This window comes from Phodopus roborovskii, unplaced genomic scaffold, assembly GCF_943737965.1.
Source record: "Phodopus roborovskii unplaced genomic scaffold, PHOROB, whole genome shotgun sequence".
In the NCBI taxonomy this organism is placed as follows: domain Eukaryota; kingdom Metazoa; phylum Chordata; class Mammalia; order Rodentia; family Cricetidae; genus Phodopus; species Phodopus roborovskii.
The window spans coordinates 401736-473824 of NW_026125711.1; the positions used below are offsets into that span (position 1 = coordinate 401736).

At 41.4% G+C, this 72089-nt stretch overlaps 1 protein-coding gene and 1 pseudogene across 1 annotated transcript; one reads left to right on the plus strand and one right to left on the minus strand.

The window, feature by feature from the left end:
* Window positions 1–20958: 20958 nt before the first annotated feature.
* Window positions 20959–22462, minus strand: LOC127217532 (germ cell-less protein-like 2; annotated as a pseudogene).
* A 21474-nt stretch (window positions 22463–43936) lies between these two features.
* Window positions 43937–45496, plus strand: LOC127217533 (germ cell-less protein-like 2). The gene has a single exon (XM_051178535.1). The coding sequence runs from the start codon at window positions 43937–43939 to the stop codon at window positions 45437–45439; it is 1503 nt and encodes a 500-aa protein (XP_051034492.1). The 3' UTR covers window positions 45440–45496.
* Window positions 45497–72089: the final 26593 nt, after the last annotated feature.

Below are 72089 nucleotides of genomic sequence, written 5' to 3' on the forward strand. Positions count from 1 at the left end.
CAGAACAGCAAGACAGCCTTAAGGGGTCAATAGAGGCCCTGACATGTTGATGAGAACAACACTTGTGCAATGGGTCCTAAGGCCAGCACAACAGAAGGAAAATCAGGCTTGATACTAGAAATCTACCAAACTCCCTGAGGCTGGTGAGGTCATGGATCTTACAAGACAATCTACTGTCACATTGCTAGACCAACATGATTCTGTAACTACATTCTAAATCTTATCCTTATACCCACAGATAAGTATAGCTATTATGTCTGATATTTTCAACACAAACATTCCTGCAATAAATGACATTTCTTATTACATATTTTGATAACAACATTTTGATTTAAATCACTTTCCTTTTGGAAAGGGCCCAAATTTCCTTGTCTTTCGCAGACAGTAAAGCTATGATTTACAAGAAAGTACTCATGCTTACTCCTGCTTGATTCCCTGGGCATTGTGCCATGGTGTGGGAAGCCACAGCCCCAAGAAGGCGCCTGGCTAGATGCCAGGTAGTCTGACCTTAGCTGTAAACAAGCCTTATTTGGAAGTGCTTGATGGATCTGGTGCACTTCCTCCTTCTGTGGCCTATCCGGGATCGCCAGGTGGCATGAGCAGATAGGGCAGTGAGAGCACATTTAAGGGCTTGCTGGGAATGGGAGAGGCAGATGCTGATGTATAAGGTTCCTTAATAAACTGCTTGAAGAAGAGTCCTTGTTTCCTTGCTGGCCAAGGTAGATGCGACTCCATGGGATCCAAACAAGGCCCCAAGGATGAGTGATTATCAGGGATTGTGGATGGTGTTAGAAGAAGGGAATCTCCATAAATATTTACTAGAGAGCATATTGGTGATTTGCTCACCAGAGGGCTACCTAGTCAGCTATTTTGGTGGCTTTGACATCATATCACTGCTGTTTTCAATCCTGAGTTTGTGACATAGCAGCTGTTACTCTCTGGGTCTTTCCTAATAAGATGGCTATCATTTCTTTCCCCTTGACACATGGAAATTGAATGCTGAGATCCAAAGTTTTGAGCATTGCATATGAGAGGGCATATGCAATATTTAGTAGTAAAAGGTACTTATTTTGATCTTTCTAAGCATACCAATCACTAAAATTAAATGAACAAATAAATATATTCTGTTTCAGTAAAATTTATGTAGGAATTAAATGTTTGTTAATATTGTCATTTTTACTTTGTAATTATCTTTATTGCCATAATTTTCCATTTTAATAGGCATGTGACTTTAAATGTTAAAATCATTCAGCTTTAAAGAAAAATATATATTAAGAGATGAAAACTTTGTTTTCTGTTTGTCTAGGAGACAGAGTCCTCACACTGCAGCTGAGACTGGCATAGAGTCCACACACTGTAGCCAAGGCTGGCTCTAATCTCTCTCTGTCCCTCAGTAGAGACTCATACTTTCAGTAATCCTCCTGTGTCAGTCTTTTGAGTGCTGTGATTACAGGCATGACAAAAACAAACAAACAAACAAAAAAAAACTTGACTGATTCCTGAGAAATATGTACCTTTATGCTTTCTACAGTGAGAGATGGCAATGAACATGAGGTCATATTCCCAATACCTTCTTGCCCAGTAAGAAATGTGTCATAGAATAGACAGTAGGCTACTCATGATGCCTTTCTTTTAAGTAGCACAGTGACAGATTAATTATTTCAACACATAAATACATAATACTACCTTAAGCCATGAGAAAGAAGTCTGTCTACCATAAAGGAAGATGACCAATAAGACAAATAGAATTTATTCAGATGACAGATTTAAAGGAAGGGGAAAGGAGGGAGGGGAAAATCAGTACAGTCATTTTATGAGGGTTGGGGCACTGCCCAGTATGCCCAAGGCCTGATGGTAAAATAAAAAACATGTGGCTCCTTGTAGGCATGAAGACATACATTGCTCTTCAAAGATTCATCTATCATGCACAAGTCTGTCAAAAAAATAGCTATCTCTGAATTTAAACCTTAACATAAAAATATAATTGGAAGGCTTGTGATGATTTAAGTATTTCAATAGTGAAAGAATTTGTTATTATTGATTTATCATGCACCACATTATGAATGTTGGGAACATTAAGGAAATGGCCCAATAGGTACCTCTGTGAGGATAAAGCAATATATAAGATGGTAACAGATTCATCACAAAGTAAATCAACTCAAGACAGGAATTTCTGGAGCCCTCTAATCACAGATTATAAGTTGAACACCCAGTTCATCCTCCATGTGAACAACAGTTGAATCCATGGTTGAGTAAGCATTATCTTTCCCTGAAGGCTCCACCGTGAGGTGAGGGTTTCCTAAGTTCAAGTCTGCTACTTGGACATGGAGGAGAACCAAGCAAAAGCTCCAGAGGACTTCTTGTCATCTGGAAGACACCAAATGTGCCTCTGCCAGAGATAAGTATACAGGTATTAGAAATAGAGGGGTCAGGAAACATATGTCCCAGGTCAGCATTAGAAAAGCAATTTTTTGATTTTTACAGAGCACTTTTTAGGAAGAATACCCCACTGTAAACTGGTAATTTTAGATAAAAACTGAATGGACAGCACATCTTAGCAAGTAGACTGTGAGTGTATTGTTCTGGCAAGGCGATAAATGCCTGTCCTTGATGAGGGACAGATCTCTACATGAGTACCAGTTTCATCCCTCCACACTCAAGAGATCAAATCGTTTTCAGCCAAATACATCCTCTCCAGAATGTAGAGGGGAAGGCCTTGGTAGATCAGCTCTTTGGGTAGTTTCTGAGAAGACTATATACTCATACTTAGTGTGATTACCAATGCTTGTTCACTTCATGATCGATTGTGAACTCCAGTGGATGTATGCTCTGGTTAGGTCATCGTTCATGGGCAGAAACCTAAACGACCATGTCCAGCCAGAGCCAATTCTCTGGTTTCTGACTCAAAGCCCTGGAATGTGTTGGGGTGATATTTCAGTTTATCCTAGAAATGCACAGACCTATTCCTGTGTTATTCCTGTGTCAACATTGATGAGGACACCACCAGACAAAAGTAAGTCTTTATCCCTTGTGACTTTTGTCAACAGGAATTTCTCCTGAATCTTTGTGCTACATGTAGATATATTGTGCCAGAAATAATATGTTCCCACTTATCATAATATGCAAAATTATACACAATTGGTTGAAGACATCAGCTTCAGGCCTTTTGGAGATAGATGGCTCCCTTGCTGGAACGATTGTAGGAGGTAAAGAGCTACATATGACATGCCAGGTGGGGAATGTCATTCTGCATGCTGTGAATATATATTTCTCTTACTAGTTGATTTGCCCAAGCAGGAAATCCAAACAGGGACAAAAAAGGCAGTAGGCAGAATCAAGGAAATTATTAGGAATGAGTTAATAATTAAATGAGAGACAGCCAATAAGAAGCCTCTGTGTGTTTAATTGTTACTAAATGGCTGTGGGACTGAGCAGGACAGAGACAACTATCTGCAAAACGCAGCCCTGACCACTTAGTACTTCAGGCACAAATCACTTGCCCTTCCAACCCATGAAAGTGTGAGCTCCAAAGGCAAGGCTGTAAACATATTATGATCAATTACTCTTTGTATTTCCGGCATTCTTGATGGCTCCCAACAAGTTGGGAGCAGATGATAAATGCTTCTTGAAAGAAAGAAAGAATGTTAGTATGAATGAATGTAATAATCTCTGAAGTTTATACAACTATCTTAAAGAGGCACAGGCTAAGTGTGGTGCTAAGAGAATCCCAGTGTTATAACTTCAAGTGAGGAGGGCTGGACGGATTCCATCTTGGGCATGAATGAATCATGGACCGAGAAAGGCAGCAGATGGTACTCACAGACAATGTATTAGAACCTGAATGGAGCAGTGGATGAGGGAAAATTAACATTAATGGCCAAGTGAAAGAGGGATCTTCATAAAGCTGAAGGTAAAGTGCACCTTCTGTCTTGAAGAGAGTGGCTGTGTAAGGACTCTAGAGAGCTCCCAGCTCCTAGTGAGAGACAGTTCCAAAAGTGCACAGTGGGAGCCACAGCTTGAGGCAAAAAGCCACAGAAGACTCTCACTCTACTTTCAGTAATGGGTATGCTTTTGTGTTCCTTTGGAGAAAGGGTTTCTCTGTCCTGGAACTCTCTGTGTAGACCAGGCTGTGCTCAGACTCACAGAGGTCAACCTACCTCTGCCTCTCTAGTGCTGGGATTAAAGGTGTGTGCCACTTCCACCCTACCTGTAATGGGTATATAAGAGACCATAAAATAGGGGTGATCCAAGTGAGGAGTCTGCAGTGGCGCTGGCAGAGAGAGGAGATGTGCCAGAAATACACTCTGTGCTTGGTACTTGACATTCTACAGGAGCATCCATTTAAAATGCTCTCTCCAAAAGATTCCTGCTACAGATGGGGAAAAGGTTCAAGGCTAGAAGAGACTTTGGGTTTCTGCCACTTCAGTCAATCACATATCCTAAGTGTAGGGACTGTGCTTGAAGCAGTTCTGTCCTGGATGCTGCTTCCTCCATGGCCTCTTGCTGCTGCTTCACAAACATAGTGGACCTGGACTGACAGGCCCAATTAATCTTCATTCACCTCACTGCTCCTTCTACTGCAACCATGTGGGTTCTGTAGAGACTCACGGCCTAGGGACCTAGAGCAGATATCAAAGATCTCATCCCCACTACAGTCCTCTGAAGATATCCCGTAGCTGCAGCTACATCCTGTGGAATAGTCTAGAGAGCTAAACCTGGTCCCTGTGTATTCAGCAGAGATTATGAAAGATGCAGGCAAAAGTCTACAGCCCATGGATACACAATGCATAACATTGTGCTGCCGCCTGGTGGTCATGCTTCTAAAATGCCAGATAGAATGGAAGTGACCCATTTTTAAGATTTTCTTTTCCTGTTTTTGGTAGTAGTGGTAGAGAGACCAGACCCTGGGCCTTGTTCCTGCTATGCAAGCTCTGAAATCCCCGCTATAGGGAAAAGTCATCTTTAATATGGGATCCTCCTTTCCCCTGAGAAATAAGGAAAACATTTTAGCAATTTAAGTTTTGGTTCAGGGAATCTTAAACACTACACCCTAACTTATGGGTTAGTCTTTTGGCTGTAAGTCAGATGTAGTCTCTCTCGAAGTTTTTCCAACAGCAGTCAGCTCTTTCTATACCCGGTGTTCCTGGAATTTCAAGTGTGCCTGCAGCATACACTGAATGTCCCTTAAGTCGTGTGGGGAGTGAAGGAAGCCATGAGTGAATGGGTTGTTGACATGAGCTTGGTCATATCAAGTATCCTAAGGCCTCAGACAAACAGGGATTGGCAAAAACCTTCCTTGGGAAAGGCCAGAGGGATGGCAAAACCTCCTTCAAATATCTGACTTCTGCAGGTGATAATGAGCCAGGCTTAGCAATCTGTTTCCTCCACTAAGATGACTGTAGCCTAAGATCCCTTACAGAGATGTCCTACATAGATTGGCTAAACCTGCCTCCTTGTTAGTATGCATAATACAAACTCATCTCCTGCATGCAGATGAATGAAATAAATGTGCTGTGTTTCATGCTTATTAAGTCTTCCTTTCCTTCTTTATTCTTCCTCTGCTTCCTTTCTTTCTTATTTCATTTTTCTTGCTTATTCATTTATTTATCCAGGATTTCACTATGGAGCCTCACTGCCTGTAACTCACTCTGTATACCAGGCTTCCCACCTTGAATGAATAAATCCATTTCTCTTTGCCTTGGAAGTGAGGAGTCTAGACAGGGCAGTGTTTAATGCCACCTCATCAACTTTGCATTTTGAGAACACACGACTACTCTATATTACTCCATTACATGAAACTCTGTATTATTCCTTTACAAGTGTCTCAGCTGTCAGCACTCTGAATTCTGGGGAATGCATTTCTTCTGTATGTATCCTCTGGCAATCCCATGTTTGAAGTTGCTTTCAGCTCTCAGGAGCCTGGTATTGAGATTTCAGTTCACCCTCCATGCCTCTCCTCTGAGGATGGGGATATGGGGAGGGTGTCTTGGGGAGTAATGAGAGACAGGCACCTGAGGAAGGGCCAAAATACCAAGGAGCAGTGGAAGCAGAGAAGCTGCTGAGGCAGACAGCCAGAGGGAGCAGCATGTGACAAGCCTCCTCTGTGACTGAAAATAAGTGCTGAGGGATGGGGAGCATTTTCACATACTGTGGTGCAGATCACATACACCCCAAGCTCATTGTGGCATCAGTGCCTCCCACATTCTTACTGGGGTAGGCTTCCTGCTGATCCCTGACACAGGAGAGGGTGTCCAGGAAATCACAAGTCCTATTGTTCACAGAGTCGTCAGGATTCTGATGCTGGCCACTGCAGAGATATCACCATGGCTTCCCTGAGATGATTTCATGCAGGAGAAGACTGACTCATACCTGACTAGTAAATTCTGTAGATGTCAGCAGGGACATCGTGTTTCATACAGGAACTCTGGCGGATTTGCCTTTGGGATCTGCATATTGATTTCTCATTATCGAGTTGTCAATGAGAGATGAGCACAGACCAGTCAAATATACAGCAGACTACAAGCAGTGCTGTGTGCACATGAATGGAGGTCACCAGGAGGGTGTTTCTGAGATACTGGGCATTACCTATGGCTTTGGCACAGTTGCAACCCAGAGTTGGAGATGTGTCAGAGTCCCTCCTATAGTGAAAGATGCTTTAACAGGACTTGAGCTGTCAGCAAAGGTTTTCAGCATATGAAAGTATACTTTATGTCCTGCAGATGCTTTTCCAGTAGGACTTAAAGGATGGAATGGATATTTACAGAAGTGAGGACAGTGGTGAGTCTCACTGTATCAATACCGAGCACAGATAGGAAAGGACCACATATCAATAGATGGAGCAAGGTGAGCTTTGGCTCTTTGACTCAGATGGTGGTAAATAGCCATGAGTGGACAAATGAGTGGAGAGCTGGTGTGTAACACGAAATATAAAAAACCGACAGGCACATATTTGTGTTCAAGCTTCAAGCTGAAAACAAGACTCTCATTCTTCCTCAGACTGAAATGTGTTCCTGGCTCCACCAAACCTCAGACTGAAGCCTACCCTCAGCATGGGTGCAGAATCCTGCAATTTCAATGTCCTCCTGTCCTCAGTTTGGCTGGAGAATGAATGCCTGATACTGACTACTGAAGACCCTGCTCCTATCTTTATAACCTTCTAGTGCTGTGATTTAAGGCCTGTGATCCCAGGTACTGAGATCATCTTTGTGTGAACTATTTCTCCTCAGGCCTGGATAAATCTTCTGTAGCTCTGGCCAGCCTTGGAATCACAGTGATTCATCTACCTCTTAATCTTGAGTGCTAGGAGTAAAGGTGTGTACCACTATCCCTAGCTTCTGTCTGTTGAGATTAAAAGTGTGTGTCACCTTTGCTTGGCCACTATGTAACTTGAGGCTGAATTTGTTTCCAAATCCTCAGGCAAGCTTTAAGAAATCATAAATCATATATCACCAAAGGTTTGTGCAAAAAATGTTCCTGGGAGACCAAATATCCTGAAGACAACTCAAGTCCAAGTGGAACAAAGCCTCAGCATCAAACCAGATATTCTGAACATGGCAGAAGAGAAAGTGGGGAATAGCCCTGAATGCACTGACACAGGGGAAAACTTCCTAAACATAGCTCCAATAACCCAGGCGCTAGGATCAACAAATAATAAATGGGACCTCATGAAACTGCAAATCACTTATAAGGCAAAGGATGTAATCAGTAGGACAAATGACCACCTACAGACTGAAAAAGTGTTGTCGTCATCTCCACATCCGACAAAGTGTAACATCAAAAATGTATAAAGAAGTAAAGAAGCTAGACATCAAAAAGCCAAATGATCCAATTTGAAAAACGGGGTAGAGATCTAAACAGAGAATTTCCAACAGAAGAATCTTAAATGGCTGAGAACACATCTATGATAGCATCCTTAGCCATCAGGGAAATGCAAATCAAAATGACTTTGGGATTCCATCTTATACTTCTCAGTAAGGCAAAGGTCAATAACAGACGTGACAGCTCATGCTGTTGAGTATATGGAGCAAGGGGCACACTCCTCCATTGCTGTTGAGAGTGCAAAGCTTACACAGCTGCTACTGTAATCCGTATGGCAGCTTCTCGGAAACTTGGGAGCCGATCTACATCAAGACCCAGCCATACCACTATTGGGCATAAACCCAAAGGGCACAACACATTGCCACTAGACACTTGCTCAACTATGTTCATAGGAACTTTATTCACAGTAGTCAGAACCTGAAAACAGCCTCAATGTCCCCCAAGTGAAGGATAGTCATGGAAATTCTGGTACATTTACACAATGGACTGTTACTCGGCAGCTTTATAGCAAATAAAGTAAAGGATAACTGTCCTACAATCCACAGACTCAGATAGGCTAGGTAACAAGGAGGGTAAAGAGGGAAGCGTGGATCTCCATGGGAAGAGGAAATAAAACAGCATTTGCAGGTGAATTGGGGACAGGAGGGGATGAAAACAGGACATATCAGATGGGGGAGAGAGGGACAGAAGGAAAGAGTTTAGGGAGAGACAATGGGAAATGGGGAGCATTTGGTGGACAGTGTGGAAACCTGTGCAGTAAAACTACCTAAAACCTATGAGGGTGACCCTTAAGACGTCTCCTACTAATGTGGGGTACAGAGGCCTGATCTGACCACCTTCCTTAAGGAGGCAAGTCTTCTATTGGTGGGAGTTGGACATCAATCCAGCCACAAACCTTCAACCTAGTCCATCTTGCCTGTCAGATGTGTTGGGGTAAAGGTGGCACAGAACGTGTGAGAGTGGCCAACCAAAGACTGGTCCAAATTGAGGCCCACACAATGAGAGAGAGCCCAATTCCAATTCCTAGGAAACTAGGTACATATGGCTGGTACCCACTGGCTGGATCTTGCAGAGAACCAGGACAGAACCAAACAGGACTGACAAAATTGAATAGATAAATAAAATGAAATAAAATAAAACTCAGTTGATTTCTAAGGATGTTCTGCTATACCCATATATCAGTGCCTAGCCCAATTGTCATCAGGGAGGCTTCGCCCAGCAAGTTATGCGAGCAGATGCAGATACCTATAGCCAGGTATTATGCAGAGCCAAAGGCATAGACCAGGTCGTCAACAAGCACATATAAGAAAACTTTCTCAACAGAAGAAACGACACACCCACCCAAACACAATGAGAGCAGACCACACTAAATAAAAGAAAATCCCCATGGTACATCAGAGTTAAAACACTAAGTATACACAGCAAGGAAGCTATATTGAAAGTTGTAAGGGAAAAACTGCCCTTCACATATAAAGGAAACACTATCAGAATGATAGCTGATTTCTCATGGGAAACAATAGAAGGGCTTGGAGAAATGCACTTTAGACATAAAAGATTATGACTTAAAATAACTTACCCAGCAAAACCATATGCACTGATTGAAAATGAAGAACAGAATTCCAAGATATTAACAGCCTGAACATTTTTATGTCTTATTTTTCGAGTTATAGAGTATTATTCCATAGTGTATATGTATCACCTTGTCAGTGTCCATTAGTCAGTTCGAGAGTATTTAGGTGCTTTCCATTTCCTATCTTTGTGAGGAGAGTTGCAATGATCTTGACTGAGCAAGTGTCTTTGGAGCAGGATGTCAAGTCCTTTGCACAAATGTCAGAGTGTTGTAGCTGGATCATGGGCTAGATTAATTTATTTTTGGTATTCTCCACCTGATTTTCAAAGAAGATGCAGTACTTTGCTATCATATTTATAGTGAAGGATTTTTCCCCCTCCTTCCTCTCCAGCACTTGTGTTCAGCTGTTTTGTTGGTCTCAGAACTTATACATTTTATATGTGTGTGTTTGTTTGTGTGTGTGTGTGTGTGTGTGTGTATGTGTGTACATACTTACATACATACATACACACATATGTATATATATAGTCTTAAACACTTGAGCTGACAACGATGCATCCAAGAGTCACAGACTAACAAAAACTCCAACATTAGGCATGAAAACTCCCTTTGAAGATGTAGGTTGAGAGTGTTGCAGAAGCTCTTAAAACAACATGGGTCATTGCTGTTGCCATTAGTTGCCTCCTAAGGATTTAAGGTAAATTACTGTTCCTGAAACCACAGGGCACTTGAGACCCAGAACTCAAGGCTTGAGCTGCATTTAACCTGAAGACATATACCTGACCTGGAAAAACTCAGAATTAAAAAAGAAAGAAAGAAAGAAAGAAAGAAAGAAAGAAAGAAAGAAAGAAACAAAAATAGTAAAATCAAGCCCAGGTGATAGAAAGGCAGAGCAGGTGAGAGCATTTGCAGTGAAGCCTGGTGAATTCCATCCTGCCATCCACACAGTGGGAGATCCAACTGAACTAAGTTGTCCTTTGACCACACAGCCTGCCCTGAACACTAACTTTCATAATATCAGAGGTGCTATGCAACCTGACAAGGGAGGGAAGCAACCAGTAGTCCTATCCATCTGTGACACTTATGAACCACAAAAGTGATCAGCATGACAGTATTCACTAAAAGTGCAATAGTAAGGTCATATCTTCACAATAAGGAACAGCAATCCAATCAAACTTTGGACCTGTTCAACAGAAAGGGAATCACACCCAGTACCAGAGGCCCATTCAAATTCCCAGGGCTAGTGAAGTCATGTAGCACAAAGAAGAACAATGTGTGGCTTCTCAGCTAACCCAGGATAATTCCTAACTGTATTTTAAATAGTCATCTGTATTCTCATGTGTCAGTGTGTCTCTCAACCTTCAAAGAAGGAGTTTCTCTTTGCAGCACGTAGGGAACATTACAAAGTACCACAACTACTCAAAATTCAAAGAACGACTGATACTGAGGTCGCCAAAACAAATGGATACATCTACAACACAAGGCTTGTACCTGGATGTCAGGAAACATCATGGAAGAGCAGTAGAAAGATTGGAAAAGCCAAAGTATCTGGAAGTCTACAGTGACAATGTGTCTCTTAAAGAGGACAGAGACACTTCACTTCACACGTGGCACCTTAACAATATCAGTACCTAGGCCCAAACTGAGCAAGTACACTACCTATAGACATGCTAACATGAAAAGAAGAAATGTTGAGAGGGAAATCAGATTCAGGGACACAATACAGTTTGATGGATGCTTATGCGGGAAGAAATCACTTACACCAGAAACAGATGACCACCATGTTCCCGCTAGGGATGGCCACGGATGCTCTCTGTCTCTGACCAGGAAGTAAGAGAGAGGACTGGGGTCTGGGACCCCCAGACCTGGCCCCCACCAGTTACATCCGCACCTGTCCCCATACCTCAATAGTCGTGGTCAGTGCAACAGGTGTTTGCAGGGTGGGTATCTCACTACAAAGAAATCCAAGGGATCTTCACCCCTAGGCAAAGAACTACCAATAGCTATGGGAGGCTGAGAGTGGGAGAAATAGTCTTCCCTAGTAATAAAACCCCTAAGTGGTTATTAAAAACCAAGGGTTTATCTCTGAAATTATACACATACAAGGAACCCTCGAGAAGATGCTGCAGGTAGTTTTATGTCTTTATTTGTTAATATATGTGATAAGTACAGTTAAAGATAAGAGGAGGTCATGAATTAGAGAGGAGATGAGGCACAGTACATGGAAGGGATGGGAAGGAGAAAAGTAAAGGGAGAAATTACTTTGTAATTGAGTTATAGATTAAAGATAATACTATGTAAAAATGTAATAATAAAAAAACGAACTGAAACTGTTTTGGGAAAACATATAAACATAAGATCAGACAAGGAATTTCTGAATAGGACTCTATGAGCTCAGGACAGAACACTAAAACTTGTCAAATATCACTTAATGAAATTTGAAAGATATTTTACAACAATAAGCAGATTCTAGAACTGAACTACAGCATGCCTGTACAATGGGAGAATATCTTTGTTAGGTGATTATTTCTGTACAATTTGTATTATATATACGAAACATGTATAATATATATATGTGTGTGTGTGTGTGTGTGTGTATATGAATATTTAAAAATGAAGCATTCAAAAGCCTACTCAAAATTGACTACTGAAATGAACAAACAGTTCACCAAAGATGGCGTATAAATGACCAGTTAGTTAGTTCCAACATCATTAGGCATACAGGAAATGGCTCTTGGAATTACATCGTGACTGTATCTCACTCAAGGGAGATAGACTGAAATGTAAGCAACAATAAATGCTGGAAGAGATCGAGAGAAAGGGGGTGCCAGATATAAAATTGATGGGAGTGTAAACTATTAGTGCATTCCCTTTGAACGTTTGTATAGACTTGTTCCCAAAATTAAAAAGAGAGCTCCCATCTGGTTCAGATATAGGACTCCTCACTATATATACCAAGGACACTATGTTAGCCTACCAAAGAGACACTGGCACGTCCATTTTTATTGAATCCCTGCTCACAACATCCAAGGTAAGGAATCAGCTCTGGCATCTAACACCAGTTGAATGGATCAAGAATTCGTGGCATCTATATAAAGGAGAGCTTTATTAATCCATAAAAATGAAAGGAATCAATTCTTGCCTACCACCAGTTTTGCCCTTTCCTCCTAGTCCATCACCATTCTTTGTAACTCCACTGAACTAAAGAACTGCTCTCTACCGGGAACCCACAGCCACCACACTAGGTTAGGACTCACATAGGTGACTTTTATTGTTCATTCTGGACTCTCTATACTTACTCTTTGTTCTGCTGTAGCATACCTGCAGAAGCTCCTCTGAGAGGCCCACTCCAATCCACAGAGACTTACTTGACTTCTTGGTGCAGACTCTTCCCAAACATTCCCATCAGCCTACTACCTTATCTCCATTACTTGTGACCTTGCACTTACTGGAAGAACAGTTCACTATGAAGGACCCTAGAGCTACCACATTATGTGGGCACAGACCTGACCCCACAGGCACTGCTTTTGGCTGGGATTCAGGGAACATACAGCCAGAACAAATGTCTAGGACCCATAATGGACCAAAGCAAGCAAATAACAGAAAAACACCCAACAAACACAACATTAGATATCCACACCAAGAAATACTTCAAACAAGATGACTGCAGATACCTAGATATATGAAAACAGCCAAGACAAATGCCTCTTCCAAAAGTCAACAACCTTATTGCAATAGCCCTGAGGAAAACAATTTAGCTTAAACACAAGACACGAATTTCAAAATAACCTATTTATGATATGTTGAAAGACATTAAAGAGGATGTGAGTAAATGCCTTAATGAAGGCCATGAGATCACAAACTAACAGTTGAATGAAGGTATAAAACCTATTCAAGGAATGAAAATAGACTTTACCAAAGAAACAGGATAGCTGAAGCAAACCCAGGATGAAATATAAAATGTGTGAAATGAAAATGAAAATTTTAGCATTTCATGCAGCCTTGGAGGAATGTCTCACCAACAGATTAAAGGACATGAAAGTCTTGAAGACAAAGTAGAAGAAATACATGAATCAGTCAAAGAAAATTTTAAAACAAACAGTTAAAAACTAGAATCACAAAACATCAAGGAATTCTGGGACACTGTGAAAAGACCAATCCTATGAAAAAAAAATTATGGAGAAAGAAGAAAAAGCGCTGGTGGCCAGGCATTGGTGGCACATGCATTTAATCCCAGTAATTGGGAGGCAGATAGCCAAGCGGATCTCTGTGAGTTTAAGGACAGCCTGGTGTACAGAGTGAGTTTCCAGACAGCCAGCATTGTTACACAGAGAAACGCTGTCTCGAAAAACCAAAAAACAAACAAACAAAAGAAAAACAAAACCAAAACTAAACAAAAAACCCAAAACCAAAACCCAGAGGTCAAAGACACAGAAAATATTTTTAATAAAGCCAAAGATGAAAATTTCCCCTTTCTGAAGAAAGAGTTTTCTATCAAGGAAAAAGTGGCATAGACAACACCAAAGAGAACCACAAGAAACTTTCCACGATTCATAATAATCAAAACATTAAATGTATAGAGGTAAGAAATACATTAAAAGCTACAAGGGGAAAAGATCAAGTCACATATAAAAGCATATTCATCAAACTAACAGCTACCTGTCTTCTCAATGGAGACTCTTAAAGACAGAAGGGCCTGAATGGATGTTTTCCAAATCACACCAAACTATTTTATCCAACAGCATAATCAATCAAAAGTGACGAGGAAAGAAGAATTAAAAAAGCTTTAGGCAAATTCTGTCCACAAGTCCAGCTATATAGAAGATACTAGAAGACAAAAGCAACCCATGGCCAACACTATCCTAAACACAGAGAAAAACCACAGCTATTGCACTAAAAAGAGGAACAAGACCATAGTTTGTCCACTCTCTCTATACCAATTCATTATATACTTGAAATCTTAACTAGAATAGTAAGGCAACTGAGGGAGAGCACAGAGATTCAAACAGGAAGTGAAAAATCCAAGAGACGTTATTTGCAGATGTTATGATCTTATACATAAGAGAACATAAGACTACATCAGGAAATTTCTACAGAAAAAAAAAACCCTGAAGCAGAGCCACAGCATGTGAAATTAGCAGGTATCACACACACACACACACACACACACACACACACACACACACACACACATGCACAGAGAGAGAGAGAGACAGAGAGAGAGTGAGAGAGAGAGACCAAAAAGAGGGATCCAAGATAGGTTTTAAGAGAAAAACAACTCTAGAGAAATGTCCAGAGACCTACAAAACTGACCCCAGCTAACATTCTGAGCAACAGTGGAAAGGCTACCATAAATACCCTTCCCTGATAATGAGATTGACATCTAACTTGTCCACCATCATAGAGCTCTCATCTAGTAGCTGTTGGAAACAGAAGAAGACACCCACAACTAAACACTGAGCCGAACTGGAATCCAGATGCAGATAGGGAGGACAAGACCAGGCTACAGAAACACAGAGAGACAGCTGATCAGAACAAGGAGGAGCTGGGAATCCAGCATGGGAATGACTCAGACCCCCTTAACATGGGGTCAGTTAGAAGGCCTGTGCAGTCTAAGGGACATCAGATAGTGGAACCAGGATGTATCCCTGGTGCAGAAAAGGACTTTGGGAGCACATTCCCCATGGATGGATACTCCCTTAACCTAGAGACAGGAGGGAAGGCCTAATCCCTACTCCAAATGACTTGACAGATTTAGATGACCCCTCCTAGAAGGCATCAACCTTCATGTGGAGTGGGGAGGATGGGAGAGGATGGTGGTCAGGGGGCATGGGAGGGTAGGAGAAAGGGAAAGAAGGAGGGAGGGAGGAGGGAGGGGGAGAGAAGGACTGAGGGACAGAGGGACTGAGGAAGAGGGAACTGGGATCAATATGTAAAAAATGAAAGAAAGGAAGAAGGAAAGAAAAAAAGAAGAAAGAAAACAAGAAAAGCAAACCTGAGCCAGGCTATGGTAGTACACACTTTTAATCCCCACACTGGGGAGGCAGATAGAGGTGGATCTCTATGAGTTCAAGGCCAGTCTGATCCACAGAGCTAGTTCCAGGACACGCTCCAAAGCAACACAGAGATATCCTGTCTCAAAAAACAAGAACAAGAACAAAACAACAACAACAACAAAAAGAGATAAACAAAATTGCCTGGTGGTGGTGGTGGTGCATACCTTTAATACTAGCAGTGTGAGTTTGAGACCAGCTTGATCTTTAAGAGCTAGTTTCAGGACAGACTCCAAAGCTACAGAGAAAACCTGTCTCAAAAAACCAAAAATAAGAAAAGCAACATTGTGGAATTTTCAGGTACATGGATGAAGCTAGATACAATCATCCCAATACAAACCAGACAAGAAAGACAGATATTGCATATTTCCTCTTCCTCATGGATGTTAGTTAGCTTGAATTTTACATGTGTGCTTTTCAATCCCAGTAACTGTTGAGGTCAGGTACCTAATAAAGGACCAGAGGGGAGGAGGGGATCTTCCAAAGAAGGGAAAACAGTGTTATGAAGAGATGCATGAACACTAGAAGGACTAAATAGGAGCTGGTGTGGGAAGGTAAGGTAAAGGAGGGAATGTGGGGAGGGGACAACAACCGCAAATGCCATTTTGAAAAGCCTTAGGAACTGCACTACTGTGGAAACTTTCAAAAGTATATACTTTGTCTTATCTTGGTTTCAGGATTCTCTTTGTTTGTTTGTTTGTTTGTTGGGGTTTTGGTGTGTGTGTGTGTGTGTGTGTGTGTGTGTGTGTGCTTGAGGGAGAAAGAGACAGAGAGGGAATGAATTTGTATGGGAAGAGAAGTAAGGAGGATCTGTGAGGAGTCAGGGGAGTTGAAAGCATGTAATTGCAATATATTTTTGAAAGTTTTTAATGAAAATGACATTTTAAAAATGAATGGAATTATGTTGTTTTTAGGAAAATGTGTGCAACCGAGGATCACCCTACTAAGCAAGTTGAGACACAGAAAAATGAATATAGACTTTTCTTTCATTTATGAAACATCTCTTTTGTATAGAAGCATAGAGCATTTTCATAGGACATACATATGGCATGGAAGCAGAAAACACAAGGAAAAGTGTAGCAACAGAAAGAACAGAGAAACTGGAAAAAGGTTGGGAAAGTGAATATGGTAATAATATACTTAAAAGAAACTGCCCTTATGGAACCAAACGATCTGCACAAGAAACGGTCAGCGATTGAAATTAAAGGTTTAAGAGGCAAAAGATAATCATGGGGAGCCCTGGGTCCTCTCGGTCCAGCCTGTCTGAAACACCCACATGCCTGCCCACTTGTGGGGTCGCAGTCTGACTGTCAGTATGACGAGCAAGTATATCCTTGTGAAATCAGAGAGATAGAGGAGCACAATGGTTCATGTGCTGTGGTAAGACACAGGTCTGAAAAGTCAAGGATTCTGAGGAATGGGCTGATTTTGGTATCCTTCTTGCCACCCTCTACCAGTGTGACGCTTGGGGCCTTGGCTGCTGTTCACAGCTATATCTGTGTCTGAGGCAGCCAGGGTTTATGTTGAGTGGCATGGCCCATGTTGCCCAAAGGCCACCACCTCTGGCTCTGGTGGTGTCCATGAGGCACGCTGCCACCAGAGCCATGTGCATCTGAGTGGCGTGGACTGCCACCCGGGGGGGATGTGATGACATTGGGCCTGCGTTGCCGCCCAGAACTTTGTCTGAGTCCATGCTCCTGCGACAGCCAGGGCCTGTGTTGATGTCCAGGGCTTCAGGAACCATGAAAGCTTTGTGGACAATTGGGTTATGGTCAAACACCTGGGCCATGCCCATTTGGGTGGGCAGTGCTGCCACCTGGGGCCAGGATGACATCCTAGCCTGGTCTGCTGCATGGGACAGCATCTGGGTCCAAGGATCTACCACAGCTAGGGTCTGGGATGTCCATATTCCTTGGTGCCACAGACGGCCACACGGTCACCTGGGGTCTAGTGAGCTGCCTAGGGCAATGTCTGGGTACTTATCCCTACTGCAGCCAGGGTCTGTGTTGATGTCTTGGTCTCCTGGTAACATCGAAGGCAATGCCAATGCCAGAGGTCTGAGCTGCCACCTGTGGCCATGTTGGTGTCCCAGGGCCTCCCTGCCACGGGAGTCAGGCCTCCCTACATGGGGCTGGGTTCAGATTGTTTCTGTGAGCCAAGTCTGGGTCTGTGGCACAACAGCAGCCATGGTGTGGGCTGAAGTCCCTGGCTCATGTTGCCACAGGGGGTCATAGGAAATGTGTGTTGAAATCCTAGGACCATGCTGAACCAGCCCTATCCTTCATTAGCTCCGAGATAGCTGGCCCTGCCTCTAATTAGACACTATAGCAGGACAGCTGGTGATGCCCCCTACACAGGAAAGCAGACCCCACCACTCGGGAGAGATGCCCCCACACCGCAAGAAAAGCATGGTAGAGCTGGCCCCCTTGGCATGGGCCTAGGACAGCTGGTTCTGCCCCTCACCTGAGGGGGTGGTCCCAACAGCTGGGATTGACCAGCTCAACTACCACCCAGACTCATCTCCTGGGCGGTTGGTTCAGCCTAAGCTAATAGCTAACCCCATCTTTGGCCTGCTGGATTGCACAAAGGTACTGGTAGTGCAGATTGATAACCTCAGAATCTCCAAGACTTGAGGCAACAACAGAATGTCTGAGAGAAGGTTTAAGGAGGGCCCAGTGATGATGGTGTGCCAGAAACCAGACCAATGACTCATTGTAATGACCATTTTCCCAGTGTGGATAATTGGACCTAAGGGGTGAACTTCAAGACACCTGGCAGCTCCAGATGCCACTAGGATAATGGAAAAGGAGAGGAAAGATGGGGGAGCCAGGTGGGATTCTTTTTCCTTTTCTTGTATTGTGTGTGTGTGTGTGTGTGTGTGTGTGTGTGTGTGTGTGTGTGTCTGTGTGTCTGTGTGTCTGTGGTGTGTTTGTGTGAGCATCCTGCTGGGGTGAGGGTCAGATAGGAAGGGACTGGAAGGCGAGCAGGTTTGGGGTGCATGATCTGAAATTTCCAAAGAATAAATAAAAAATTCTGTTTAAATTTGAAAAATAGTGTTTTTAAAAATTGAAGATTTAAATCAATAAATTGAAATGGCAAGAATAGCACAAATAGAGTGTGAGTGTTAATATTGTCAACTTGACTATAATAACCTAGAAAAGGGGCTTCCTCTGGGCAGGCCTGTGCTAGTAAGTTAATTATGCTCATTGAAATAGGGGGCCCGCCCACTATAGGTGGTGTGGTGTTCTGTCTGGGGAATCCTAGACTGTAGAAAGTAGAGGAATCAAGTGGAGAGTTTACATAGCATTTATCATGTGCTGATTGTGACTGCAATCTGACTTGCTACTTACCTTGGAAGTCTGTGAAACCCAGATAGGAGTTGTGGGACGTGGTGGACTCTATCCTTGAATTGAGAACCAAACCCTTCCTCTCTTATGTTGCCTTTGGAGAGGCATTCTAGAACCATACGCATAAATAACATAAGTTTTAAAAGTCGGGTAGTATTCAGGCTAGAGCTGAGAAAGCAATTGTGACTCTTAAAATGATCAGCAGCACAGGGAAAGCTGTGCTACACTGAGAACATGGGAAATGGGTTCTGGGGGCAAATCACAAGTCCTTGGAGACTCCATCCTGTGGTGATCTCAATTCATTTAAAGAGAGAAAGTCCAGGGAGAAACCTTCCTTTTTGTTCTAAGGCAACTGCCTAAGAAAGTGTCTTCCCTAGCCCTGTAGAACTTCTGTTTTTATTTTGTGTATCCACAGTTAAGAAACCTCAGAGTTTTCCATGTTTGAAACTGTTTGGGATGGCCACTCCACGACATTGCAACTCCTCCTCCCAAATTTAGGGGACAACTGCAGAAGAGGGTGGCAGAAACACTGTAAGACCCAGAAGTCAGAGAGGACTGTCACAAAACCATGTCGTTTAGACATGACAGGCAACGGCAGTCAATTACCAACAGCTATAATTGCAAACACAACACACAAGTCTGGCATATGATCTATCTAGTCACAATTCCAGCATAGCTGGAGGAGCAGTTCCCAAGGCTCCAATCCTGCTTGATTAGCTACAGGCAGTACAGTGGAGTGCCATACACTCATGTGCATATGGACAACAAGTTAGACTCAATGGATTACATATGAAAACAAGTGTGGTTGGTAGGGGATGTTAGAAGATAGACCGAGTGGTTGGGAGCAGGCAGTGAGTTTAAACACAACAGATATCCATGAATGAAAGAAAAGTAATTCAGATAATTCAAAGGAATGGATGAAAGTGTTGGAACTGTTCATGGGGGCATTTCAAGATGGAATAAATGAATCCCATACCATAAGATGGTCATGAGCCTGTGAGGACAAAGGGATGAAAGGTTATGGGTGAAGATGATGTGTTTGGGTGTCATGTTAGTAGGGGGTAGGGTTGTGATCGCTAGCTAGCCTTGTCGCCTTGACCATGGAGAAAGCTGAGTACTTCGCAGCAGGCATCTCTTTCTATTGGAGATGTTATTGTGGCCAGCTGCTTCAAACTCCTGCCATGGTGGACGAACACTTGAAGTATGAGAGGAGATAAACTTTCCCCCTGAAGTTGCTTTCATGAGGGTATTTTATCACAGCGGAAGGAAAATAAAATAAAGGTGAGAAAGGGAACAGGGTACTATGAAATAACTCGTTCCTTGATAGCCAGATAACTGAAATCATGAAGATATATTTTTCATTTCCTGGCTTGTTTATCCATTTCAAAAATTGCATTCTTCCATATTTAGGATTACATAAAACATAAGTATGTGTATGTAAAGATGCACGCTTCTCTATAAATACATTGCATATATAAGTCATTTGTCTATACAGCGTACCACATGATATTTAATTATAAGAAAATATATATTAATGTGCTTATATACTTTAAGATAATCAGCAGTAATAGTTATCCAAGTCATGCAAAAATTGGTCTGAAAAACCATTCTAAAGTAACAATAAACTATAGGGGTACACGATATGGAAAACCCTGACACTATTTGGTTATTTGAAATCATACATCAACAGTGACTAATCTCAATTGTTCTTTGACCAACCATTTACATCTTGCAAGCTTATGCATAAGCTATGGTTCACAACAGCATCGGCAATGGAGAGACTTATTTACTTATTTTCTTTTTTTTTTTATATTTAATTTTTTGCATCAACCTTAGGGTCAAACCTATTTGACAAGTTCATTTAAATGTTAATCCTTGCAATAGAGTCTCTTATTTCCATTCAAAGCTTGACTGTTGATGTTAAAGGAAAAGCAATAGGCCAGCTACCTTTGAATCGCTTTGACAAACATGCTGTTGGAACTTAATTTTTCTTCAGAAATGCCTGGAAATAAAGGGGAGGTGGAGAGCAGTCATGTGTGGTGGTACCAGACTCATAAGATTTCTTTTCATCTTGTTGTCGGTCATCTTGATGGTATTCAAACGCAGCCTTCAAATTAAATGAGTCATTCAAGGTTTTCAAACTGCTCCTGGGGTCTAATAATCGAAAAGATCACAGGTTTTCTGTGTTTGTTAATGATATGAACAGGAAGTTGCAGAATATGTATAAAGGGAAGTTTAAAATGTTGCTATCTAATTCCATTACACTCTTTCCCTCGTTATCTTCGAAGGTAACCATTTTATGACCAGTTGTCCTATTGAAAGTTAGTTTGCCATTGGGATCAAAACACACCAAAGTTATTCTGAACACTACATTTCGTATCTGTTTTAAGCAGCCTGAGCCATCGCACTGCTGACGATATTGCTTGAAAATGATAGCACGGTTGGTAAAGATGATGTGTAGAGGAAAGCTAACCTTGCAACGTGACCACTTCCAGGAGTATGTGCCAACTCTGTCGATCCTTACACCACATCTCATGCTGCACCCTTCAAGTTCTTTTTCATTGATGGTTCCTGGCCCAATTTTTCTGTGCTGCTGTGCCTGTAGCAAAGTCAGCCACTGTTGTTTATAAACAGGGTACAGCCATTCTAAAGGTATGAGGCGATCTTGTTCAAGAATAGTCGTGGAGGTCAGGTCACAGATGATATGCTGAAACCTCAGTTGTCTAAACACTGGTTGAAATACCAGCCCTTCTTCACTTTCAAGAAAAGTGATGCTATCAATGAATTCCATGTGCCTGGAAAGCCAGCTGTTGGCACTAGTGAAGAGGCGTGCCCAAGGAACCTTTCCAGCGAGGATTAAAATAAAGGAATATCCACTTTTTCAGTGTGTTATATAGATCAATTTCCCTTTGCAACACTAGTAGGTCGGATGACGAAACAAGTAGATACATGACCTTTATATCAATGTCTTTGTAAAGTCTAACACTTGGGTGTATCATCAAGTTGCAAAGAAGCCAGTCAAAGCACTGTGTCTTTACAGACTTCAATCTATATGTTTCTGCTGCTACATAGTATGAACACACAGTTTTCACATTAATGGTTTTCTTCATGGTCTCATTACACTGCTGAATCACGCGCTCTACCTGAAGCAGGCATGCTGCCGCCAAAACATGAGGAACTTGAAGGGGCTTCATTGGCAAGTCATCGTCCCTGTACAGTGAACCAAACACAAAGTCCAAAGACCTGATGTTTATGTCCTCGTTCTTGATCTCCAGTTCTACAATGTCACTGTGCCTTTCTTTCCAAGTATCTTTGAGCATATTAGCAAAGTACCCCGATTGGCATAAGAATGTTTTGTGCAAGGACCATATTTTCCCCAGCGCACGGATTTTAATATCGCTGGCTTCGCCACCCAAAAATAAAGTTTGGTAATTATGCATAGATGAGAGCTTCCTTCTTTTTCTCTGGATGAAATCGAAAACATACTGTAGAGTTACTACTACCTGGTTCTGAGGTCCATGAACGATCCAGCTCGGCCCCAAACAGTCCCAACTGCGCCATTTGCGCTTGCGACTGCCAGAAGACAAAATGGGACCCGCACTGCCTCCTGGTTGCTGTGGCTCTGTCAAACTGGAGTCCTCACATCTCCAGACTCTGCTGCTGCAAAGCCCCATTGATGAAATCTCCTAGAACTTCTGGAGGAGACTCTTGCAGAGGCCTCCCTCTCATGCCATTGCTGGAGAGTGCCAGACCGCCTGGGCTCACTGGCTTTCTCTAGCACAGTGTAAAACGTCACAGAGAAGGGAGGTCATTACTCACTGACTGCATCTGCAGTGTAGATAATGGCCCCACAGCTCCAGTGGCCCCGCCCCTGCCATCAGGTCTTTTTAAAACTATGAACAGTGACCTTCCTCCCTCCCTTTCTCCCTTTTCTTCCTCCTTCCTCCCCCTCCCTTCCCTTCTGACTGATTTCCTTGCTTCTCTCTTTCCTTGTTTCTGCATTTCCTTTCCCCATTCTCCTTCTCCTTTCCTCTGCCCCGGCCCCCCTTTCCTTCCATGGTTTCCAAAGGGTCACAATATGTCACTTAAGCTGACCTCACTCAAAGTCAAGAACCTGTAGCCTCACTCTTGTAAGCTGATTCTTTTTTTTTTTTTTCTGTAAAGATAACGACCGAGTCAAATCCATCTCGATGGGTGTTAAAGATTGTACATATTTCAACTCTTCACCCCTGGAGTAAGATAAAACACTCACCTGTCACAAGGGGCATAGGTGACTCAGACCTTTCATCCCAGCACTGGGGAGGCAGAGGCAGGCACAGGCGAGTCTCCGAGTTCGAGGCCAGCCTGGTCTACAGAGCAAGTTCCAGGACAACCCCCAAAGCAATACAGAGAGACCCTGTCTTGAAAAACAAAATAAAAAAACGCACCAATCAAAAGTCAATAGAATTGAAGGTAATAATTTACCAACAACATTTTAGCGAATTAAATGGTAAAAAACTTTTATTGCTTATTTTATTAGGCATTTTTGATTACGAGTATTAAATTCACATATGTGGTTGTATGCATATGCCCCTAATTTTTGTGTGCGCTTTGCCTATTCTTATATAGATTCAAAAATATTTGTTTGACTTAAGGTTCCTTATAATTCCAGTTATTTTGCTAATGTGCATATATTTGCATGGTTTATGATGTTTTTGTTTTATTCATTTGCATTTACCTATTAAGTTCCTATGGGACAATTTACACAAAATAAATTGCAAATCTTTAAAAGTGTCAATTTTTAATTATTTGCTTTTGATTCTATGAGTAAAACCCACTCACATCTGCAAAAAAGGTAAATGCCTTCGACATTTCCTTGCTGAACTTTAATAGCAAAATTGAACTATTTTTCTAAATCTAAATATTAACATTATATGCCTATGTAGAGTCTCATATTTTAAAATGACAGGTCACTTTGCAAAAGAGTATACTCATTGAAAGCCAGTTATGTTTTTGTTTTTGTTTTGAAACAGAAAATGTTGGTCTACATTCATACGCACATGGAGTAAATGAGGAATGTAATACCATGAAATTTACCATAGATTGTCTTTGAATGTTGGCATCGTGAGCTGTGTCAGATCCAAACCCTGACAGGACAGACTACATATTATTTTTTTTTTCCTTTTACATGCAGACTCTGTGAGTTAGGCTTTATTATCCAGTGTAAGTTCTGTCATGTCTTCACAAAGCAAAGCAATCTCATGGCGATTTGCATGGACAATGACGTTTAAATAGCCAAGGTTATTTTTACAGAAAAGCTTTTGTCTGTTCATTCCATGTCATGAAACCAGCAACTGATGCAGTGCTTGTCAGACGTTCATTATTTGTGAAATCAATTACTGGTACTTCAGCCCCATTTTCAAATATTAGTTTTGTTACGTTTTATGATCTTTCCCTTGTTTTAGTGTTATTTACAACTGACATCTCAAAATCATTCTAACCTGAATCCTGGCACTAGGTGTGTACCACTACCTCATAACTTCTGGCTGCTGGGATTAAAGGTGTGTGCCTGGCTTCTGTGGCTTGTGGCCCACTTTCCTTTCTGGATCTTCATGCAAGCTATAATAAATCATAAGTAATATTTGATTAGAAATTGTACTGCATATACGGATAGAAATGTGAATTTTGATACATGTGCAATGATTATATGAACTCAGTTAACATATCTATCATCTTCACATATTTTTTTTTGTGATGACATACTGAAAACATACTGTCAGTTATCTTGAAAAACTACAGTATATTCAATGACGTTTCCTGGCAGATTTGCAAGCATGGTTTTACACTCTGCTTCCCAGAAGCAGGTAAGAATAAAGTCCTGATAGGGTTAAAAGCATGAGAAACTTAACTTTCTTTTAGTGTGCATCCATTTTCAAAACTGCTTTGAACATTTTCTTTCCTCTAGGACGCATTGCCCTATAACTTGCCTGTCTAAACGTGTTAATTCTCCATCTGTATGATAGTTTGCAGAGGTAATAAGAATGTCTCATTTACTGTCTTCTTTGCTCTTCATCATCTCAGTTCTTATAAATCTGGTTTTGGTTGTACCTATGTAGGTTTTCTTAGATTTGGGACTGGCATATTATTTTCGCTGTTGGTTTACAGGAATAAACGGTGAGAAGGGTGGGGATCCCACTACACTAAATGCTCTTTGTAACTTTGATGCCAACAGTGTCAGTATCAGTTTTGGATTATACTGGCACCTTGGGCATTTTACCCCATTCAAGTGTCATCTGTTGTTTTTTAATTTTTTTTCTGCAGGAAGTGTTCATCATATTGTTGATTTTGTTGTTATTGTTTGTGCCCTTGGTGCTACATCGTGTCTTCACAAATATGGATTTGCATTTCCTTCCACTTTTTCTTTTTTCTTTTTTTTTTTTTTTTTTTTTTTTTTTTTTTTTTTTGCTATACTCACTCCACTTTTAATTCTTAAATAATGATTTCTCCACTTTCTTTGTTTGGTTTGTTGTACTTAACTAGTTTAGACTTTTAGCAACTCTGGAGGCAAGTCTTCTTTCTCCTTTGATCATGTCGCATAATATTGTTGTGTATATTATTGTCTGTTGGCTGCCATAGTGTTTTGGGTCTTCCTCCAACTCCTCCACTATTTACATTGAGAAATAGCTGTCAATGTGATAGGTGTTCCTTCATATGTGGTATGCATGGTTTCTCTTACAACTTTCAATATACATTCTTTGTATATTACTTAATGTTTTATCTATGCCACACTCTGGGCATTTTCTTTCTGGTTGTCTCTATTTGGGGTACTGTGTTTTCATTGAGTTTGGATGGGTGCACCTATTCTTAGTTTGAGGAAGTTATCTATGAAGTTTTTGAAGATCTGGTCTATGTTGTTGGCTTGCCATTGTTCCCCCTCATATATGTTTATGTTCACACATTCCTACTGCTCCATTCTTAAAGATTTGCCATGTTCCCAGCTCATTTCGTCTAGGTTCCGTCATTTATCTTTAAGCTCATTGTCCTTGATTTCTTTGGGCTCTGTCTTTGTGTCTTCTCAATGCCTTGAAGTCTTTGAGAAGGTTTATGATTCTTCTTTCAACTTTTGTGTCCTGGAGTTCACCTATGTGATTCCCATCGGTAAGCATTTTTAAGACCGTTAGGTTGTAGAGAGAGGATACTGGCTTGCTCTTTTATTTTGTTCATAATAAAGATGATATCTGGGCAAGTGCACTTACTTTGTTAGTTCTGAGTATGCAAAGATTGGAGCAGAGTGGCGGCAAAGGGAAGATGAGTTGATGTGGTAGGTCTAGCAGTTGGAAATGACTTTGGGGGATGGATTCAGATGGACAGAGGGTACTGGGATGGTACACAGGATGGTTTCCTGTCCCAAGATGAGAGTATAGGAGTAGATAGGTCTGAGTGGAAATGGTGGATATATGAGAGAGCCCTATGTTTTGGTGAGTAGGTAAAAAGGCTAGTGCTCGAGCAAGAGCTCTTGTGCCGTGAAGGCAGGAAGGCCAGACTAGGCTGTACTGGTGTGCTGGGTGTGGGACCAGAATGAGTATGGTAGGTTGCAGAAAATGTCTGGGTGAAGTTGCCCTATTTTAGCTTTATGGCAATGCTGGGGTTTGAACCCAGAGCCTTATGTGTACCAGGCAGGCACTTTACCACTGAGCTATGTCTCCAACGGAGTAAATGTACATTGGTAATTATACATACATTATATTTCTTCTACTGTAATCAAATGAGCAATGACAATATGAATAATGGCAAATTTATTTCTTCCTCTATGACCAATTATTCCTCTCACTGAGGGAATAAACATGAACAAAATAATTGCCTAAAGGAACTTTTGCTCCCTTTCACAGGGAAAGCTCTTACTATGTCATTGTGGTGTACGATAGTGCGGTTTTCTCTTTGTTGGTTTGTTGCGATGTTGGTGTTGGTGTTGGTGTTGGAAACCAGTGCCTAGAGCATGCAGGCAAAGCTCTCCCACTGAGCTGCATCTCAGGCCTGTTATGATTTTTAACTTATTTATGGAGAAAATAAAGTTCCTTTCCCTTCTTAGAGATAATGAAAAGCTTCACATATGAAGGTAGCTTGAGACTTATCACTTTTATTATTTACTCTTGGCTGAGATAATGTCCATATTATATTTAGCTAACTCAGTGGGTGGGATATGTTTTGGTTAATGATAAGCCTTTGGCCATAACATATCCCATGATTTACAAATTACTGAGTTTTCTCTTCACTGGTTTTCATCTATTTCTCTGAGTACGTTTGGTCTGGTTTCCTATTCTTCTTTATGTGTACAGAATAATGCACATTTGTCACTTTTCTACATGGAACAAATTTAAGAAGACTGTGGTTTCCTGTGTTCCTTTGGTTTTCTTTAAGATTTGGTGAGCTTGAGATTTAGTGTTCATTTTACTATTGAATTCTTTGGGGAAATTGTTCTAAATGTTCATTTACTGTGTGATTGCTGTTGGTCACTTCAAAGTTCTGTATTTCCCTGAGTCATTTAAGCTATATGTCTAAACCATTGGTCATTTCATTTAAATTTCCTAACAATTGGATACATGCTGCACCCGTTCTCATTTTTACTTCAGTGAAAGGCTGAGTATACAAAAATGCTAACGAATATAAGCTTGCACATGAAAATAGACACAAATAGTCCTCAGTCATATTTCAAAAGATGTAGATTTTTATTTCGAAATCAAGGCTCACTCAGAGTGGTGACAGAAAGGAAGAGCCATGTTTTCTGTGACTAACTGTGGAAAGGCAGTTTCCCCTGGCCTGCATGGGCACAATCACCACATGTTGTTTCCCATGCAAAGGAGCCTGTATCCATAGAGCATGTCAAACTCACACCTTGCTCTTCCTTGTTTTTCAATGACCACTTCTTGGCTAGGACAGTTGAATTCTATTTTAAAACCTGTAGACCAGGCATTCTCACAATATAGACTTTTCATTGGATTGTGTTGAAAATAAAGACCAACTCAGGAGGAATGGTGTTTAATCCTGCAGTCTTCCAGTCTGCTGACATGGAACGTCTCTTTACACATCCCATTTCCCCCTCTCCTTTATTTTATAACTTTCTACACACAGACAACTTATAAATGTTACTGATCTTGGAAATCAATGTGTTTGGGACTAAGTTGCCTTTATTGGTTAGTTTCCCTGAAGTATAATTTCTCTTCTGCAACCAGCGCAAACCCCACAAAGAAAAATCGGTCTTGTGCCCACCCTCAAATTCCTCTGTAGGAAACACACACACACACACACACACACACACACACACACACACACTGGCCCACCAGTAGCTGCTTGTCAAATATGCCTTTGCTTATCTTGGTCTCTGGATCCATGTCTCTCACTGTCCTTGGAATCTCCTCTCAGACCTCTAAGAAAACCTACCAAAAACTTCTGAGCTCTTACCCAAACTCACTCCTGGTCCTCATGCTGCTGCTCCACAGTTCCCTTTCCCTCTTGTGCCTGAGATCTAAAGCACTTCCCCAGACAATCTTCCATCCTGTCTCCCAAGCCACAAACCTTTAGGATCGCCTGTCTTCCTGCCATGTGGTCCTCATCTTTGGTTCATGCCTCAATCCAAACACAACTCAGCTCTTTTTGTTTATCAGTTCCTATTGGATTGAAAAATCTCATCCTGCACGGGAGCTCCTTAGGCCAGAAGTACACAACCCAGGATAGCTTCAGGAAGTCCCTGAAACTGAACAGATTCACCAGGCCCCTCCCTTCCAAGAGGGAGCAACAAAGACTGCTGTGAGTCACTCTCAGATACGCCTACCACAAAGAAGCCTCTGAGACAGACTCTTACTGGAAGGAGCAGAGATCAGGCATGCTGCCTGGAAGAGGTTTAGACCAACCGAGTCCCCTGGAAAGAACCCTTCCCAAGCCTCTGAGAAGCCCGAAGGCTGTCAGTGTGCTCCAGGTTCCTCCACGTAATGGGCAGTCATCACCCATGTGGATGCAGCTGTGTCACCGTGTCACATTTATGCTCCTGTAACCCCTCACTCATATTCCTATCAATAACCCCAATAAAAGACATTGGTTCACTATATTGGATTTGGTGCAATCCATACTTTGACCTGTTGTGAGTTTTCTGTGTGGGGTCAGTAGAGGTGTATGTTTTGTCTCCTAGGAAATGTCTTGTTCCATGCCAGCTCTCCCTTCATGTGTCCACTCACAGATAATTACCACAGTCTGAGTCTAGGGCCACATCAACTCACCTTGCTCCATCTATTGGTGTTTAGTCCTTACTGTCTGTGGTTTGTATTTTTGCAGTGACCCTCACTAGTGTCCTCACTTCTATAAACCTACAATTCATCCTTTAAGTACCACTGGAAAAGCTTATCCAGAATATTCAGTATACTTTCCTATGCTGCAAAATCATCGCTGACTGCTCAAATCCTTCAAACAATGTTTCACTCCAGGAGGGACACTGGTACATCTCCAACACTGGGTTCCTAATGTGCCAAAGACATAGGCAATACTCAGAACCTGAGATCCTCCCAGGAACCTCCATTCATGTGTGCACAGCGTTGTTTGCAGTCTACTGTATATTTGATTGGTCTGTGCTCATCTCTTATTGACATCTCGTTAATGAGAAAGCAATATCTAGATCCTAAAGGCAAATCTGCCAAACGTCCTATATGAAACAATATGTCCCCACTGACATCTGCAGAATTCACTACTCATGTGTGAGTCACTCTTCTCCTAAATTAAAATCATCTCACGGTAGCCATGGAGACAGCTCTGCAGTGGCCAGCATCAGCATCCTGGCTACTCTGTGAACAATAGGACTTGTGATTTCCTGGACACACTCTCCTGTGTCAGGGATCAGCAGGAAGCCTACCCCAGTAAGAATGTGGGAGCCACTGATGCCACAATGAGCTTGGGGTGTATGTGATCTGCACCACAGAATGAGAAAATGCTCCCCATCCCCCAGCACTTGCTTTTCAGTCACAGAAGAGGCTTGTCACATGCTGCTCCCTCTGGCTGTCTGCCTCAGGCAGCTTCTCTGCTTCCACTGCTCCTTGGTATTGTGTGTGGCCCTTCCTCAGGTGCCTGTCTCTCATTACTCCCCAAGACACCCTCCCCATATCCCCATCCTCAGAGGAGAGGCAGGGAGGGTGAACTGAAATCTCAATACCAGTCTCCCGAGAGCCGAAAGCAACTTCAATCTTGGGTTTGCCAGTGGATACATACAGAAGCAATGCATTCCCCAGAATTCAGAGTGCTGGCAGCTGAGACACTTGTGTTTCACATAAAAGGGTATCATATAATAGTCCTGTGTTCCCAAACTACAAAGTTGATGTACAATTCAGTGATGAGATGGCATTAAACATTGCCCCAAGGTATTTGGTGTAGCTCCTCTCTAATCCCCCCACTCCTATAAGAGACCAGTTTCTTTCTCTTGTCTTATAGGGTGGTTTTATACATTAGCTGTATTGGACTAATTAGTTATTGACAATGCACATGAGAATAATATCACTAAAACTCACCTGACTTTCCAATTCCTCTTGATATTAATTATAAAGGCATTCTCATTGCTATATACTCAGACGTAACTCTCAAAACATCATGGTATTTTATGATTTGAAAAAAATCTCAATAAGACAAATTTAAAGATATTATGAATTATTTTTGAAGAAATAATTGCCACCAGGACATCCCCATTAATGAAAGTTTAATAACTATGTATTACAGATGCACATGCATATTTATGGCTATTAGTCTTCACATAGACCTATTTTTCTACATTCTGTATTTTCAGTTGAAGGGAACATTGTCATTTACTTTTACTTTGAGCATAATAATGGCGGGGTACAATGATAGAAGCACTGCATAATGCACAACATTGTAAAATGTGTATCTATTATTGGTGTGTGTATTTGTGTGTGTGTGTTTGTGTGTCCATGCACACTTGTGTGAATGCCACAGAATGTGTCCTGGGAAGGATTATCAGACAACTTTTTGAAGGCAGTTGTCAATTTTTGCCTCAATACATGTTCCATGAACGTAACTCAAGTTACCCGACTTATATAGCAGATACCTTTTTTCCTGCTGAGCTCCCTTGCTGTCCATTTTCTATAACATTCTATAATATGAAAATACAGTTGTACTTCATTCTGTAGGAAGGAGTCTACATATATACACTGCTAATTGTTTGTTTTGTGTCAACTCTCAGTCTAAATGCCATCCAAATAATTAATTCAAGAGGAACACAAGTCTCATTGTCCTTGTTTATAAACCCTTCCCCAGTGTCTTAGAGTTTCTATTTCTGGCATTGCTTATAAAGGAAAATATTTAATTGGGAATGGCTTACAGTTCAGAAGTTTAAACCATTATCATCATCGTGGAAAGCATGGAGGCATTTTGACAAACATGGTGCTAGAGAAAGTTGTGAGAATTATGCATCCAGGTTGGCAGGCAGCATGAAGAGATGGCCACATTATATGTGGCTTGAGCTTCTGAAATCTCAAGCCCATCCAGTAATGACACACCTCCTTCAACAAAGCCACACCTATTCAAACAAGACCACAACTCTTTATAGGGCCACTTGTTATGGCCAAGCATTCAAACACATGAGTCTATGGGGCCATTCATGTGCAAGCCATCATACCCAGCTACATAGAAGAGACCATAAAGAGAAGAGCACTAATACAATAAATCTAAGAGGAAAGAGTGACCAACTGACCAGAGGGACACAAATAAATTTTCCAATGACTGACTTCCTTTGTTTCTCCTTCCAATATAATCTGCTGGCTAACTATGTGATGGAAGGCAGATCTTTAGAATGTTAATTCACTCTCTTCTCAGATTGTTGGTTCTGTGAATAAAACACAGCTTAAAGATTGAGTTCCTGAAATTTACCTTTGCGACCAGGAGTATGGGTTACTGCTTACATTATGTCATGTGAAATAAGCCTCGAGCAGGAAACAAATGAGGCATGAGCTTACTCATATGTCTAATCTATAAAATGTCACACTCACCATGTCTGAGCTAATAGTCCTCAGAGGATTAGAGGTGAGAGGAATCACTGTTCAAAGATTAAAGATGCTCACTTAGAAGGTGATTAGAGAGTAAGATTTAATGTACACCCTGATTATTACACTTTTCATAATGTATTATACATGTGAAATTTGCTCAGAGTTGAAATCAAAATTACCACCGAAATACAATGGCAACTATATGAGAGGATATGCACGTTAATTGCTTTAATGTGCTCATGTGAGTAAGAAGAGAGAGTACATGCTAACTATTTGCCATAATGGTCAGGGTGGACACTAGGCATGAAAGCTTTATACACAATTAAAAAGAAAATAATCCTGGTATTCTATCTTGATATAGGACCATATATTAATTTACCTTTCAGGTCTGAGAAGCAAAGCTTTCAATAACTATAGATTGAGAAATCAAGATATTGCATGAAAAAAACAGACTTAAACAATACATGTTCACAAATACAACACAACAGAATGAAATGTAAGGAAAATTCCAAACCAAGGAATTTAACTATTCTCACAAAAAAATAGGCAATACATAATCTCAATTGATCAAAAGCCAAAAGAAAAAAAGGAGAGGGAGTCCACCCACAATAACACAACCACCACCAGATCCAAAATGAACAAGAATTGACAAAAATTATTATTTGACAGTTTTGTGTGTCAATATAATGAATTATAATGAATATTAGTCATTTTCAGTCCCTGTTCCTTTGTCTCATCCATTCTTCTGCTGGAACTCTTCTTTTCAAAGAGTTTTTCTTTGGTGTGAGGCCAACTGCATTCAATTAAAGTTTCCTGCCTGGTTATGCACGAGAGGTTATTTAATCAAACAAGGGAATCTTCCTAGTGGTTACAGCATTGAAGAAAATGACACCTTCTCCCTCAATGAACACTAATTGCCAGTATTCATTCAAAAAGGGATGGATCTTCATGGTGTCCTCCCACATTCTTGATGAAATGTTGAGGGTTATCTTGTACAGATAACCACAGCTGTCTGTTACATTCTTTCTTCCCTCTCATTTCTGATGTCCTCCAAGGCTTGACGAAGGTGAAATAGCTCCCCTATTAATGACCAAGACTGCCACCATGGCTCTTTCTCTACACTTTGTGCAGTTATGTGTTTCTAGATTAACCACTACCTGCTGTAATATGAACCTTCTGTGATGAAGGCTGAGTAAAACAGTAATCTTTATGTATAAACATGAGTATTCAGAAAGCAGCTTGACAAAATTGACCATTTAGCAAAATGAGAGCTGTAAGTTCACACCTAGGGTCAGTGAACTCTTCAGCTATGAGTTCTTAACCTAGTTCACAAAATCAAGCATAAGTTCTTCTCTGTGCAGTGGCCTTGGAAACCAATAAGAAAATAATTACCCCAGCTGATGCTACTATTGCCTTCAAAGGCATATCTTTAGAGGCTGATTGTTATTGAAGCTCAAATGTTCACAGCGAGGTAACATATTGATGACTTCTCTCCAACAGCCTGCATAGCACCTTCTGGCACTATGAAGTCTAGCTTGTCTAGAGGCTCCTTCCAGCTCAGTTTCAGCTTGATTTATCCATTTCCTGTGACCAAAGTGTCTTCATCTATAGCATATTATCTTCAAGTTCTTATAGATAGCTAAGTGCCATATAAGAAACTCATAAGGAAGTATCCCACACTGGACACTGGGATGACTTCTGGGAAGAATGTTAAGAGCAAGTTTTATTCCCTTCCTATTTCATGTCCAAACTTGTTAAGGAAGAGAGAGATTGCACTTATGTTTAGAAAAAATACTTCAGCTATTTGCACTTTTGGAAACAACTAGCTTGTAATGATTAATTAGAATTTTAGCTTCTATAAGAGACCAGTTTCTTTCTCTTGTCTTATAGGGTGGTTTTATACATTAGCTGTATTGGACTAATTAGATATTGACAATGCCCATGAGAATAATATCACTAGAACTCACCTGACTTTCTAATTCCTCTTGATATTAATTATAAAGGCATTCTCATTGCTATATACTCAGTCTTAACTCTCAAAACATCATGGTCTTTTAGAATTTGAAAAAAATATCTCAATACGACAAATTTAAAGATATTATGAACATTAAGAGCATTGATATTGAGGAATATTAATGACCATTGGTTGTCAATTCTTGTTCATTTTGGATCTGGTGGTGGTTGTGTTATTGTGGGTGGACTCCCTCTCCTTTTTTTCTTTTGGCTTTTGATCAATTGAGATTATGTATTGCCTATTTTTTTGTGAGAATAGTTAAATTCCTTGGTTTGGAATTTTCCTTACATTTCATTCTGTTGTGTTGTATTTGTGAACATGTATTGTTTAAGTCTGTTTTTTTCATGCAATATCTTGATTTCTCAATCTATAGTTATTGAAAGCTTTGCTTCTCAGACCTGAAAGGTAAATTAATATATGGTCCTATATCAAGATAGAATACCAGGATTATTTTCTTTTTAATTGTGTATAAAGCTTTCATGCCTAGTGTCCACCCTGACCATTATGGCAAATAGTTAGCATGTACTCTCTCTTCTTACTCACATGAGCACATTAAAGCAATTAACGTGCATATCCTCTCATATAGTTGCCATTGTATTTCGGTGGTAATTTTGATTTCAACTCTGAGCAAATTTCACATGTATAATACATTATGAAAAGTGTAATAATCAGGGTGTACATTAAATCTTACTCTCTAATCACCTTCTAAGTGAGCATCTTTAATCTTTGAACAGTGATTCCTCTCACCTCTAATCCTCTGAGGACTATTAGCTCAGACATGGTGAGTGTGACATTTTATAGATTAGACATATGAGTAAGCTCATGCCTCATTTGTTTCCTGCTCGAGGCTTATTTCACATGACATAATGTAAGCAGTAACCCATACTCCTGGTCGCAAAGGTAAATTTCAGGAACTCAATCTTTAAGCTGTGTTTTATTCACAGAACCAACAATCTGAGAAGAGAGTGAATTAACATTCTAAAGATCTGCCTTCCATCACATAGTTAGCCAGCAGATTATATTGGAAGGAGAAACAAAGGAAGTCAGTCATTGGAAAATTTATTTGTGTCCCTCTGGTCAGTTGGTCACTCTTTCCTCTTAGATTTATTGTATTAGTGCTCTTCTCTTTATGGTCTCTTCTATGTAGCTGGGTATGATGGCTTGCACATGAATGGCCCCATAGACTCATGTGTTTGAATGCTTGGCCATAACAAGTGGCCCTATAAAGAGTTGTGGTCTTGTTTGAATAGGTGTGGCTTTGTTGAAGGAGGTGTGTCATTACTGGATGGGCTTGAGATTTCAGAAGCTCAAGCCACATATAATGTGGCCATCTCTTCATGCTGCCTGCCAACCTGGATGCATAATTCTCACAACTTTCTCTAGCACCATGTTTGTCAAAATGCCTCCATGCTTTCCACGATGATGATAATGGTTTAAACTTCTGAACTGTAAGCCATTCCCAATTAAATATTTTCCTTTATAAGCAATGCCAGAAATAGAAACTCTAAGACACTGGGGAAGGGTTTATAAACAAGGACAATGAGACTTGTGTTCCTCTTGAATTAATTATTTGGATGGCATTTAGACTGAGAGTTGACACAAAACAAACAATTAGCAGTGTATATATGTAGACTCCTTCCTACAGAATGAAGTACAACTGTATTTTCATATTATAGAATGTTATAGAAAATGGACAGCAAGGGAGCTCAGCAGGAAAAAAGGTATCTGCTATATAAGTCGGGTAACTTGAGTTACGTTCATGGAACATGTATTGAGGCAAAAATTGACAACTGCCTTCAAAAAGTTGTCTGATAATCCTTCCCAGGACACATTCTGTGGCATTCACACAAGTGTGCATGGACACACAACACACACACACACAAATACACACACCAATAATAGATACACATTTTACAATGTTGTGCATTATGCAGTGCTTCTATCATTGTACCCCGCCATTATTATGCTCAAAGTAAAAGTAAATGACAATGTTCCCTTCAACTGAAAATACAGAATGTAGAAAAATAGGTCTATGTGAAGACTAATAGCCATAAATATGCATGTGCATCTGTAATACATAGTTATTAAACTTTCATTAATGGGGATGTCCTGGTGGCAATTATTTCTTCAAAAATAATTCATAATATCTTTAAATTTGTCTTATTGAGATTTTTTTCAAATCATAAAATACCATGATGTTTTGAGAGTTACGTCTGAGTATATAGCAATGAGAATGCCTTTATAATTAATATCAAGAGGAATTGGAAAGTCAGGTGAGTTTTAGTGATATTATTCTCATGTGCATTGTCAATAACTAATTAGTCCAATACAGCTAATGTATAAAACCACCCTATAAGACAAGAGAAAGAAACTGGTCTCTTATAGGAGTGGGGGGATTAGAGAGGAGCTACACCAAATACCTTGGGGCAATGTTTAATGCCATCTCATCACTGAATTGTACATCAACTTTGTAGTTTGGGAACACAGGACTATTATATGATACCCTTTATGTGAAACACAAGTGTCTCAGCTGCCAGCACTCTGAATTCTGGGGAATGCATTGCTTCTGTATGTATCCACTGGCAAACCCAAGATTGAAGTTGCTTTCGGCTCTCGGGAGACTGGTATTGAGATTTCAGTTCACCCTCCCTGCCTCTCCTCTGAGGATGGGGATATGGGGAGGGTGTCTTGGGGAGTAATGAGAGACAGGCACCTGAGGAAGGGCCACACACAATACCAAGGAGCAGTGGAAGCAGAGAAGCTGCCTGAGGCAGACAGCCAGAGGGAGCAGCATGTGACAAGCCTCTTCTGTGACTGAAAAGCAAGTGCTGGGGGATGGGGAGCATTTTCTCATTCTGTGGTGCAGATCACATACACCCCAAGCTCATTGTGGCATCAGTGGCTCCCACATTCTTACTGGGGTAGGCTTCCTGCTGATCCCTGACACAGGAGAGTGTGTCCAGGAAATCACAAGTCCTATTGTTCACAGAGTAGCCAGGATGCTGATGCTGGCCACTGCAGAGCTGTCTCCATGGCTACCGTGAGATGATTTTAATTTAGGAGAAGAGTGACTCACACATGAGTAGTGAATTCTGCAGATGTCAGTGGGGACATATTGTTTCATATAGGACGTTTGGCAGATTTGCCTTTAGGATCTAGATATTGCTTTCTCATTAACGAGATGTCAATAAGAGATGAGCACAGACCAATCAAATATACAGTAGACTGCAAACAACGCTGTGCACACATGAATGGAGGTTCCTGGGAGGATCTCAGGTTCTGAGTATTGCCTATGTCTTTGGCACATTAGGAACCCAGTGTTGGAGATGTACCAGTGTCCCTCCTGGAGTGAAACATTGTTTGAAGGATTTGAGCAGTCAGCGATGATTTTGCAGCATAGGAAAGTATACTGAATATTCTGGATAAGCTTTTCCAGTGGTACTTAAAGGATGAATTGTAGGTTTATAGAAGTGAGGACACTAGTGAGGGTCACTGCAAAAATACAAACCACAGACAGTAAGGACTAAACACCAATAGATGGAGCAAGGTGAGTTGATGTGGCCCTAGACTCAGACTGTGGTAATTATCTGTGAGTGGACACATGAAGGGAGAGCTGGCATGGAACAAGACATTTCCTAGGAGACAAAACATACACCTCTACTGACCCCACACAGAAAACTCACAACAGGTCAAAGTATGGATTGCACCAAATCCAATATAGTGAACCAATGTCTTTTATTGGGGTTATTGATAGGAATATGAGTGAGGGGTTACAGGAGCATAAATGTGACACGGTGACACAGCTGCATCCACATGGGTGATGACTGCCCATTACGTGGAGGAACCTGGAGCACACTGACAGCCTTCGGGCTTCTCAGAGGCTTGGGAAGGGTTCTTTCCAGGGGACTCGGTTGGTCTAAACCTCTTCCAGGCAGCATGCCTGATCTCTGCTCCTTCCAGTAAGAGTCTGTCTCAGAGGCTTCTTTGTGGTAGGCGTATCTGAGAGTGACTCACAGCAGTCTTTGTTGCTCCCTCTTGGAAGGGAGGGGCCTGGTGAATCTGTTCAGTTTCAGGGACTTCCTGAAGCTATCCTGGGTTGTGTACTTCTGGCCTAAGGAGCTCCCGTGCAGGATGAGATTTTTCAATCCAATAGGAACTGATAAACAAAAAGAGCTGAGTTGTGTTTGGATTGAGGCATGAACCAAAGATGAGGACCACATGGCAGGAAGACAGGCGATCCTAAAGGTTTGTGGCTTGGGAGACAGGATGGAAGATTGTCTGGGGAAGTGCTTTAGATCTCAGGCACAAGAGGGAAAGGGAACTGTGGAGCAGCAGCATGAGGACCAGGAGTGAGTTTGGGTAAGAGCTCAGAAGTTTTTGGTAGGTTTTCTTAGAGGTCTGAGAGGAGATTCCAAGGACAGTGAGAGACATGGATCCAGAGACCAAGATAAGCAAAGGCATATTTGACAAGCAGCTACTGGTGGGCCAGTGTGTGTGTGTGTGTGTGTGTGTGTGTGTGTGTGTGTGTGTTTCCTACAGAGGAATTTGAGGGTGGGCACAAGACCGATTTTTCTTTGTGGGGTTTGCGCTGGTTGCAGAAGAGAAATTATACTTCAGGGAAACTAACCAATAAAGGCAACTTAGTCCCAAACACATTGATTTCCAAGATCAGTAACATTTATAAGTTGTCTGTGTGTAGAAAGTTATAAAATAAAGGAGAGGGGGAAATGGGATGTGTAAAGAGACGTTCCATGTCAGCAGACTGGAAGACTGCAGGATTAAACACCATTCCTCCTGAGTTGGTCTTTATTTTCAACACAATCCAATGAAAAGTCTATATTGTGAGAATGCCTGGTCTACAGGTTTTAAAATAGAATTCAACTGTCCTAGCCAAGAAGTGGTCATTGAAAAACAAGGAAGAGCAAGGTGTGAGTTTGACATGCTCTATGGATACAGGCTCCTTTGCATGGGAAACAACATGTGGTGATTGTGCCCATGCAGGCCAGGGGGAAACTGCCTTTCCACAGTTAGTCACAGAAAACATGGCTCTTCCTTTCTGTCACCACTCTGAGTGAGCCTTGATTTCGAAATAAAAATCTACATCTTTTGAAATATGACTGAGGACTATTTGTGTCTATTTTCATGTGCAAGCTTATATTCGTTAGCATTTTTGTATACTCAGCCTTTCACTGAAGTAAAAATGAGAACGGGTGCAGCATGTATCCAATTGTTAGGAAATTTAAATGAAATGACCAATGGTTTAGACATATAGCTTAAATGACTCAGGGAAATACAGAACTTTGAAGTGACCAACAGCAATCACACAGTAAATGAACATTTAGAACAATTTCCCCAAAGAATTCAATAGTAAAATGAACACTAAATCTCAAGCTCACCAAATCTTAAAGAAAACCAAAGGAACACAGGAAACCACAGTCTTCTTAAATTTGTTCCATGTAGAAAAGTGACAAATGTGCATTATTCTGTACACATAAAGAAGAATAGGAAACCAGACCAAACGTACTCAGAGAAATAGATGAAAACCAGTGAAGAGAAAACTCAGTAATTTGTAAATCATGGGATATGTTATGGCCAAAGGCTTATCATTAACCAAAACATATCCCACCCACTGAGTTAGCTAAATATAATATGGACATTATCTCAGCCAAGAGTAAATAATAAAAGTGATAAGTCTCAAGCTACCTTCATATGTGAAGCTTTTCATTATCTCTAAGAAGGGAAAGGAACTTTATTTTCTCCATAAATAAGTTAAAAATCATAACAGGCCTGAGATGCAGCTCAGTGGGAGAGCTTTGCCTGCATGCTCTAGGCACTGGTTTCCAACACCAACACCAACACCAACATCGCAACAAACCAACAAAGAGAAAACCGCACTATCGTACACCACAATGACATAGTAAGAGCTTTCCCTGTGAAAGGGAGCAAAAGTTCCTTTAGGCAATTATTTTGTTCATGTTTATTCCCTCAGTGAGAGGAATAATTGGTCATAGAGGAAGAAATAAATTTGCCATTATTCATATTGTCATTGCTCATTTGATTACAGTAGAAGAAATATAATGTATGTATAATTACCAATGTACATTTACTCCGTTGGAGACATAGCTCAGTGGTAAAGTGCCTGCCTGGTACACATAAGGCTCTGGGTTCAAACCCCCAGCATTGCCATAAAGCTAAAATAGGGCAACTTCACCCAGACATTTTCTGCAACCTACCATACTCATTCTGGTCCCACACCCAGCACACCAGTACAGCCTAGTCTGGCCTTCCTGCCTTCACGGCACAAGAGCTCTTGCTCGAGCACTAGCCTTTTTACCTACTCACCAAAACATAGGGCTCTCTCATATATCCACCATTTCCACTCAGACCTATCTACTCCTATACTCTCATCTTGGGACAGGAAACCATCCTGTGTACCATCCCAGTACCCTCTGTCCATCTGAATCCATCCCCCAAAGTCATTTCCAACTGCTAGACCTACCACATCAACTCATCTTCCCTTTGCCGCCACTCTGCTCCAATCTTTGCATACTCAGAACTAACAAAGTAAGTGCACTTGCCCAGATATCATCTTTATTATGAACAAAATAAAAGAGCAAGCCAGTATCCTCTCTCTACAACCTAACGGTCTTAAAAATGCTTACCGATGGGAATCACATAGGTGAACTCCAGGACACAAAAGTTGAAAGAAGAATCATAAACCTTCTCAAAGACTTCAAGGCATTGAGAAGACACAAAGACAGAGCCCAAAGAAATCAAGGACAATGAGCTTAAAGATAAATGACGGAACCTAGACGAAATGAGCTGGGAACATGGCAAATCTTTAAGAATGGAGCAGTAGGAATGTGTGAACATAAACATATATGAGGGGGAACAATGGCAAGCCAACAACATAGACCAGATCTTCAAAAACTTCATAGATAACTTCCTCAAACTAAGAATAGGTGCACCCATCCAAACTCAATGAAAACACAGTACCCCAAATAGAGACAACCAGAAAGAAAATGCCCAGAGTGTGGCATAGATAAAACATTAAGTAATATACAAAGAATGTATATTGAAAGTTGTAAGAGAAACCATGCATACCACATATGAAGGAACACCTATCACATTGACAGCTATTTCTCAATGTAAATAGTGGAGGAGTTGGAGGAAGACCCAAAACACTATGGCAGCCAACAGACAATAATATACACAACAATATTATGCGACATGATCAAAGGAGAAAGAAGACTTGCCTCCAGAGTTGCTAAAAGTCTAAACTAGTTAAGTACAACAAACCAAACAAAGAAAGTGGAGAAATCATTATTTAAGAATTAAAAGTGGAGTGAGTATAGCAAAAAAAAAAAAAAAAAAAAAAAAAGAAAAGAAAAGAAAAAAGAAAAAGTGGAAGGAAATGCAAATCCATATTTGTGAAGACACGATGTAGCACCAAGGGCACAAACAATAACAACAAAATCAACAATATGATGAACACTTCCTGCAGAAAAAAAATTAAAAAACAACAGATGACACTTGAATGGGGTAAAATGCCCAAGGTGCCAGTATAATCCAAAACTGATACTGACACTGTTGGCATCAAAGTTACAAAGAGCATTTAGTGTAGTGGGATCCCCACCCTTCTCACCGTTTATTCCTGTAAACCAACAGCGAAAATAATATGCCAGTCCCAAATCTAAGAAAACCTACATAGGTACAACCAAAACCAGATTTATAAGAACTGAGATGATGAAGAGCAAAGAAGACAGTAAATGAGACATTCTTATTACCTCTGCAAACTATCATACAGATGGAGAATTAACACGTTTAGACAGGCAAGTTATAGGGGCAATGCGTCCTAGAGGAAAGAAAATGTTCAAAGCAGTTTTGAAAATGGATGCACACTAAAAGAAAGTTAAGTTTCTCATGCTTTTAACCCTATCAGGACTTTATTCTTACCTGCTTCTGGGAAGCAGAGTGTAAAACCATGCTTGCAAATCTGCCAGGAAACGTCATTGAATATACTGTAGTTTTTCAAGATAACTGACAGTATGTTTTCAGTATGTCATCACAAAAAAAAATATGTGAAGATGATAGATATGTTAACTGAGTTCATATAATCATTGCACATGTATCAAAATTCACATTTCTATCCGTATATGCAGTACAATTTCTAATCAAATATTACTTATGATTTATTATAGCTTGCATGAAGATCCAGAAAGGAAAGTGGGCCACAAGCCACAGAAGCCAGGCACACACCTTTAATCCCAGCAGCCAGAAGTTATGAGGTAGTGGTACACACCTAGTGCCAGGATTCAGGTTAGAATGATTTTGAGATGTCAGTTGTAAATAACACTAAAACAAGGGAAAGATCATAAAACGTAACAAAACTAATATTTGAAAATGGGGCTGAAGTACCAGTAATTGATTTCACAAATAATGAACGTCTGACAAGCACTGCATCAGTTGCTGGTTTCATGACATGGAATGAACAGACAAAAGCTTTTCTGTAAAAATAACCTTGGCTATTTAAACGTCATTGTCCATGCAAATCGCCATGAGATTGCTTTGCTTTGTGAAGACATGACAGAACTTACACTGGATAATAAAGCCTAACTCACAGAGTCTGCATGTAAAAGGAAAAAAAAATAATATGTAGTCTGTCCTGTCAGGGTTTGGATCTGACACAGCTCACGATGCCAACATTCAAAGACAATCTATGGTAAATTTCATGGTATTACATTCCTCATTTACTCCATGTGCGTATGAATGTAGACCAACATTTTCTGTTTCAAAACAAAAACAAAAACATAACTGGCTTTCAATGAGTATACTCTTTTGCAAAGTGACCTGTCATTTTAAAATATGAGACTCTACATAGGCATATAATGTTAATATTTAGATTTAGAAAAATAGTTCAATTTTGCTATTAAAGTTCAGCAAGGAAATGTCGAAGGCATTTACCTTTTTTGCAGATGTGAGTGGGTTTTACTCATAGAATCAAAAGCAAATAATTAAAAATTGACACTTTTAAAGATTTGCAATTTATTTTGTGTAAATTGTCCCATAGGAACTTAATAGGTAAATGCAAATGAATAAAACAAAAACATCATAAACCATGCAAATATATGCACATTAGCAAAATAACTGGAATTATAAGGAACCTTAAGTCAAACAAATATTTTTGAATCTATATAAGAATAGGCAAAGCGCACACAAAAATTAGGGGCATATGCATACAACCACATATGTGAATTTAATACTCGTAATCAAAAATGCCTAATAAAATAAGCAATAAAAGTTTTTTACCATTTAATTCGCTAAAATGTTGTTGGTAAATTATTACCTTCAATTCTATTGACTTTTGATTGGTGCGTTTTTTTATTTTGTTTTTCAAGACAGGGTCTCTCTGTATTGCTTTGGGGGTTGTCCTGGAACTTGCTCTGTAGACCAGGCTGGCCTCGAACTCGGAGACTCGCCTGTGCCTGCCTCTGCCTCCCCAGTGCTGGGATGAAAGGTCTGAGTCACCTATGCCCCTTGTGACAGGTGAGTGTTTTATCTTACTCCAGGGGTGAAGAGTTGAAATATGTACAATCTTTAACACCCATCGAGATGGATTTGACTCGGTCGTTATCTTTACAGAAAAAAAAAAAAGAATCAGCTTACAAGAGTGAGGCTACAGGTTCTTGACTTTGAGTGAGGTCAGCTTAAGTGACATATTGTGACCCTTTGGAAACCATGGAAGGAAAGGGGGCCGGGGCAGAGGAAAGGAGAAGGAGAATGGGGAAAGGAAATGCAGAAACAAGGAAAGAGAGAAGCAAGGAAATCAGTCAGAAGGGAAGGGAGGGGGAGGAAGGAGGAAGAAAAGGGAGAAAGGGAGGGAGGAAGGTCACTGTTCATAGTTTTAAAAAGACCTGATGGCAGGGGCGGGGCCACTGGAGCTGTGGGGCCATTATCTACACTGCAGATGCAGTCAGTGAGTAATGACCTCCCTTCTCTGTGACGTTTTACACTGTGCTAGAGAAAGCCAGTGAGCCCAGGCGGTCTGGCACTCTCCAGCAATGGCATGAGAGGGAGGCCTCTGCAAGAGTCTCCTCCAGAAGTTCTAGGAGATTTCATCAATGGGGCTTTGCAGCAGCAGAGTCTGGAGATGTGAGGACTCCAGTTTGACAGAGCCACAGCAACCAGGAGGCAGTGCGGGTCCCATTTTGTCTTCTGGCAGTCGCAAGCGCAAATGGCGCAGTTGGGACTGTTTGGGGCCGAGCTGGATCGTTCATGGACCTCAGAACCAGGTAGTAGTAACTCTACAGTATGTTTTCGATTTCATCCAGAGAAAAAGAAGGAAGCTCTCATCTATGCATAATTACCAAACTTTATTTTTGGGTGGCGAAGCCAGCGATATTAAAATCCGTGCGCTGGGGAAAATATGGTCCTTGCACAAAACATTCTTATGCCAATCGGGGTACTTTGCTAATATGCTCAAAGATACTTGGAAAGAAAGGCACAGTGACATTGTAGAACTGGAGATCAAGAACGAGGACATAAACATCAGGTCTTTGGACTTTGTGTTTGGTTCACTGTACAGGGACGATGACTTGCCAATGAAGCCCCTTCAAGTTCCTCATGTTTTGGCGGCAGCATGCCTGCTTCAGGTAGAGCGCGTGATTCAGCAGTGTAATGAGACCATGAAGAAAACCATTAATGTGAAAACTGTGTGTTCATACTATGTAGCAGCAGAAACATATAGATTGAAGTCTGTAAAGACACAGTGCTTTGACTGGCTTCTTTGCAACTTGATGATACACCCAAGTGTTAGACTTTACAAAGACATTGATATAAAGGTCATGTATCTACTTGTTTCGTCATCCGACCTACTAGTGTTGCAAAGGGAAATTGATCTATATAACACACTGAAAAAGTGGATATTCCTTTATTTTAATCCTCGCTGGAAAGGTTCCTTGGAACGCCTCTTCACTAGTGCCAACAGCTGGCTTTCCAGGCACATGGAATTCATTGATAGCATCACTTTTCTTGAAAGTGAAGAAGGGCTGGTATTTCAACCAGTGTTTAGACAACTGAGGTTTCAGCATATCATCTGTGACCTGACCTCCACGACTATTCTTGAACAAGATCGCCTCATACCTTTAGAATGGCTGTACCCTGTTTATAAACAACAGTGGCTGACTTTGCTACAGGCACAGCAGCACAGAAAAATTGGGCCAGGAACCATCAATGAAAAAGAACTTGAAGGGTGCAGCATGAGATGTGGTGTAAGGATCGACAGAGTTGGCACATACTCCTGGAAGTGGTCACGTTGCAAGGTTAGCTTTCCTCTACACATCATCTTTACCAACCGTGCTATCATTTTCAAGCAATATCGTCAGCAGTGCGATGGCTCAGGCTGCTTAAAACAGATACGAAATGTAGTGTTCAGAATAACTTTGGTGTGTTTTGATCCCAATGGCAAACTAACTTTCAATAGGACAACTGGTCATAAAATGGTTACCTTCGAAGATAACGAGGGAAAGAGTGTAATGGAGTTAGATAGCAACATTTTAAACTTCCCTTTATACATATTCTGCAACTTCCTGTTCATATCATTAACAAACACAGAAAACCTGTGATCTTTTCGATTATTAGACCCCAGGAGCAGTTTGAAAACCTTGAATGACTCATTTAATTTGAAGGCTGCGTTTGAATACCATCAAGATGACCGACAACAAGATGAAAAGAAATCTTATGAGTCTGGTACCACCACACATGACTGCTCTCCACCTCCCCTTTATTTCCAGGCATTTCTGAAGAAAAATTAAGTTCCAACAGCATGTTTGTCAAAGCGATTCAAAGGTAGCTGGCCTATTGCTTTTCCTTTAACATCAACAGTCAAGCTTTGAATGGAAATAAGAGACTCTATTGCAAGGATTAACATTTAAATGAACTTGTCAAATAGGTTTGACCCTAAGGTTGATGCAAAAAATTAAATATAAAAAAAAAAAGAAAATAAGTAAATAAGTCTCTCCATTGCCGATGCTGTTGTGAACCATAGCTTATGCATAAGCTTGCAAGATGTAAATGGTTGGTCAAAGAACAATTGAGATTAGTCACTGTTGATGTATGATTTCAAATAACCAAATAGTGTCAGGGTTTTCCATATCGTGTACCCCTATAGTTTATTGTTACTTTAGAATGGTTTTTCAGACCAATTTTTGCATGACTTGGATAACTATTACTGCTGATTATCTTAAAGTATATAAGCACATTAATATATATTTTCTTATAATTAAATATCATGTGGTACGCTGTATAGACAAATGACTTATATATGCAATGTATTTATAGAGAAGCGTGCATCTTTACATACACATACTTATGTTTTATGTAATCCTAAATATGGAAGAATGCAATTTTTGAAATGGATAAACAAGCCAGGAAATGAAAAATATATCTTCATGATTTCAGTTATCTGGCTATCAAGGAACGAGTTATTTCATAGTACCCTGTTCCCTTTCTCACCTTTATTTTATTTTCCTTTCGCTGTGATAAAATACCCTCATGAAAGCAACTTCAGGGGGAAAGTTTATCTCCTCTCATACTTCAAGTGTTCGTCCACCATGGCAGGAGTTTGAAGCAGCTGGCCACAATAACATCTCCAATAGAAAGAGATGCCTGCTGCGAAGTACTCAGCTTTCTCCATGGTCAAGGCGACAAGGCTAGCTAGCGATCACAACCCTACCCCCTACTAACATGACACCCAAACACATCATCTTCACCCATAACCTTTCATCCCTTTGTCCTCACAGGCTCATGACCATCTTATGGTATGGGATTCATTTATTCCATCTTGAAATGCCCCCATGAACAGTTCCAACACTTTCATCCATTCCTTTGAATTATCTGAATTACTTTTCTTTCATTCATGGATATCTGTTGTGTTTAAACTCACTGCCTGCTCCCAACCACTCGGTCTATCTTCTAACATCCCCTACCAACCACACTTGTTTTCATATGTAATCCATTGAGTCTAACTTGTTGTCCATATGCACATGAGTGTATGGCACTCCACTGTACTGCCTGTAGCTAATCAAGCAGGATTGGAGCCTTGGGAACTGCTCCTCCAGCTATGCTGGAATTGTGACTAGATAGATCATATGCCAGACTTGTGTGTTGTGTTTGCAATTATAGCTGTTGGTAATTGACTGCCGTTGCCTGTCATGTCTAAACGACATGGTTTTGTGACAGTCCTCTCTGACTTCTGGGTCTTACAGTGTTTCTGCCACCCTCTTCTGCAGTTGTCCCCTAAATTTGGGAGGAGGAGTTGCAATGTCGTGGAGTGGCCATCCCAAACAGTTTCAAACATGGAAAACTCTGAGGTTTCTTAACTGTGGATACACAAAATAAAAACAGAAGTTCTACAGGGCTAGGGAAGACACTTTCTTAGGCAGTTGCCTTAGAACAAAAAGGAAGGTTTCTCCCTGGACTTTCTCTCTTTAAATGAATTGAGATCACCACAGGATGGAGTCTCCCAAGGACTTGTGATTTGCCCCCAGAACCCATTTCCCATGTTCTCAGTGTAGCACAGCTTTCCCTGTGCTGCTGATCATTTTAAGAGTCACAATTGCTTTCTCAGCTCTAGCCTGAATACTACCCGACTTTTAAAACTTATGTTATTTATGCGTATGGTTCTAGAATGCCTCTCCAAAGGCAACATAAGAGAGGAAGGGTTTGGTTCTCAATTCAAGGATAGAGTCCACCACGTCCCACAACTCCTATCTGGGTTTCACAGACTTCCAAGGTAAGTAGCAAGTCAGATTGCAGTCACAATCAGCACATGATAAATGCTATGTAAACTCTCCACTTGATTCCTCTACTTTCTACAGTCTAGGATTCCCCAGACAGAACACCACACCACCTATAGTGGGCGGGCCCCCTATTTCAATGAGCATAATTAACTTACTAGCACAGGCCTGCCCAGAGGAAGCCCCCTTTTCTAGGTTATTATAGTCAAGTTGACAATATTAACACTCACACTCTATTTGTGCTATTCTTGCCATTTCAATTTATTGATTTAAATCTTCAATTTTTAAAAACACTATTTTTCAAATTTAAACAGAATTTTTATTTATTCTTTGGAAATTTCAGATCATGCACCCCAAACCTGCTCGCCTTCCAGTCCCTTCCTATCTGACCCTCACCCCAGCAGGATGCTCACACAAACACACCACAGACACACAGACACACAGACACACACACACACACACACACACACACACACACACACACACAAATACAAGAAAAGGAAAAAGAATCCCACCTGGCTCCCCCATCTTTCCTCTCCTTTTCCATTATCCTAGTGGCATCTGGAGCTGCCAGGTGTCTTGAAGTTCACCCCTTAGGTCCAATTATCCACACTGGGAAAATGGTCATTACAATGAGTCATTGGTCTGGTTTCTGGCACACCATCATCACTGGGCCCTCCTTAAACCTTCTCTCAGACATTCTGTTGTTGCCTCAAGTCTTGGAGATTCTGAGGTTATCAATCTGCACTACCAGTACCTTTGTGCAATCCAGCAGGCCAAAGATGGGGTTAGCTATTAGCTTAGGCTGAACCAACCGCCCAGGAGATGAGTCTGGGTGGTAGTTGAGCTGGTCAATCCCAGCTGTTGGGACCACCCCCTCAGGTGAGGGGCAGAACCAGCTGTCCTAGGCCCATGCCAAGGGGGCCAGCTCTACCATGCTTTTCTTGCGGTGTGGGGGCATCTCTCCCGAGTGGTGGGGTCTGCTTTCCTGTGTAGGGGGCATCACCAGCTGTCCTGCTATAGTGTCTAATTAGAGGCAGGGCCAGCTATCTCGGAGCTAATGAAGGATAGGGCTGGTTCAGCATGGTCCTAGGATTTCAACACACATTTCCTATGACCCCCTGTGGCAACATGAGCCAGGGACTTCAGCCCACACCATGGCTGCTGTTGTGCCACAGACCCAGACTTGGCTCACAGAAACAATCTGAACCCAGCCCCATGTAGGGAGGCCTGACTCCCGTGGCAGGGGAGGCCCTGGGACACCAACATGGCCACAGGTGGCAGCTCAGACCTCTGGCATTGGCATTGCCTTCGATGTTACCAGGAGACCAAGACATCAACACAGACCCTGGCTGCAGTAGGGATAAGTACCCAGACATTGCCCTAGGCAGCTCACTAGACCCCAGGTGACCGTGTGGCCGTCTGTGGCACCAAGGAATATGGACATCCCAGACCCTAGCTGTGGTAGATCCTTGGACCCAGATGCTGTCCCATGCAGCAGACCAGGCTAGGATGTCATCCTGGCCCCAGGTGGCAGCACTGCCCACCCAAATGGGCATGGCCCAGGTGTTTGACCATAACCCAATTGTCCACAAAGCTTTCATGGTTCCTGAAGCCCTGGACATCAACACAGGCCCTGGCTGTCGCAGGAGCATGGACTCAGACAAAGTTCTGGGCGGCAACGCAGGCCCAATGTCATCACATCCCCCCGGGTGGCAGTCCACGCCACTCAGATGCACATGGCTCTGGTGGCAGCGTGCCTCATGGACACCACCAGAGCCAGAGGTGGTGGCCTTTGGGCAACATGGGCCATGCCACTCAACATAAACCCTGGCTGCCTCAGACACAGATATAGCTGTGAACAGCAGCCAAGGCCCCAAGCGTCACACTGGTAGAGGGTGGCAAGAAGGATACCAAAATCAGCCCATTCCTCAGAATCCTTGACTTTTCAGACCTGTGTCTTACCACAGCACATGAACCATTGTGCTCCTCTATCTCTCTGATTTCACAAGGATATACTTGCTCGTCATACTGACAGTCAGACTGCGACCCCCACAAGTGGGCAGGCATGTGGGTGTTTCAGACAGGCTGGACCGAGAGGACCCAGGGCTCCCCATGATTATCTTTTGCCTCTTAAACCTTTAATTTCAATCGCTGACCGTTTCTTGTGCAGATCGTTTGGTTCCATAAGGGCAGTTTCTTTTAAGTATATTATTACCATATTCACTTTCCCAACCTTTTTCCAGTTTCTCTGTTCTTTCTGTTGCTACACTTTTCCTTGTGTTTTCTGCTTCCATGCCATATGTATGTCCTATGAAAATGCTCTATGCTTCTATACAAAAGAGATGTTTCATAAATGAAAGAAAAGTCTATATTCATTTTTTCTGTGTCTCAACTTGCTTAGTAGGGTGATCCTCGGTTGCACACATTTTCCTAAAAACAACATAATTCCATTCATTTTTAAAATGTCATTTTCATTAAAAACTTTCAAAAATATATTGCAATTACATGCTTTCAACTCCCCTGACTCCTCACAGATCCTCCTTACTTCTCTTCCCATACAAATTCATTCCCTCTCTGTCTCTTTCTCCCTCAAGCACACACACACACACACACACACACACACACACACAAAACCCCAACAAACAAACAAACAAACAAAGAGAATCCTGAAACCAAGATAAGACAAAGTATATACTTTTGAAAGTTTCCACAGTAGTGCAGTTCCTAAGGCTTTTCAAAATGGCATTTGCGGTTGTTGTCCCCTCCCCACATTCCCTCCTTTACCTTACCTTCCCACACCAGCTCCTATTTAGTCCTTCTAGTGTTCATGCATCTCTTCATAACACTGTTTTCCCTTCTTTGGAAGATCCCCTCCTCCCCCTCTGGTCCTTTATTAGGTACCTGACCTCAACAGTTACTGGGATTGAAAAGCACACATGTAAAATTCAAGCTAACTAACATCCATGAGGAAGAGGAAATATGCAATATCTGTCTTTCTTGTCTGGTTTGTATTGGGATGATTGTATCTAGCTTCATCCATGTACCTGAAAATTCCACAATGTTGCTTTTCTTATTTTTGGTTTTTGAGACAGGTTTTCTCTGTAGCTTTGGAGTCTGTCCTGAAACTAGCTCTTAAAGATCAAGCTGGTCTCAAACTCACACTGCTAGTATTAAAGGTATGCACCACCACCACCACCAGGCAATTTTGTTTATCTCTTTTTTTTTTGTTGTTGTTGTTTTGTTCTTGTTCTTGTTTTTTGAGACAGGATATCTCTGTGTTGCTTTGGAGCGTGTCCTGGAACTAGCTCTGTGGATCAGACTGGCCTTGAACTCATAGAGATCCACCTCTATCTGCCTCCCCAGTGTGGGGATTAAAAGTGTGTACTACCATAGCCTGGCTCAGGTTTGCTTTTCTTGTTTTCTTTCTTCTTTTTTTCTTTCCTTCTTCCTTTCTTTCATTTTTTACATATTGATCCCAGTTCCCTCTTCCTCAGTCCCTCTGTCCCTCAGTCCTTCTCTCCCCCTCCCTCCTCCCTCCCTCCTTCTTTCCCTTTCTCCTACCCTCCCATGCCCCCTGACCACCATCCTCTCCCATCCTCCCCACTCCACATGAAGGTTGATGCCTTCTAGGAGGAGTCATCTAAATCTGTCAAGTCATTTGGAGTAGGGATTAGGCCTTCCCTCCTGTCTCTAGGTTAAGGGAGTATCCATCCATGGGGAATGTGCTCCCAAAGTCCTTTTCTGCACCAGGGATACATCCTGGTTCCACTATCTGATGTCCCTTAGACTGCACAGGCCTTCTAACTGACCCCATGTTAAGGGGGTCTGAGTCATTCCCATGCTGGATTCCCAGCTCCTCCTTGTTCTGATCAGCTGTCTCTCTGTGTTTCTGTAGCCTGGTCTTGTCCTCCCTATCTGCATCTGGATTCCAGTTCGGCTCAGTGTTTAGTTGTGGGTGTCTTCTTCTGTTTCCAACAGCTACTAGATGAGAGCTCTATGATGGTGGACAAGTTAGATGTCAATCTCATTATCAGGGAAGGGTATTTATGGTAGCCTTTCCACTGTTGCTCAGAATGTTAGCTGGGGTCAGTTTTGTAGGTCTCTGGACATTTCTCTAGAGTTGTTTTTCTCTTAAAACCTATCTTGGATCCCTCTTTTTGGTCTCTCTCTCTCACTCTCTCTCTGTCTCTCTCTCTCTCTGTGCATGTGTGTGTGTGTGTGTGTGTGTGTGTGTGTGTGTGTGTGTGTGTGTGTATACCTGCTAATTTCACATGCTGTGGCTCTGCTTCAGGGTTTTTTTTTTCTGTAGAAATTTCCTGATGTAGTCTTATGTTCTCTTATGTATAAGATCATAACATCTGCAAATAACGTCTCTTGGATTTTTCACTTCCTGTTTGAATCTCTGTGCTCTCCCTCAGTTGCCTTACTATTCTAGTTAAGATTTCAAGTATATAATGAATTGGTATAGAGAGAGTGGACAAACTATGGTCTTGTTCCTCTTTTTAGTGCAATAGCTGTGGTTTTTCTCTGTGTTTAGGATAGTGTTGGCCATGGGTTGCTTTTGTCTTCTAGTATCTTCTATATAGCTGGACTTGTGGACAGAATTTGCCTAAAGCTTTTTTAATTCTTCTTTCCTCGTCACTTTTGATTGATTATGCTGTTGGATAAAATAGTTTGGTGTGATTTGGAAAACATCCATTCAGGCCCTTCTGTCTTTAAGAGTCTCCATTGAGAAGACAGGTAGCTGTTAGTTTGATGAATATGCTTTTATATGTGACTTGATCTTTTCCCCTTGTAGCTTTTAATGTATTTCTTACCTCTATACATTTAATGTTTTGATTATTATGAATCATGGAAAGTTTCTTGTGGTTCTCTTTGGTGTTGTCTATGCCACTTTTTCCTTGATAGAAAACTCTTTCTTCAGAAAGGGGAAATTTTCATCTTTGGCTTTATTAAAAATATTTTCTGTGTCTTTGACCTCTGGGTTTTGGTTTTGGGTTTTTTGTTTAGTTTTGGTTTTGTTTTTCTTTTGTTTGTTTGTTTTTTGGTTTTTCGAGACAGCGTTTCTCTGTGTAACAATGCTGGCTGTCTGGAAACTCACTCTGTACACCAGGCTGTCCTTAAACTCACAGAGATCCGCTTGGCTATCTGCCTCCCAATTACTGGGATTAAATGCATGTGCCACCAATGCCTGGCCACCAGCGCTTTTTCTTCTTTCTCCATAATTTTTTTTTCATAGGATTGGTCTTTTCACAGTGTCCCAGAATTCCTTGATGTTTTGTGATTCTAGTTTTTAACTGTTTGTTTTAAAATTTTCTTTGACTGATTCATGTATTTCTTCTACTTTGTCTTCAAGACTTTCATGTCCTTTAATCTGTTGGTGAGACATTCCTCCAAGGCTGCATGAAATGCTAAAATTTTCATTTTCATTTCACACATTTTATATTTCATCCTGGGTTTGCTTCAGCTATCCTGTTTCTTTGGTAAAGTCTATTTTCATTCCTTGAATAGGTTTTATACCTTCATTCAACTGTTAGTTTGTGATCTCATGGCCTTCATTAAGGCATTTACTCACATCCTCTTTAATGTCTTTCAACATATCATAAATAGGTTATTTTGAAATTCGTGTCTTGTGTTTAAGCTAAATTGTTTTCCTCAGGGCTATTGCAATAAGGTTGTTGACTTTTGGAAGAGGCATTTGTCTTGGCTGTTTTCATATATCTAGGTATCTGCAGTCATCTTGTTTGAAGTATTTCTTGGTGTGGATATCTAATGTTGTGTTTGTTGGGTGTTTTTCTGTTATTTGCTTGCTTTGGTCCATTATGGGTCCTAGACATTTGTTCTGGCTGTATGTTCCCTGAATCCCAGCCAAAAGCAGTGCCTGTGGGGTCAGGTCTGTGCCCACATAATGTGGTAGCTCTAGGGTCCTTCATAGTGAACTGTTCTTCCAGTAAGTGCAAGGTCACAAGTAATGGAGATAAGGTAGTAGGCTGATGGGAATGTTTGGGAAGAGTCTGCACCAAGAAGTCAAGTAAGTCTCTGTGGATTGGAGTGGGCCTCTCAGAGGAGCTTCTGCAGGTATGCTACAGCAGAACAAAGAGTAAGTATAGAGAGTCCAGAATGAACAATAAAAGTCACCTATGTGAGTCCTAACCTAGTGTGGTGGCTGTGGGTTCCCGGTAGAGAGCAGTTCTTTAGTTCAGTGGAGTTACAAAGAATGGTGATGGACTAGGAGGAAAGGGCAAAACTGGTGGTAGGCAAGAATTGATTCCTTTCATTTTTATGGATTAATAAAGCTCTCCTTTATATAGATGCCACGAATTCTTGATCCATTCAACTGGTGTTAGATGCCAGAGCTGATTCCTTACCTTGGATGTTGTGAGCAGGGATTCAATAAAAATGGACGTGCCAGTGTCTCTTTGGTAGGCTAACATAGTGTCCTTGGTATATATAGTGAGGAGTCCTATATCTGAACCAGATGGGAGCTCTCTTTTTAATTTTGGGAACAAGTCTATACAAACGTTCAAAGGGAATGCACTAATAGTTTACACTCCCATCAATTTTATATCTGGCACCCCCTTTCTCTCGATCTCTTCCAGCATTTATTGTTGCTTACATTTCAGTCTATCTCCCTTGAGTGAGATACAGTCACGATGTAATTCCAAGAGCCATTTCCTGTATGCCTAATGATGTTGGAACTAACTAACTGGTCATTTATACGCCATCTTTGGTGAACTGTTTGTTCATTTCAGTAGTCAATTTTGAGTAGGCTTTTGAATGCTTCATTTTTAAATATTCATATACACACACACACACACACACACATATATATATATTATACATGTTTCGTATATATAATACAAATTGTACAGAAATAATCACCTACCAAAGATATTCTCCCATTGTACAGGCATGCTGTAGTTCAGTTCTAGAATCTGCTTATTGTTGTAAAATATCTTTCAAATTTCATTAAGTGATATTTGACAAGTTTTAGTGTTCTGTCCTGAGCTCATAGAGTCCTATTCAGAAATTCCTTGTCTGATCTTATGTTTATATGTTTTCCCAAAACAGTTTCAGTTCGTTTTTTTATTATTACATTTTTACATAGTATTATCTCTAATCTATAACTCAATTACAAAGTAATTTCTCCCTTTACTTTTCTCCTTCCCATCCCTTCCATGTACTGTGCCTCATCTCCTCTCTAATTCATGACCTCCTCTTATCTTTAACTGTACTTATCACATATATTAACAAATAAAGACATAAAACTACCTGCAGCATCTTCTCGAGGGTTCCTTGTATGTGTATAATTTCAGAGATAAACCCTTGGTTTTTAATAACCACTTAGGGGTTTTATTACTAGGGAAGACTATTTCTCCCACTCTCAGCCTCCCATAGCTATTGGTAGTTCTTTGCCTAGGGGTGAAGATCCCTTGGATTTCTTTGTAGTGAGATACCCACCCTGCAAACACCTGTTGCACTGACCACGACTATTGAGGTATGGGGACAGGTGCGGATGTAACTGGTGGGGGCCAGGTCTGGGGTCCCAGACCCCAGTCCTCTCTCTTACTTCCTGGTCAGAGACAGAGAGCATCCGTGGCCATCCCTAGCGGGAACATGGTGGTCATCTGTTTCTGGTGTAAGTGATTTCTTCCCGCATAAGCATCCATCAAACTGTATTGTGTCCCTGAATCTGATTTCCCTCTCAACATTTCTTCTTTTCATGTTAGCATGTCTATAGGTAGTGTACTTGCTCAGTTTGGGCCTAGGTACTGATATTGTTAAGGTGCCACGTGTGAAGTGAAGTGTCTCTGTCCTCTTTAAGAGACACATTGTCACTGTAGACTTCCAGATACTTTGGCTTTTCCAATCTTTCTACTGCTCTTCCATGATGTTTCCTGACATCCAGGTACAAGCCTTGTGTTGTAGATGTATCCATTTGTTTTGGCGACCTCAGTATCAGTCGTTCTTTGAATTTTGAGTAGTTGTGGTACTTTGTAATGTTCCCTACGTGCTGCAAAGAGAAACTCCTTCTTTGAAGGTTGAGAGACACACTGACACATGAGAATACAGATGACTATTTAAAATACAGTTAGGAATTATCCTGGGTTAGCTGAGAAGCCACACATTGTCCTTCTTTGTGCTACATGACTTCACTAGCCCTGGGAATTTGAATGGGCCTCTGGTACTGGGTGTGATTCCCTTTCTGTTGAACAGGTCCAAAGTTTGATTGGATTGCTGTTCCTTATTGTGAAGATATGACCTTACTATTGCACTTTTAGTGAATACTGTCATGCTGATCACTTTTGTGGTTCATAAGTGTCACAGATGGATAGGACTACTGGTTGCTTCCCTCCCTTGTCAGGTTGCATAGCACCTCTGATATTATGAAAGTTAGTGTTCAGGGCAGGCTGTGTGGTCAAAGGACAACTTAGTTCAGTTGGATCTCCCACTGTGTGGATGGCAGGATGGAATTCACCAGGCTTCACTGCAAATGCTCTCACCTGCTCTGCCTTCCTATCACCTGGGCTTGATTTTACTATTTTTGTTTCTTTCTTTCTTTCTTTCTTTCTTTCTTTCTTTCTTTCTTTCTTTCTTTTTTAATTCTGAGTTTTTCCAGGTCAGGTATATGTCTTCAGGTTAAATGCAGCTCAAGCCTTGAGTTCTGGGTCTCAAGTGCCCTGTGGTTTCAGGAACAGTAATTTACCTTAAATCCTTAGGAGGCAACTAATGGCAACAGCAATGACCCATGTTGCTTTAAGAGCTTCTGCAACACTCTCAACCTACATCTTCAAAGGGAGTTTTCATGCCTAATGTTGGAGTTTTTGTTAGTCTGTGACTCTTGGATGCATCGTTGTCAGCTCAAGTGTTTAAGACTATATATATACATATGTGTGTATGTATGTATGTAAGTATGTACACACATACACACACACACACACACACACACAAACAAACACACACATATAAAATGTATAAGTTCTGAGACCAACAAAACAGCTGAACACAAGTGCTGGAGAGGAAGGGAGGGGAAAAATCCTTCACTATAAATATGATAGCAAAGTACTGCATCTTCTTTGAAAATCAGGTGGAGAATACCAAAAATAAATTAATCTAGCCCATGATCCAGCTACAACACTCTGACATTTGTGCAAAGGACTTGACATCCTGCTCCAAAGACACTTGCTCAGTCAAGATCATTGCAACTCTCCTCACAAAGATAGGAAATGGAAAGCACCTAAATACTCTCGAACTGACTAATGGACACTGACAAGGTGATACATATACACTATGGAATAATACTCTATAACTCGAAAAATAAGACATAAAAATGTTCAGGCTGTTAATATCTTGGAATTCTGTTCTTCATTTTCAATCAGTGCATATGGTTTTGCTGGGTAAGTTATTTTAAGTCATAATCTTTTATGTCTAAAGTGCATTTCTCCAAGCCCTTCTATTGTTTCCCATGAGAAATCAGCTATCATTCTGATAGTGTTTCCTTTATATGTGAAGGGCAGTTTTTCCCTTACAACTTTCAATATAGCTTCCTTGCTGTGTATACTTAGTGTTTTAATTCTGATGTACCATGGGGATTTTCTTTTATTTAGTGTGGTCTGCTCTCATTGTGTTTGGGTGGGTGTGTCGTTTCTTCTGTTGAGAAAGTTTTCTTATATGTGCTTGTTGACGACCTGGTCTATGCCTTTGGCTCTGCATAATACCTGGCTATAGGTATCTGCATCTGCTCGCATAACTTGCTGGGCGAAGCCTCCCTGATGACAATTGGGCTAGGCACTGATATATGGGTATAGCAGAACATCCTTAGAAATCAACTGAGTTTTATTTTATTTCATTTTATTTATCTATTCAATTTTGTCAGTCCTGTTTGGTTCTGTCCTGGTTCTCTGCAAGATCCAGCCAGTGGGTACCAGCCATATGTTCCTAGTTTCCTAGGAATTAGAATTGGGCTCTCTCTCATTGTGTGGGCCTCAATTTGGACCAGTCTTTGGTTGGCCACTCTCACACGTTCTGTGCCACCTTTACCCCAACACATCTGACAGGCAAGATGGACTAGGTTGAAGGTTTGTGGCTGGATTGATGTCCAACTCCCACCAATAGAAGACTTGCCTCCTTAAGGAAGGTGGTCAGATCAGGCCTCTGTACCCCACATTAGTAGGAGACGTCTTAAGGGTCACCCTCATAGGTTTTAGGTAGTTTTACTGCACAGGTTTCCACACTGTCCACCAAATGCTCCCCATTTCCCATTGTCTCTCCCTAAACTATTTCCTTCTGTCCCTCCCTCCCCCATCTGATATGTCCTGTTTTCATCCCCTCCTGTCCCCAATTCACCTGCAAATGCTGTTTTATTTCCTCTTCCCATGGAGATCCACGCTTCCATCTTTACCCTCCTTGTTACCTAGCCTATCTGAGTCTGTGGATTGTAGGACAGTTATCCTTTACTTTATTTGCTATAAAGCTGCCGAGTAACAGTCCATTGTGTAAATGTACCAGAATTTCCATGACTATCCTTCACTTGGGGGACATTGAGGCTGTTTTCAGGTTCTGACTACTGTGAATAAAGTTCCTATGAACATAGTTGAGCAAGTGTCTAGTGGCAATGTGTTGTGCCCTTTGGGTTTATGCCCAATAGTGGTATGGCTGGGTCTTGATGTAGATCGGCTCCCAAGTTTCCGAGAAGCTGCCATACGGATTACAGTAGCAGCTGTGTAAGCTTTGCACTCTCAACAGCAATGGAGGAGTGTGCCCCTTGCTCCATATACTCAACAGCATGAGCTGTCACTTCTGTTATTGACCTTTGCCTTACTGAGAAGTATAAGATGGAATCCCAAAGTCATTTTGATTTGCATATCCCTGATGGCTAAGGATGCTATCATAGATGTGTTCTCAGCCATTTAAGATTCTTCTGTTGGAAATTCTCTGTTTAGATCTCTACCCCGTTTTTCAAATTGGATCATTTGGCTTTTTGATGTCTAGCTTCTTTACTTCTTTATACATTTTTGATGTTACACTTTGTCGGATGTGGAGATGACGACAACACTTTTTCAGTCTGTAGGTGGTCATTTGTCCTTCTGATTACATCCTTTGCCTTATAAGTGATTTGCAGTTTCATGAGGTCCCATTTATTATTTGTTGATCCTAGCGCCTGGGTTATTGGAGCTATGTTTAGGAAGTTTTCTCCTGTGTCAGTGCATTCAGGGCTATTCCCCACTTTCTCTTCTGCCATGTTCAGAATATCTGGTTTGATGCTGAGGCTTTGTTCCACTTGGACTTGAGTTGTCTTCAGGATATTTGGTCTCCCAGGAACATTTATTGCACAAACATTTAGTGATATATGATTTATGATTTCTTAAAGCTTGCCTGAGGATTTGGAAACAAATTCAGCCTCAAGTTACATAGTGGCCAAGCAAAGGTGACACACACTTTTAATCTCAACAGACAGAAGCTAGGGATAGTGGTACACACCTTTACTCCTAGCAATCAAGATTAAGAGGTTGATGAATCACTGTGATTCCAAGGCTGGCCAGAGCTACAGAAGATTTATCCAGGCCTGAGGAGAAACAGCTCACACAAAGATGATCTCAGTACCTGGGATCACAGGCCTTAAATCACAGCACTAGAAGGTTATAAAGATAGGAGCAGGGTCTTCAGTAGTCAGCATCAGGCATTCATTCTCCAGCCAAACTGAGGACAGGAGGACATTGAAATTGCAGGATTCTGCACCCATGCTGAGGGTAGGCTTCAGTCTGAGGTTTGGTGGAGCCAGGAACACATTTCAGTCTGAGGAAGAATGAGAGTCTTGTTTTCAGCTTGAAGCTTGAACACAAATATGTGCCTCTCGGTTTTTTTATATTTTGTGTTACACACCAGCTCTCCCCTCATGTGTCCACTCACGGCTAATTTCCACTGTCTGAGTCAAGGGCCACAACTCACCTTGCTCCTTCTATTGATGTGTGGTCCTTTCCTATCTGTGCTCTGTATTGATACAGTGAGACTCACCACTGTCCTCACTTCTGTAAACCTTCATTTCATCCTTTAAGTCCCACTGGAAAAGCTTATGCAGGATATAAAGTATACTTTCCAATGCTGAAAATCTTTCACTATAGGATGAACTCTGACACATCCCCAACTCTGGGGATGTAATGCCCACTATCTCAGGAAAACCCTCCTGGGGACCTTCATTCATGTGCACACAGCATTGCTTGCAGTCTACTGTATATTTGACTGGTCTGGGCTCATCCCTCATTGACAACTCGATAGTGAGAAAGCAATATCCAGATCCTAAAGGCAAACCTGCCAGAGTTCCTATATGAAACACGATGTCCCTGCTGACATCTACAGAATTCACTACTCATGTGTGATTTACTCTTCTCCTGAATTAAAATGGTAGTCATGGAGACAGCTCTGCAGTGGCCAGCATCAGCATCCTGGCTACTCTGGGAACAATAGGACTTGTGATTTCCTGGACACCCTCTCCTGTGTGAGGGATCAGCGGGAAACCTACCCCAGTAAGAATGGGGGAGCCGCTGATGCCACAATGAGCTTGGGGTGTATGTGATCTGCACCACAGAATGAGAAAATGCTCCCCATCCCCCAGCACTTGCTTTTCAGTCACAGAAGAGGCTTGTCACATGCTGCTCCCTCTGGCTGTCTGCCTCAGCAGCTTCTCTGCTTCCACTGCTCCTTGGTATTGTGTGTGGCCCTTCCTCAGGTGCCTGTCTCTCATTACTCCCCAAGACACCCTCTCCATATCCCCATCCTCAGAGGAGAGGCGGGGAGGGTGAACTGAAATCTCAATACCAGGCTCCCGAGAGCTGAAAGCACCTTCAAACACGGGATTGCCAGAGGATACATACAGAAGCAATTGATTCCCCAGAATTTAGAGTGCTGGCAGCTGAGACATTTGTAAAGGAATAATATAGAGTTTCATGTAAAAGAGTAATATAGAGTAGTCGTGTGTTCTCAAAATGCAAAGTTGATGATGTGGCATTAAACACTGCCCCCTCTAGACCCCTCACTTCCAAGGCAAAGAGAAGTGGATTTATTCATTCTAGGTGGTGAGCCTGGTGTACAGAGTAAGTTCCAGGCAGTGAGGATCCATAGTGAAATCCTGGTTAAATAAATGAATAAGCAAGAAAAATGAAATAAGAAAGAAAGGAAGCAGAGGAAGAAGTAAGAAGGGAAGAAAGATGGAAAGGAAGAGCTTAATAAGCAGTATACTTTTCAGAGGTATTGAGGATGCTATGGTATCATAAGAGGTGCTCTTCAATAGAATTGTTGACCTTATATTGGTCACAAGGAGGACAGCCTGCTATCCTCTCTCTGCATTCTGTTCCATGGTGATACATTAAGGTCTCCTAGGAGAACTTTCACCAGAACACAGCCATGCTTTTCCCTGAACCTAGAATTAGACCTTCCAGGTTAATGCAGAATAAACTTTTTGTGTATGACACCTTTCCTATGAATTCTTTATAGTAGCACAAGAGCAGATATGGGTTCTCTGAGTAAATTTGAGCTCTCTGCCTCCATAGCAGTTTCGTTCTGTAAACCTGGAAATCTTCCATGCACTTTAAAGCAGCCTTCACACTCCAAAGAAATGCACATTTGCCACATCTGGCAAGGCCCAGAGACTGACTTACCTGGGGCCATGATGTAATACAGATTGGGAGACACAGAGACACATGCTGAGATCGGTTGCCTGCAACTGCTTCTAGGGAGTGCACCCACTGCCACAGCAGCATGAAACACAGCACGTTTATTTCATGCATCTACAAGCAGGAGGTGAGTTTGTATTATGCATCCTAACAAGTAGGCAGGTTTAGCCAATCTGTGTAAGACATCTCTGTAAGGGATCTTAGGCTGCAGTCATCTTAGAGGAGGAAACAGATTGCTAAGCCTGGCTCATTATCACCTGCAGAAGTCAGATATTTGAAGGAGGTTTTGCCATCCCTCTGGCCTTTCCCAAGGAAGGTTTTTGCCAATCCCTGTTTGTCTGAGGCCTTAGGATACTTGATATGACCAAGCTCATGTCAACAACCCATTCATTCAGGGCTTCCTTCACTCTCTTCACGACTTAAGGGACATTCAGGTTATGCTGCAGGCACACTTGAAATTCCAGGAACCCTGGGTATAGAAAGAGCTGACTACTGTTGGAAACACTTCGAGAGAGACTACATCTGACTTAAGCCCAAAGACTAACCCATAAGATAGGACATAGTGTTTAAGATTCCCTGAACAAAACTTTAAAATGCTAAAATGTTTTCCTTATTTCTCAGGGGAAGGAGGATCCCATATTAAAGATGACTTTTCCCTATAGCGGGGATTGCAGAGCTTGCGTAGCAGGAACAAGGCCCAGGGTCTGGTCTCTCTTCCACTACCACCAAAAACAGGAAAAGAAAATGCTTAAAAATGTGTCATTTCCACGCTATCTGGCATTGTAGGAGCATGACCACCAGGGGGCAGCACAACGATATGCATTGTGTACCCAGGGGCTGTAGACTTTTGTCTGCATCTTTCATAATCTGCTGAATACACAGGGACCAGGTTTAGCTCTCTAGACTATTCCACATGATGTAGCTGCAGCTACGGAATATCTTCAGAGGATGTAGTGGGGATTAAATATTTGATATATGCTCTAGGTCCCTAGGCCTTTGATATCTGCTCTAGGTCCCTAGGCCGGGAGTCTCTACAGAACCCACATGGTTGCAGTAGAAGGAGCAGTGGGGTGAATGAAGATTAATTGGGCCTGTCAGTCCAGGTCCTCTATGTTTGTGAAGCAGCAGCAAGAGGCCATGGAGGAAGCAGCATCCAGGACAGAACTGCTTCAAGCACAGTCACTACACTTAGGATATGTGGTTGACTGAAGAGAGCAGAAACCCAAAGTCTCTTCTAGCCTTGAACTATTTCCCCATCCATAGCAGGAATCTTTTGGAGAGAGCATTTTAAATGGATGCTCCTGTAGAATGTCAAGTAGCAAGCACAGAGTGTATTTCTGGCACATCTCCTCTCTCTGCCAGCGCCACTGCAGACTCCTCACTTGGATCACCCCTATTTTTATGTTCTCTCACATACCCAGTACAGGAAGGGTGGTAGTGGCACACACCTTTAATCCCAGCACTGGAGAGGCAGAGGTAGGTTGACCTCTGTGAGTCTGAGCACAGCCTGGTCTACACAGAGAGTTCCAGGACAGAGAAACCCTTTCTCCAAAGGAACACAAAAGCATACCCATTACTGAAAGTAGAGTGAGAGTCTTCTGTGGCTTTTTGCCTCAAGCTGTGGCTCCCACTGTGCTCTGTTGGAACTGTCTCTCACTAGGAGCTGGGAGCTCTCTAGAGTCCTTACACTGCCACTCTCTTCAAGACAGAAGTTACACTTTACCTTCAGATTTATGAAGATCCCTCTTTCACTTGGCCATTAATGTCAATTTTCCCTCATCCACTGCTCCATGCAGGTACTAATACATTGTCTGTGAGTACCATCTGCTGCCTTTTTCGGTCCATGATTCATTCATGCCCAAGATGGAATCCGTCCAACCCTCCTCACTTGAAGTTATAACACTGGGATTCTCTTAGCACCATACTTAGCCTGTGCCTCTTTCAGATAGTTGTGTAAACTTCAGAGATTATTACATTCATTCATACTATCATTCTTTCTTTCTTTCAAGAAGCATTTATCATCTGCTCCTGACTTGCTGGGAGCCCTCAAGAATGCCGGAAATACAAAGAGTAATTGATCATAATATATTTACTGCCTTGCGTCTGGAGCTCACACTTTCATGGGCAAGTGATTTGTGTCTGAAGTACTAAGGGGTCAGGGCTGCATTTTGCAGAAAGTTGTCTCTGTCCTGCTCAGTCCCACAGCCATTTAGTAACAATTAAACACACTGAGGCTTCTTATTGGCTATCTCTCACTTAATTATTAACTCATTCCCATTAATCTCCTTGATTCTGCCTACTGCCTTTTCTGTCCCTGTTTGGATTTCCTGCTTGGGCAAATCAACTAGTAAGTGAAATATATACTCACAGCATGCAGAATGACATCCCCCAACTGGCATGTCATATGTAGCTCTTTACCTCCTATGATCGTTTCTTCAAGAGAGCCATGTATCTCCAAAAGGTCTGAAGCTGATTTCTTCAACCAATTGTGTATAATTTTGCATATTATAAGTGGGAACTTATTATTTCTGCCACAATATATCTACATGTAGCACAAAGATTCAGGAGAAATTCCTGTTGACAAAAGTCAAAAAGGATAAAGACTTACTTTTGTCTGGTGGTTTCCTCATAAATGTTGACATAGGAATAACACAGGAATAGGTCTGTGCATTTCTAGGATACACTGAAATATCACCCCAACACATTCCAGGGCTTTGAATCGGAAACCAGAGAATTGGCTCTGTCTGGACATGGTCATTTAGGTTTCAGCACATGAACGATGACCTAACCAGAGCATACATCCACTGGATTTCACAATCGATCATGAAGTGAACAAGCATTGGTAATCCCATTGAGTATAAGTATATAGTGTTCTCGGAAACTACCCCAAGAGCTGATCTACCAAGGCCTGCCCTTCTACATTATGGAGAGGAGATGTTTGGCTGAAAATGATTTGATCTCTTGAGTGTGCAGGAATGAAACTGGTACTCACATAGAGATCTGTCCCTCATCAAGGACAGGCATTTATCGCCTTGCCAGAACAATAATACACTCACAGTCTCCTTGCTAAGATATGCTGTGCATTCAGTTTTTATCTAAAATTACCAGTTTACAATAGGGTGTTGTTCCTAAAAAGTGCTCTGTAAAAATCTCAAAACTGCTTTTCTAATGCTGACCTGGGACATATGTTTCCTGACCCCTCTATATCTAATACCTGTATACTTATCTCTGGCAGAGGCACATTTGGTGTCTTCCAGATGACAAGAAGTCCTCTGGAGCTTTTGCTTGGTTCTCCTCCATGTCCAAGTAGCAGACTTGAACTTAGGACCTCACGGTGGAGCCTTCAGGGAAGGATAATGCTTACTCAACCATGGATTCAACTGTTGTTCACATGGAGGATGAACTGGGTGTTCAACTTATAATCTGTAATTAGAGGGCTCCAGAAATTCCTGTCTTGAGTTGATTTACTTTGTGATGAATCTGTTACCATCTTATCCATTGCTTTATCCTCACAGAGGTACCTACTGGGCCATTTCCTTAAAATTCCCAACATTTATAATGTGGTGCACGATAAATCTATAATAACAAATTATTTCACGATTGAAATTATTGAATCATCATAAGCCTTCCAATTATATTTTTATGTTAAAGTTTAAATTCAGAGATAGCTTTTTTGGTTTGACAGACTTGTCCATGATTGATGAATCTTTGAAGAGCAATGTATGTTTTCATGCCTACAAGGAGCCACATGTTTTCTATTGTACCATCAGGCCTTGGGCATACTGGGCAGTGTGCCTATCCTCATAAAATGACTGTCCTGAGATTCCCCTCCCTCCTTTCCCCTTCCTTTAAATCTGTCATCTGAATAAATTCTGTTTGACTTATTGGTCATCTTCCTTTATGGTAGACAGACTCCTGTCTCATTGCTTAAGGTAGTATTATGTGTTTATGTGTTGAAATAATTAATCTGTCACTGTGCTACTTAAAAAAAGGCATCATGACTAGCCTACTGTCTATTCTATGACACATTTCTTACTGGACAAGAAGGTATTGGAAATGTGACCTCATGTTCATTGCCATCTCTCAATGTAGAAAGCATACAGGTATGTATTTCTCAGGTATCTGTCAATTTTTTTGTTTTGTTTTGTTCTTTTTGTTTGTTTGTTTTGTTTTTTTGTCAGGCCTGTAATCACAGCACTCAAAAGACTGACACAGGAGGATTACTGAAAGTACGAGTCTCTACTGAGGGACAGAGAGAGATTAGAGCCAGCCTCGGCTACATTGTGTCGACTCTATGCCAGTCTCAGCTGCAGTGTGAGGACTCTGTCTCCTAGACAAACAGAAAACAATTTTTCATTTCTTAATATATATTTTTCCTTAAAGCTGAATGATTTTAACATTTAAAGTCACATGCCTATGAAAATGGAAAATTATAGAAATAAAGATAATTACAAAATAAAAACGACAATATTAACAAACATTTAATTCCTACATAAAGTTTACTGAAACAGAATATGTTAATTTGTTCATTTAATTTTAGTGATTGGTATGTTTAGAAAGATCAAAATGAGTACCTTTTACTACAAAATATTGCATATGCCCCCTCATATGCAATGCTCAAACCTTTGGATCTCAGCATTCAATTTCCATGTGTCATGGAGAAAGACATGATAGCCATCTTATTAGGAAAGACCCAAAGAGTAACAGCTGCTATGTCACAAACTCAGGATTGAAAACAGCAGTGATATGATGCCAAAGCCACCAAATGTATCTGACTAGGTAGCCCTCTGGTGAGCAAATCACCAATATGCTCTCTGGTAAACATTTATGGAGATTCCCTTCTTCCACCACCATCCACAATCCCTGCTAATCACTCAACCTTGGGGCCTTGTTTGGATCCCATGGAGTCACTTCTACCTTGGCCAGCAAGGAAACCAGGAATCTTCTTCAAGCAGTTTATTCAGGAACCTTATACATCGGCTTATGCCTCTCCCATTCCCAGCAAGCCCTTATATGTGCTCTCACTGCCCTATCAGCTCATGCCCCCTGGTGATCCCGGATAGGCCACAGAAGGAGGAAGTGCACCAGATCCATCAAGCACTTCCAAATAAGGCTTGTTTACAGCTAAGGTCAGACTACCTGGCATCTAGCCAGGCACCTTCTTGGGGCTGTGGCTTCCCACACCATGGCACAATGCCCAGGGAATCAAGCAGGAGTAAGCATGAGTACTTTCTTGTAAATCATAGCTTTACTGTCTGTGAAAGACAAGGAAATTTGGGCCCTTTCCAAAAGGGAAAGTGATTGAAATCAAAATGTTGTTATCAAAATATGCAATAAGAAATGTCATTGATTGCAGCAATGTTTGTGTTGAAAATATCAGATATAATAGCCATCTGTGGGTATAAGGATAAGATTTAGTTACAGAATCATGTTGGTCTAGCAATGTGACAGTAGATTGTCTTGTAAGATCCATGACCTCACCAGCCTCAGGGAGTTTGGTAGATTTCTAGTATCAAGCCTGATTTTCCTTCTGATTCTAGTATCAAGCCTGATTTTCCTTCTGTTGTGCTGGCCATAGGACCCATTGCACAAGTGTTGTTCTCATCAACATGTCAGGGCCTCTATTGACCCCTTAAGGCTGTCTTGCTGTTCTGGTCACCGTTGTGGTTCCTATGTGTCACTGCTAAGAAGGAATAGTTGCTTCTCTCCTTTGTCAGCTGGCAGAGTACTTTCTGGTACTATGGAACCTTGACTCAGAAAGCAGGCTTTAAGTCCAGCTCCAGTAATAGCAGTCCTGTGTTCTAAGTGTGCATGTTCTTCAGGTATAGTGACAAAACTTCCATGATAGACAGAGACAGAGAGAGACAAAGAGATAGAGATACCAAAACAGAGAGACAGAGAGATTCAAGGACAAAAGCAATATCCTGTATTATTTTGGGAGTCCCTTGAAATACCCTGGACTATCACTCAAAAGAAGTTTACTTAGCATTTGTATTAGTTTATATCTTTCTACAGCAAATGGAGACCATCACAGAAAACCACAACTAGACATAGTGCACAGATCAAAAGATTGTGGGGAGTCCAGACTCAATGGATATATCTTTAGCACAGGGTTATATCTAAGTCTCAAGGAACATCTCAGATGATAGGGTTGGAAATTTTTAAGAGCGAGAATACCGAGAAGTCGGCTGTGAGATTCTAGAAATAGATGCATGAACAAGACCTGAACAGTGACAATCAATAGACATGCTAACACAGGAGAGGGGAAAATACATGAAGTCCTACTCAAGGAGCTCCAGGCAACTAAGGCCTGCTGACAGAGTTAGTCTCTCTCTCTCCCTCTAGTGTGTCATTGTGTGTATGATTGTGTGTGTGTGTGTGTGTGTGTGTGTGTATGTGTGTGTGTGTGTGTGTATTTGAAGAGAGAGATTATCAACATAATACCCAGAACACATAAGTGGGGCTGGAAGGATGAAATGTATCTTTAAAACCAGGACATTTAAAATGTTAAAAACCTGTGGGTGAAAAAAATGATCAGAGGAAAGGAAACCAATAAGCACTCTTTTTAGAAATCATTTTAGAAAATGCTAGCTTTCCTTATGACATTTCATAATATTTAATTTTGACTGGTTCTCACCATGCCTCAAGCCTTAGCCTCACTGTCCTTCCTTCCATTCCCCACAGTACCTTTCTATCTCCTGTACACATATTGTACTCTATTATTCTCCGGCTAGCTACCACTCTTTTAAGAAACCGTTACATATTTCTTTTGAGAGACAAAGATGGATTTTTTTTCCCTTTGCTGTTGGCTTGTAAGGCAGACTCTCTAGTTAGTGTTGGCTTTTATTATGAAGGAGCAGAGAAGGAGGTCAGAAAGGTAATGTCCATGTCTGAGAAACTGATGGCAGAGGATTTGGCAAAGAAGATACCAGGAAAGAAGGGCAGGAATTCAGAAAGGAGTTGGAGGACTTCCCTGGAGCTCAAGTGTAAACACTTTCATCTGTCATGAAATCTAGAGAAAATCAAATATATCAGGGAACTTTATGGTGCTTTTCCCCTTGTGTATTGCATTCCTTATTGACTAGATAACTGACAAAAAGCATCTAGGGGAAGAAGGATGGATTTGGTTTATAGGTCGAAGGTGGCACAAGGCTAAGGTAGTAGGGGACATTATGTACAGCAGCCAGGAATCAGAGAACACAAAGGATGTAGAGCCAATGTTATAAAATACAAACAAACAAACAACAAAAAAATATTTAAGGCCAAATGGCACAGTAGGGCAAAGGCTTTTTCCTCTAAAACTGTGAACCTGAGTTCTGTCCTAGGGTCCTCTAAGTGTCATAAACACACAAACACACACACACACACACACACACACACACACACACACACACACACAAACACACACCCAGGTGAATTCAAGGAATGAAAGGAAAATAAACAAAACCAGAAGTCCTGGCCTGCATGGCATGAATCATAGTTCCATGTCTTAGTGACTCCTCAACCTTCTGAGGCAGTGCCAGCAACTGATACCATGTGTGCAAACACAGAAACTTATGGGGAATGACCCAGACTGAAAGCTCAACCAGTATACATTCCTAGGAAATTATGGTGTTACAATTGGAACAGATGCTCTTGTGGTATATATTTTAATACTAGTTTGTCCTCAAAAAGCTAAAGTATTCAGGGTGTCAACATTGATCTTGAGATCACTGTCTGAATGACTGAGAGGCACATACCTGGAATTTGCAATAGCATCTCTTGGTGTGTACACCAGCTTTTCAAAGCATGATTTACAATAATATCAAATCTCTTCTCCCTCCGGCTGTCCTTGTCACTTCCTACCAAAGCTTGAAACCATGTAGGCCACCTGTCTTTTATCTGAACTTTCTGAGTCCTAAATCTAAGTGACACAGGAAATGCCTTTGCTACCTAACTTCCTAACAGAGCCAAACCACTATTTACTGATGAGTCTCAGTGCTCTTGCTGGTACAACAGGGAGGTATACCCGCTAATAACTTGCATAAGTTGGAGTTGTTTTCTGGCTGATGTGGTTTGAATGTAACTGGCCCCCGTGAACTCATAAGGAGTGGTGCTATTAGAAGGTCTGGCTTTGTTGGAGTAGGTATAGCCTTATTAGGGGAACCGTGCCACTGTGGAGGTAGGCTTTGAGGTTCCATATATGCCTAAGACCACACCCTGTATTTCAGTCCATTTTCTGTTGCCTGCAAGCCAAGATGTAGGACTCTCAGCTCCATCTCCAATCCTAGGCTTATATTCAAGCAACCACATTTCCCTCCATGAGGATGATGGACTAAACCTCTGAAAAGATATGTCACCCAATTAACCCTTTTTACTTATAAGAGTTCCCATATTCATAGTATCCCTTCACAGCAATAGAAACCCTAACTAAGACACTACACTAATAAGTGGCCTTTTCTTAGAATATTTGCAGGCAAGAATCTAGCCTTTCTCTGCTTTGTTGTACTTAGCTTGAAAGACTAGGGTCCTGGAGATACAGTGGCCAACAAGGCCACCCTAAGCCAGAGGCTTTCAGATACTTGTCTCCCAATTTCAAAGAATAAAATATCAGACTGGCAATATCAAATCTAGAAAGAAATATTACTTACACAGAGCTTCAGGGAGAGAAAAAGACAGTGCTCCTGTATAGCAAGAGAGGTCACTGGACGTGGGATGATTCAGTTTCACCATCTTGGGGGGAGGAGGAGAGACTGAGAAGGGCCAGTCAGTCCACCTTTCATTCCAGGTGTTGAAGTCCACCTGGTGTCTGTCAGGTTCTCAGTGTGGTTTCAGGAAAGGGGTACCCCCTTAGGGGAAAAACCAAGGGAAACAGATCTACTTCCTGGCATCTAGAGCTTCTAATAGAGATGAGGCTATGGGTCTCCTCAAAGCTCTTTTTGGGTGGTAGCCAAAAAAGAAACTTCTCAATTTTCTTTGAGGTCTTTAAAAAAAGATTTATGCAATTATTTAATGTACAGGAGTATATTGACTTCCTTTGTTTATGTGCACCACATGCAGGCCTGGTGCCTGTTGAGGCTAGAAGAATGTGCAGGATCCCTTGGGACTAGAGTTACTGTTGTGATCTTGTAACACCACATGGGTGCTGGGGTCTGAATCTGTTCCTGTGTGAGAGCAACCAGCTTTTACCCTTCCAGAACTGCTGACCCACCTCTCCAGCTCCATTTTGTGGTCTTTTTGACCTGAACTGCACAACCAACTTCTGCCTCATAGTCCATCACCCATTTAGGAGATACATTCTCATCCCTGGCAGGCCATTTACAATACATTGACCTAGGCATGAAATGGAAATTACAGTTAAAGTGAATTGAGGTACATTATTTAGCACAACACCCATGTTTTGGTACAAAAACAGCCCTTCCTTCAAAAGGAGTAAGAAATAATTTTTTTCTGGAGCCACATTTAAGTATCTGGGACTGAAGAACTCAGACACTGTTAACCCCAAATGCCATGTTTCAACATGGCAATGAAGGGGCCAGACCCTCATCTATCCCAGTGCTTTAGCAGGCATGTCAGCATACAGAAAAGACCCAAAAAGACCCAGCAAGATGTAGGCCTCTGACTCAGCATGTGTTGCTTACATGCCTGGCCTTCTGACCTTACCGAGTCACTAGAGGTCAGGTACCCTCAACATGGCAAGGAACCAATAAGAAATTAGCTAGCAGGCTCTGGATGTGCTTTAATGTACTTTACTTTAAAAGTGCCTTCCCAGTGGAGTCCAGAGCATAGCAACTGCCTTTGGAGAGCTTATAGGGCAGAGCAACCTGCTGAGTCATTGTCAAATGTACTGGTGGAAACATCACATACAGGTGAGTTGCAGCAGTGGGGGGGGGGTGGCAATTCTCTGTTCTCTTTAATATCTACTGTCTGCTCCCGTTCTTACTTTTCATGTTGTTAGAAGGTAGGGGTCTATTATGAATGCTAGGTCACATACAGGTGGGAAAATAATGGTTATTAGGACAATTAAAGACAAGCCAAGATAATTGGGCTCTGGATCTGTAAGACTCAAAAACAGAATCACAATGTTATAGTACTTCAGGCACTCTTGTAGAATCTTTAACACATATAGCTTTCCCTGCGGACTGCATTTTGTGTGGCCGTGTGGGCTTGTCACTAAGAAAAAGAAACTTAGCATACAAAGGGCTAAAAGCAAGGGCCTAGAAAAATAAGAATGCATGTCCTCATACTTGATTGTCTTTGCTATCATTTCCCCCTACAGATGTTGAAAATCATTCATGTGCCCATCTGGGATACATATGAAAAGGGGTCAGCAATGCCCTCTTCTGGTAGAGAAATCTTTTGTAACTGGCAGGCCTGGAAGGAATGATAATATTAGAAAGATACCTGGTCAAGAAAATGGCTGAAGACTGGGGCAAGCAAGAGGGAAACTTGTCTCACAGAAAAAGATTTGCAGCTTGTCAGACCAAGACTAGAACCAAGACTAGAAGGGTAACAGACCTGACCTCACCTGCAAGGGAAACCAGAGCCCTGAAAATTGACTTGAAAGTTAGGAGTCATTGATGCTCTTTCTTTTCAAGGAGGCCATGTTAATGAAATAATTTCTGTTTTCTGCCTTTCACCACTAATTTAGCTCTTTTAATTGTCCTAGTAAAAATGTGAGACCTGGTGAACATGGAAGGCTTGACAAGCCAGACAGTCCTAGTAACCATGGGAGGCCTGGTAATCATGGGAGTCCTGGTAAGCATGAGAGGCCTGGTAAACATTGGAAGCCTCCTAAGGTAAATGTGGGAGGTTTGGTCAGAATT

What these genes read in the sequence shown, in the direction of transcription:
- LOC127217533 (XM_051178535.1), top strand. Translation starts at nt 43,937, where the DNA reads ATGGGGCTTTGCAGCAGCAGAGTCTGGAGATGTGAGGACTCCAGTTTG.